This window comes from Nycticebus coucang, chromosome 7 (assembly GCF_027406575.1).
Source record: "Nycticebus coucang isolate mNycCou1 chromosome 7, mNycCou1.pri, whole genome shotgun sequence".
NCBI lineage: Eukaryota > Metazoa > Chordata > Mammalia > Primates > Lorisidae > Nycticebus > Nycticebus coucang.
In genome coordinates, this window is record NC_069786.1 from 83,155,662 (window position 1) to 83,227,750 (window position 72,089).

General features: G+C 35.8%; 1 pseudogene; it reads right to left on the reverse strand.

Annotated features, from left to right (window-relative positions):
* Positions 1 to 19,019: 19,019 nt before the first annotated feature.
* LOC128590572 (60S ribosomal protein L9-like) lies at positions 19,020 to 19,577 on the reverse strand (annotated as a pseudogene).
* Positions 19,578 to 72,089: the final 52,512 nt, after the last annotated feature.

Consider the following 72,089-nt stretch of genomic DNA (forward strand, 5'->3'; position numbering starts at 1 on the left):
ACCTAAAACATACCAAAAAACCCTTGGTCTAATTAGCAGAATAACATGAGTTTTTGGAACGAACAGTAAAGAAGTCTCAGCTCCATCAGCCTATACTACAACAGGAAGGAACTCCATGGAATGTAAGAGTCACAAGTGGATTTCTCCGAAAGCAGGTGCTCAAAAGAAGTTTGGAGTGAAGGATTTACTAGGGAAAATTATCTATGGAAGTAAGAGGGAGAAAACAGCACTGGGCAGAAGAAGCTAAAATACAATTTATGTGTCACAAAGCGTAGGACAAACTGGCTCCCATTTGGGAGCAAGTATCAAAGTGTCCATGACAGTCTGAAATAGCTGGGCCTTATACCTCTGTCTTACTCAGTCTAGATGTAAGCTGAAAGAAAGTGTATCATGACAGCCAAAGACTACACACCCTGCATCCAAGGGGTGAGTTTTATTTTTCAAGAGAATCTATGCAGTTTAGCCCCATTTTTATCTCATCAAGACTAGAAATCCCTCAAGGAATCCTTGTACTCCAGCTTCTAGGTCTTCGTATTATAATGATAATTTGTACTTCTTTTCCTTGTTCATGAAATGAGTGAGAAAAATATACTTAATATGATTTCCTCCCACAGGTGATTATAATGGAATGTACCATATGAGCTGTATAAAATTAACTCACTTAGCAAAGGAAATCATATATGGTAAATATATCTATAAATATCAATACTTGTTTTTATCTAAGATGTTGAATTCTGAAAATGCAGTGCAAGGGAAATCATTAAAGGAACAAAACAGAATTTAGGTGTCTCACTAAGTATTAACTGGTATGGTAAAATATTTACATGAGCAACAATGAAAAGTGCTTTTAATAACACAGACTTTCCTGCTTTCGAGTACTGGGGGGATGGAAACATAGATGAGAGAAAGTGTAAATCCTTAGCCTTCTTTCTTTTTAAAATATGAATGGACAAGGAAGAGTCATTAATATAGGAGGAAGAGACTCAAGAGCATGAAAGACAATGACCAAGATAAACAAAATGAAAACCTAACTACAGAGTAAACAAAGACAGAGAGAAAAAAGAGAGAGAATAGAGTAAAATTAATACTCTTCAGAGAGGTTTAAGAAAATAATACTTTCAGGGAGGTGCCTGTGGCTCAACAGAGTACAGCGCCGGCCCCATATGCCAGAGGTGGTGGGTTCAACCCCAGCTCCGGCCAAAAACTGCAAAAAAAAATGTATGAATCACAGAAAATAATACTTTCATAAACCAAGATCAGGATGTTAGGAAGAGGGAACAATTGCATAATAAGAAAGAATTTGAAGAAAGTAAAAATATAGTTTCCAAAATTAGAAACATCAGGATCTAAAAGAAAAGACAATGAAATCTCTCAGAACAATAGATAAAAATAGGTTAAGGATCAACAGGAATTAAACCACAACCTAGACCAGCTATAACTTTCTCATTTCTGTAGAAAAGGAAATGAAATTTGACAGAAGCGTTCACACAGAGCAGATGCAGAGTATGTCTCTGAGTGGCTTTTTCTCAAACCTTTATCCCTATGAGGCAGGCACAGGGCTACTGGTGAAACTCAAAATCCCTGCCAAGCCACTGTTCTTTTACACTAGGATTTCATTTTGTTTCCTGAAGAACTTAACCTCACCACCTGTGCACTTCAATTCAAGGAAGTCTTTACAAAAATTTAGTCTTTCCTAGATTTTGCACCAAACTTAGAGACAAACATGGTCAATGCCCAGGTGTCCCTGAAAAATACTGCTATTTACAACTTTCTAGAATCTCAGAAATGCTATCTCCTCACTATATCACAGCTAAACAAAACAAAAGAGTAAAAGACCAAAAGCACAGAATTTGGGAAGTAGTGGCTCCAATAAGGAAAGCAATGAAGGTGTAGGTAAAGGTGAAGCCTGGGACAGTATGTGGCCCCGAGGGAGCGTGGGGGTGGGTGGGTGCTGGGCTTAGTTCTGAGTGGAAGAATGCAGAACTCTGGGGAGGAAAGTTCCAGGAAAAGAGGAATTCAATTCGTGTTTCTAAATTTTTTTTCTCACCTTTTACCTTTTTTTGCTTTCCACTTTTTAAGTTGTCCTGTGGAGGGTATGCCTAGGTAAAATCAGAGAACATTTGTTTGGATTACAGAATAAGAGTTTGGACTTTTGGCTGGGAGCAATTGCTCACACCTGTAATCCTAGCAATCTGGGCGGCTGAGGCGGGAGGATTGCTTGGGGTCAGGAGTCAGAGACAAGCCAGAAACAGAGCTAGATTCCGTCTCTTAAAAAAAAAAAAAAAAAATAGTTGGGCGTTGTGGTGGGTGCCTGTAGTCCCAGCTACTTGGGAGCTGAGGCAAGAGAATCACTTGAGCCCAAGAGCCTGAGGTTGCCTGAGGTGAGCTGGGATGCCATGGCATTCTACCCAGTGCAACAAAGTGAGGCACTGTCTCAAAAAAAAAAAAAAAAAAGAACTTGGACTTTGGGATGTTCTTATTGTTTCTTTTATTTCGTTCTTCAGAATTAAGCATTATTACTATTTTTGGGTTTCAGTGAAAATCTCAACAGTAAAAAGATGTCATACTCAAAATGAGGTAACTCAAAGAATGTTTACAAAAAAGAGATTAACTATAAATCTCTTGTGATGGGATATAGAGAACCACAGCAAGGACCTCAGGCTAGTTGTAGCAGAGACTGGCCATAAGACATGAGGGTGGAAGAGGTTATCAAAACTAAGAAAAGGAGAAATTCCTGTGCAACAGGCCACTTGGGGGGTGGAGGGGGAAACAGTAATTGTTTTTAAGGATATGTAATTGACCCTAGGGAGAAAGTCAAGAGAATAAATGACAAACCTCATTCTCCACTTTTTGCTATTTTTTTCTAGAATGTATCATAGCCAAACTCACCTGGAAGGCAGAGGCAGGAAGCACAAGTCTCCCTAGGAAAGAACAGGGTGGGGATGGGTCTAGAAAGGAAATGGTATTTGCTCCCAGTATCATCTGCTTTTCCCTGCCTCTTCAACAGATGCCCTTTCTTCTTCTCCTATTGTCTTATAATGTTTCATCTGTTCATGATTTATATGTAGAATTTTAGTAATTAGGTTTTAATGTGACCAGTTGATTTTGGACATGAGGAAAGGATCAAGCATTTTAATGGTGCTAAAGTAAACAGGCTGAAGCTCCAGTCTTTCATTGGTTAAGCTGGTTTCAAGTCACAAGAAACCAGAAGACCCCTGAAGAATACAGGAAGAGATTTTGCGTGCAAACATTTCTGAATTCAAAGTACACAACTCATAGGTAATCTGAGTTTATGCTGTAGTTGTCTTGTTACCGAGAGGCTGGTAAAGCTGAGAGAGATGTATAGAATGTTGCAATTAGTGTAGAAATAGGGGTTTAGAGTTCAAGAGTCTCTGGTTATGAATACTTTTATATACTTTGGTTAAAACAAGCTACGCGATTAACCCCCCTCTGTGTTTTGCCTCGTGAATGATCTCAGCACTGATTTCAAAGCACGTGAGAACAATACTGGGCTCCATATTTTATGTTGCCCAGAAGCACAGGATTCACTGATAATGAATCTGGATGCTAATAGCAATACACTCCAAAACTGCTCTGAAAATACTGATAGTTGTATTTGCTACTGTTGTTCTTACTTGCCTTAAACATGTGATCATTCTTAACTGATAGATTATGGAAAGTGAATGCAAAGTGGATCATTTTTGACTATCATAGATTTAAAAATTAAGCAAGATGATTATCAATGACCTAACAACTTCATTTTTTTACACATAAAACCCTGAACTTTGTCAGGTGAAACAGCTTTATACCCAGGGATTCTTGTTGGTTTCGTTCTGCCTGACTGTTCACTACTTGCTCTTTGCAATGGTGTAAACCACTCATTAATTTTGTATATTTGCCTTGTGACAGTTTCCATTCTCAAAATCCCTGTGATGGATTACACAAAACAGTGGAAACAACCATAGAACAAAACAAAAACACCACATGTGGTCTGCTAACCAGTCTCCTGTCAAACAAAATTGGATGCTGCATTGTTCCCATGGTTTCTTTTTGAGTGGTAAAAGAGAAAATGAATGCTCAGAAGCACCATTTCTGTAAATTGCTGAAAAATCTTTGTATTAGTGTAGCCTAGAAAATATTTCAGTGGCAAAAGAGCTGCAAGGAAATCAAGTTAAACATTTTTTTCTAACACAAAGGGAAACGTTCTTTAGAAGACAATGGAGCAAAAATAACAATAGGTCCAGTTTTCTCATTCCGTAATAAATCCCATTTAGGGAGAAGGTATTTAAATGAGTAAATAAGAATTTTTAAGTTTCACATAACATGTATACTGAGTAGAGAAAGAGAATGCATATTGAAGAGAAAAGAATAGGCCTGGCCCTTAGAGAGTTAACCTCCAAAACCAGTACACAATAGACGAAATTAATTATCTTCAGGAGCCTCCTAACAAGAAGGGGTTTCGCCTAAGTCAAAGTGAGAAGACTAAAACCCACAAATGTAATCAAGGACATGAGAATCTGAAGGCAGCTTTAATTTAGTCAATGGGCTGAAGATGCCGGGGGGGGGGGGGGGGGGGGGGAAGTAGAAAACAGTCCCAGGTGGCTAATCTCAGTTTCCAGCGCTACCAAAGGGTTTCTTGACTCAAAGCTCCGATATTATCACCTGGCTTAGGCCAGGATCTAACAGTAAACCACAGTACTATTTGGTGTGATCAGCTCCCACCCTAGGTCACATTGTTAGACTACCTAGTGTGACACAAGGCCCCCAGTTGAACAAAGACATTTCCATCCAGCGGGACCTGTCAGGAGCTTTAGGGATCGCCTCTCAGAAGCTGAGGGTGAAAACCAGGCCTCGTCAGGGCAATGTTAAATCCACTACTATATCCCTGATTGTGACCAAAGTTGAGTGTCTTTTTATACGTTAATTGAACATTTGATTGTCCTTTTTGTGTGTAATATCCTTCAAGTCCTCTGAACATTTTTCAATTAAGTAAGCTGTCATTTCTTTTTTTTTAATTTTAGGATTTTTTTTTTCAGATTAATATGAGGGTACACATGATTATGTTAAAATGTTTGCATTTGTAAAGCGAAGTCCAAGTTGTAGTTGTTTTCTTCACCCAGAAAGCAGGCTATATACCTGTGCACTGTTCCCTTGGGATGGGAACTTGCCAAGCCCTCTCCTCCCTGCCCTTCTTGAATTTAATTGAGTTTTTCTCTCAAGTGAACGTGTATTTGTTAATCTACTAGTTTCAACCAGTATTGAGCACATGAGATGTTTGTTTTTCCATTCCTTTCATTATTTAGCAGAGTATTCTCCAAATCCATCCAGGTTGTTAGAAAGGCACAAAGTCTTTTCTATGATTGAACAGTATTCCATGGTGTACATATACCACAGTTTATTAATTCATTCATGTGTTGAAGGGCATTTAGGTTGTTGCCATGTCTTTGCAATTGTGAATTGGGCTGCCATACACTTTCAAGTGCAAATGTGTTTAGGTAAAATACTTTTTTCTTCTAGGTAGACACCTAGCAATGGGACTGCAGGTTCAGATGGAAGGTCTCTTTTTAATTCTTTGAGGACTCTGTATAATTCTTTCCATAAAGGCTATACTAATTTGCAGTCCCACCAACATTGGCCGAGTATTCTCACCTCTCTCCACCCATGCCGACATCTGAATTTTAGGATTTTTTAAAATATATAATGGATGCTAATCTTTGATTAAATATGTATGGCAAAGATTTACTTGCCTTGCCTTTTTAATTGTTTTTAAGATATATTTTAAGAACTGAAGTGCTGAATATCAATGTAGTTAAATTTATTGTGTTTTAAGTTTTCATTCTGTGTCTAAATCTTTCTCTACCCTTAAGATCATGACAATATTTCTCCTGTGATTTTCTGAAACTTCTATAATTTTCTCCTTTACATTTAAGTTGTTAATGCCTAACTGCTATTAATTGAATTTTTTCTGTATGATGTGATCTATAGATCCAGTTCCCCCCACACCCACAGATAAACATGGTACCAGAACTATATATTATTCGTCTTCAGCTAGGATAGAGGATATAACCAAGCAAGTAGCTGGTTATGCACGTCTCTGTTTCCAGACTTTCTGTTCTGTTCTATTGCAAATTTGTCTATTCTCGTGCCAATATCATAGCATTTTACCTACAACTCTAGCCTTATAATGAATCTTTATCTCTAGCAGGGCGAATTCTACCAAACTGTTTTCTAATTCAGTGTGATACTTTGCACTTTCATTTAAATTTTAGAATTACAAAATACCATCCCCCTCCAAACAAAAAAACTTGTTGAGATTCTGATTGGGATTGTAATGATTCTCTGGCTCAGGTGAAGTGAAATGGGTATCTCTATATTACATGTCCTCCTATCATTGGACAACATTTCCATATATCCATTTACAATATTATTTACCTTTTCAGTAGATAATTTTTTAAATTACATTTTTAAAGTTTTCTTTTAAGTTTACTTCTTTTAAGCTCACAGATATTGTTATAGTGACTTATAGACCTCATGTTTCTTTATACTTATTCACACATTTACAAGGTCTGACAATTGAGTTCTTAACTTTTTCTAAGAAAAGTGCTACATACCTGATTGCTGCATATCACTACTATCACCTTCGAAGCACTCCCCTTGGGAAGCTATGTACCAACATCAGTGCCTAGTGCACCTCTCAAAGCAATTTTGGAGCTCTTTGAGTGGGGGAGAATAGCCATCAGAGTTGTCATCTTATACCCTTTACGTCTGAATGTCACCAAAATGTTTTCCTTTCAATATTTCTTTTATCTTCAGGTAAAGAAAAAAAAAGTCATTGGGGTCCAGGCCAAGTGAGTAGGAAAGGTGTTCTAATACAATTATTTGTTTATTGGCTAATAAACATGTGAGCTGGTGAATTGTTGTGATGCAAGAACCACACCTTTCTCACGCCAAGATTTTCAGTTAATACTTTCCTCAACGTTTCTCTATCAATGTTTAATTGGTATTTTATGCTTCTCACAGTCTGCTAATGATCCTGACACACAATTTGATGACTTTTCACAATGTTTTCATCAGTTCTGCTTCTTACTGGCCTCCCTGACCTCTCTTTATTTCCCCTCAGAAAAATGTTTAGTCCATTAAACACTGCCCTTTTCTTCAAGGCATTCTCAATTTGATAATGTCTTCTGTTGCCTGCCTTGTGTCCTACTTTTCACAGTATTCAAAATTAATGGAATTCATTCGACAAACCTAAATATGATTCTCAATTTTACCAATAAAAAACTGTTCTTAACTATAACTTTGAAGACAGAAAATTTTCTGTGACCACCCCTAAACTTTTATCTATTTTCTACTTCATATTAATACAATTTTAGATAGCTATTGTACAAGTGAGAAAAGGGCTAGCTTATGCTGCTGTAGATAAACCACTGTAGATATCAGTGGTTTAAAATAGAGAGGTTCATTGTTTTAGATGACATGTGTTACCTCTGTTGCAATTCACTGACCATAGCTAAGTCCCAGTCAGCCACAGGGGCACAATCTATCATGTGTCTGAAAGAGGTGGAGAACCAAATAGTAATCTTCCAAAACCACTAATGCTTAGCATTTTCCAAAGGCTCCTATTTCCAAATAAAAAAATCAAATCCAAGGAGGTAGGTATTTCTGTTGCACAGCTAGCTCTAGACCTGAAGTCTGTTCACTGTCTATGCCATCTTCATGGTATCTACAACATACCTAGTGCTTTGCACCTTGGCCAGCTGCTGCTCTGCTTTGTTTAGACTGGTTGCTATTAGACTCTGACATTGTCAGTAGAAGGGATTAGATTTGTGGATGTGGGCTTTCCTTATGCCAGTGCTTTACTATTGTTTATGTTTTCTGCTCTATCTACTCTAAGCAGGTAAAAATTATAAATCAGATATAAAATCAGAGAGTAAAATAACAGAGACCTTACCAATGAGGTCCCAGGTTAACACTAATTTACTAGCCATATTTCAGAGTATTTTTTGGCTTTGTAAAACCTTTAACTTTGGTAATATTGGGCAGGGGTAGAGAACAAATCTCAAAATTAAAATATATTAAAAAAGACTTGAGTTCTAAAAAGTCATGAAAAAAACAATCAAATCTAGCACACATTTCCATAGAAAACAAGGTATTTTGTCTTTATAAAAAAGATGGGCAACAGTTTATGATAAATTATCTTAGTAAGTTTGAGAGTATAATTATTTTGATTAAAAATAAAACTCCTATTCATTTATGTTTAATATTTTGATGCATAAAATTTATGAAAAATTGTATATCATTGTAATCATTATTATAAGAAATAAATACTTGCTAATTTTAAAACTTGTTTTAGCTTTTGTAATTCTTGCAATGGCAAGAATTGTGATTATAATTGTGGCAAAGGCACCACAGTTTATAAAGATAGAGCCTTATCTGTACCAATCCTTTGACATTCTTATTAAAGTTGTAAAGTTATAATTGTGTGACTTCCCCTTAAAGGGTACCTTCTACGTAAGACGAATCTCTTAGAAAGCAGGGACTTTTCTCTTTTGAACATACCATTCTACCAATAGCTGTTATGTATTATAGATGCATGCCTGTTACTTGGTAGCATTAAAAAATATTTGTAAACCTCCTGAATGAAAAAGGAGATTAAACATTCAAATTACATAACTAACTACCCCCATTCTAAATCTGTGCTCACTGAGCAGCATTCTAAGAGATTAATTTCCCATCTAATTTACTGATACTTTTTAATTCTTAATTGTTAAATTACAATTTTGGTATTGTTTGTGAACTTTATTTATTTATTTATTCTCTGAGACAGATTCTCACCATATTGCCCTTGGTAGAGTGCTGTGACGCCTCACAGCAACCTCAAACTCTTGGGCCTAAGCGATACTCCTGCCTCAGCATTCCCAGTAGCTGGGACTACAGGTGCCTGCCACAACACCTGGCTATTTTTTTGATGTATTTGTCATTGTTGCTTAGCTGGCCCAGGCTGGGTTTGAACCTGCCACCCTCGGTGTATGTGGCTGGCGCCAAAACCACTGTGCTATGGGTGCCAAGCCATGAACTTTTTTTTTCTTTTCTTGAGACAGAGTCTCCCTATGTCACCCTTAGCAGAGTGCTCACAGCAACCTCAAACTCTTGGGCTCAAGTGATTCTCTTGCCTCAGCCTTCCAAGTAGCTGGGACTCCAGGAGCCTGCCACAAACCCAAGTATTTTTTTGGTTGCAGTCGTCATTGTTGTTTGGCAAGCCCGGGCTGTATTCCAACCGGCCAGCTCCATGGCATGTGGCTGGCGCCTTAGCACTGAGCTACAGGCGCCAAGCCGGTTTATGAACATTTGACATGACTCATCATAAGTGAGTTTACCCATTTTTTCTGACAGTAATGCAAGGTTGTAAGTTGACAAAATTGAACACCAAGATGCGACCATGGTGAATTCACCAAGTGATGCCAGTCTTGTGAGGCTTACGTAAGCCCACCCAGCTGGCCTTCTCTAACCACTTGCCTTAATGCTGACTTTTCTGAGTGATATGTACCTATCTCTTTAATCTTTTACATATACCCTCCCTCTGAGTAAATAACCAATGTTATTACTACATTTTCCTTAATGCCTAGAAAATTAGAGATATTTGGAATTACTACATCAAATATTCAAAAGATAGCAAATTCAACCTTGAAGCAGTTATGGATCAGTCCTCTAATGAGAGAGAAACATGGTCTACTCCAAAGCCACCTCCCTTACTCTGGGAGCTAGGGCCTAAATTCTGGCTAGTTCCTAAATTTTAAACTGACTTTAAAATACTTTCACCACTGACTTTATAAATGTATATTTATACATATATTTTACTCTTTAGAAATTCAGGTTCTGTTTTGTTTTTTTTAAAATCGCATGTTCTTTTACATATTTTTCTTTACAAAGAAATGTATATGTTTCTTTTGGAATAATTGTGGACTTTTTTATTGTGATCTTATTATTTACTTAAGTAAATAAGACATTTTATTTTTATCAATAAATTTGTTAATAATCTCCTGAAAATAAAATCTAATTAAAAAAAAAAGATTGAGTTCTAATCTTAGACAGAAATGCCATATTGTTAAAAAAAAATTAGGATCCAAACCAGAATTTTAATTTTTAACTATTTTATCCAATCTTTACTAATTTCTCCCTTAGGGCTTTCTTTCTAAAGCATTGCTTTCTTACATTATTTTTTCTGTGTAAATCTTCATTTACTATCCATGCATTAAAATTTGAATATTTCTAACTCATATTCAACCCATCCAATGTTTTCCCCATGATACGACCTCAAACTTTAGGGCCTCTCTGTAGAGAAAGTCAAGTTCAACCCATTCTTCTTCCTCCTAGTACTGTGTCTGACACATTAGTAGTTTTTAGTAAAAACATATTAGATCAGTAAATGAGTAAATGGATCCCTGACAGAAAATTAAACACCATGGTATTCATTTCCTTCTGCATTGACTTGAATTTTTTCTTTAGGGGTAGAGATAGGGTATTGATAGGGTCTTATACAACACATCAAATAAGTTTTTCTTTTTTCCTATGTGACAATTGACCTCCTAAGTTCTGTCTCAGTATTTACTATTCCCAGTTAAATATCCCATTTCTTCATGTATTTCTCAATAGAAGGAATGATTCCCAGTTACTTTGCACACTAGTTGTTGCCTTATGACCATTTTATTTTTCTACATCTCTTTAAGTAAACCACTAAGAGCTGACTGCAGTGCTTGAAGTATCTACAAACTGTAGGTTTGGGGGAGAAACCCATAAGGGAGTATTTATTAGAAGGCTGATCCAAAATGTATTAAAATAAAGCAAACAGCAGCAATAAATGTTTATTGCTAGCAAAGATCTGAATGTTGTGAGAAAGAAACAGCATAAGAAGCATAGACAAACTGTATATAGCTTTATAAGCAAGGGGAAAATCAAACATAAAGGGAATTATCAGAAGGTCTGTCATGGGGATGGGCGCTATTGGGATGAAGGAGAGTAAATCTATGTTATATGATACTCCAGAGAGCTAAACTCTGTCCAGTGAGTAAAATTTAAAAGAAAACTATTGCAGCTTAATATTTAGAACAAGCAATATTAACCGATGGTTTCCATCAGTAGACAAAGCTGCCCCTGAGAAAATAAAATACCAGTTAGTTTTATTTGAAATCTTTTATGACCTTTCAATAGGAATAAGGCATTCATCCTTGTATTCCACTGGAAAATTAATCACATTTTTATTATTGTGTGATAGATTGCATAAAATCCATTCATCTAAGAATAAGAACATTCAGTTTTAAAAATCTTGGTATCATCCCTGGTGCCAAACACATTGCTTAACACAAGACAGGCTTCCTGAGATTCTTTGTTGAATAAATAGGTGGATCAATGCTTTATGAAATACTTAAGTAATAGTATTTGAAAGGAGGCACAAAGAAACCATCTCTCAGTTTCTTTACAACTCTAAGAAGGCAGGTGTCATAAAGCTATGATTAGTTTTCAAAGCTACAACTAGTGTGGAAAGGACCAACGGCAGTTAGTCTTCTCAGACACCTCTCATGAATGTGGAAATATCAATATACAATTTTATCTAAAAAACAATTTAAGAGTTGTTTAAAAATGAGTTAGTAAAGGCCAGCCCTTAAATATTGTGTCTTATCAATGATTACATACTTGGTGATAAATGCTAAGAATGTCCAGGGAACAGAGAGGAGAGGCGAGCTTGGACCTTGACATATTCACAGACCCAACATATAATCCCGGGTTTACAACTTATTTGCAAACTTACTGTGGAACCTTGGACAAAGTACCTAACAATTTAGAGGCTCAGCTTTTTGTTAATGTGGAAAAGAGAAATAATAATAGTACCCACATCTTGACGTTATTTTGAAGCTTAAATAAGACAATATGCAAGTTTGTAAATGCAGTTATTGTTCAGCAAATATCATTTTTATTAAGTGAGGGTTATTAATAATATTCTGGGTGATAATGTCTATAGCATCAAGGCAGTGGAAGTAGGAATGAAGAGAGATTAAGAAAGTGTAATCAGGCCTGGCTGCAGTGGCTCATACCTGTAATCCTAACAGTCTGGGAGGCAGACACAGGAGGATTGCTTGAGCCTAGGAGTTTGAGAGCAACCTGAGCAAGAGCCAGATCCCCATCTCAAAAAATAAAATAAAATAAAATGAAATAGGCATTGTGGTGGGCGCTAGCAGTTCCAGCTACCTAGGAGGCTGAGGCAAGAGGACTGCTTGAGCCCAAGAGTTTGAGGTAACTGAACTATGACGCCATAGCACTTCAACAAAGTGAAATTCTGTCTCAAACAAAAACAGAAAGAGTAATTGAAAGGATTTGATGACTCTTTTATTATTTATTAAATTGTAAGTTTGTACATTGATGCATTTATGGGGTTTAGTGTACTGATTTGATATATAAGGCAAAATGCTTACATTGAACTAAGTAACACATCCATCACAATTACACTTATTTCTTAATAGATTTGAAATGTACCATTGCATCATGCACATTAGGTGAGGTTCCCCCAAATACCTTCCCTCCTCTTCCTTTCTACTTTCTGGACTATTGTTATGTTTCGCCATTCATATGAATGTGTAGGTGATTATATATTGATTTCATAGTAGTATTGAGTACACTGGATACTTGTTTTTTCCATTCTTGAGATACTTTACTAAGAAGAATATGTTCCAGCTCCATCCAGGTAAACATAAAAGATGTGAAGTCTCCATCTTTTTATGGCTGCATAGTATTCCATGCTGTACATATACCACAATTTGTTAATCCATTTGTGGGTCGATGGGCACTTGGGCTGTTTCCATGATCTGATGACTCTTTTTTTTGATCTGATGACTCTTAAGACATGATTGAAATGGGGCCCTGAATTACTATCAGTGTTCTGGTCTGGCAGGTTATCAGATCTTCACATCATTCACCAAAACAGGGAATGAAAAAGAATGACCAAGTTTTGAGGGAGACAATAAATTCAGCTTGAGGCATAAAAAATTTGAAACATCTCTGAGATAATAATATGAAGATATTCAAGATAATATGGAGATATTCAGAAAGTAGTCGGATGTAGGTCAGGTGTTTTGGACTGGACACAGTCTTGAGAATCAATTATCTTGGAATAGGAAGAGTATATGGATTCAAAGGCACATAATGCCAGGAACAGCAGCCATGAGAATAATGACCCAGAAAAGGATGACTATATGAAAAGAGAGAAAAAATACTGTAAAAGGAATTAGGAGAAAAGCACTATAAAAAATAGTTATAGTCGCTCATGCCTGTAATCTTAGCATTCTGGGAGGCCAATACAGGTGGATTTCCTGAGCTCAGGAGTTCAAGATCAGCCTAAGCAAGAGCAAGACCCTGGTCTCAAAAAATAGCCAGGTGTTGTGGCTGGCACCTATAGTCCCAGCTACTTGAGAGGCTGAGGCATGAGGTTCGCTTGAGCCCAGGAGTTTGAGGTTGCTGTGAGCTGTGATGCCATTACAAAGTGAAACTCTGTCTCAAAAAAAAAAAAAAGTTATGTTTATAAAAAAGCAGAGAGGAAAGAGAATTTTAACAAATTAATGTTAAAATTTGCCAAGTGCCATAGAATAATCTGGTAAAGTAAGGATGAACATTAATTCATTGTTTTTGGCAATGTAGAAGTAATCAACGCTTTTCCTAGCAGGGAGTAAGTTACTGTACAATCTCCATTTGTACATTTGTCTTCCTATATAAATTGAAAACTAAAAGTTCTAATTTATTATTATTTCTCGTGAATTTGAATTTAGCAATATATAAATGTGAACTCCTGAGAGATAATTATTATAGAAGTTTAAAAAAATTATGTTTACATTATTTAACAGCATTCCTTATTGACTGTTAATTCACCACCACCTTCCCAAGGGCATTATCAGAATATCCCTAATTCTTTCAAGGTGCAATTACACTTTAGCATAGAGATAGCTCTTTTAAAATTGGGAATGAGAGAGCTCATGTAGTTCATAAATCAAAACCACTATTAATGACAACCATTTGAATGTAGTAATTTGAATTAGCACACTAAAAAAATCACCTTAAAATAATAATGTATTGTAACCTAAGTCTGTGAAGCATAGTGTTGACTATTCATGACTTTATTTGTGGAAGGTAAAAATCTCCCCACTGTATTACCAAGGAAACACATTGATTTCCACCATCCCCCTAGTCAGCATGCCCAAAAAGGATACACCAAAAGTAACAAGATTAAGGTTTAAACTAAAAATAAGGCTCGTTTAGCTTTTATCTAAATCCTACCCACTTGTGAACTAGATCCCATCTCCTCTCGCTTGCTCAAAGAACTCCACAAACTCTGTCCTCTTCTGAGTCATCAATTTCTCCCTTTCTGTTGGATCATTAAAAATAAATGAAAGAAATAAATAATTTCACTTAACTTAGTTTTATTTTCTGTGCCAGTTCGTCCCCACAACCCTAATTTCTTGTCCTTTGCAGAAAAAATTATGTCTATATTTGTGTCTCCAACTTCTTTCCTCCTATTTCCTTTTAAGCCCACTCTAATCAATGTTTCTGCCTATCCCTCCACCAAACTGCTTTGATAATAACTCCAGGAAGGTCTATGTGGCTCAACCTAATGGTCAATGCTCAGTCTTAACTGACCTACCAGCAGCAGCATTTACCACAGTTAGTATTTTCCTTCGCCTTGCTGTACTTAGCTTCTATGCACCACCCCCTTTTCCTCCTCATCAATTCCTTTTTTAACCTAAGTTCTCAAAGTTGGAGAGTCTCAGGATCCTTGATCTCATTCTTTTTAACTTTTTCTCTCCTGGTGACTTGCAGCCCTACTGTGACTTAAAAATCTAGTTAAATATGTACAACATTAAAAATTAAATATTTAGCCACAACCTTTCTAGTGAACTTTAGATTTAGTATTATAAATGCCTTCTGGACATTTCAAACTCAGTGTCAGAAATTGATCTGATAATTTCTGCACTCTTCCGACCACAAACCACCTTTAACCCATCTTAATTGATCCATCCCTCCAATTGCTTATACTAAAAATATTACAGCCATTGTGATCTTTTGTTTCTTGCGAAGCCCACATCTACTTATTTAGCAAATTCTGTTAGTTGTCCCTTCAAAATAAAGCCATCAGGTGCTCATTTCTCACAATCTCCATTGCATTCTACTGTTATTTTTTATCTAGACTGCTGCAATTACCTCCTAATTGCTCCACTTGCTTTAACATTTGCGTCCTCTCACGGTCTATTCTTAACCGAGAAATCAACTCCTATCATCCCTTTTATAAACTCTCTAAATGACTGCACATTTCCAAATAAAAAATGAAAATCTTTTCAATGTTTACAAGGGTCAGCATGATCTGTCTTTCTCCAACCCCTCTCCTCTTCTCAGAATGGTTAATTCCCTCATATATTTCAAAATTTTGGTGAGATTTCACATTAAAATTGTGCCTACCCTGATCACCATGTTTAAAACTGTAGCTGTCTCTAGCCTCTCCCTGTACTGTCTCTGTTTTCTGCTATTTCTTTACTAGCTCTTATCAATTTCTAAAATACTGCATAATTATTTATGATCTTTCTTTCTAAAAGCCTGTCTCTTAAAAGCAAGGTAAGTCTAGTCTATTTTGTTCAATGATATATTGTAAGCGCCTAGAACAGGGTATAGGGCATAGCAGATGCAGAACAAATATTTTTTGTTGAGTGAATGTTTAAAAAATGCTGCTAACTTAAAATGCACTTGGTGCTGCATCCATCTTTAAAAATAAAATATCAAACTAGAAGTTTCACTGGTTTGCTTTTGAATAGGTACATTGCATTATAATTTGTTAATTATTCCAAATTCACGCATCCCTTTATGACTTGTCATCAAATAATGCAACAAAAACGAGTGACACTTAAAGTTTTCTTCTTTTTATTAATCATTCTCTAAGCATCATCTCTTTGGCAGGTAAGTTGGACTTTAATTGAAAAAAATTATTTAAAATACATCTCTATTTTAATATATTAATCTATACCTTACTTTTACCTAGAGAGACTGAAATGAAATTCAACTAATTGTAAAAAATGGTAATTCATGGGTGATTGAATTTGAGGTAAGTTGCTTTATCTTTATATTTTTCTGTACTGTTGGAATCATGTAATGAGCATGTTCAATTTTGAAAAAAAATGCAATATTATCTAAAAGAATCAAAAATACTACAGGAGGAATAGAAATAAGATTTGCAACTCCCAAACCACAGGAGAAAAATAAAATATGGTGAAAATTAACTTATTCAATAAGTTAAATACATAACATTTATTTATTTAATAAATAAAAGGGGAGGAAGAAAAAATATGAAACATATAAAGTAAAACAAAAATAAGCTTGAAAAAGGCCAAAACAGCATTTAACAAATCATGAGAGATTTAACCAATATACCTTAGAAAAGATAAAGACCCTCAGATTAAGTAAAAATTTTGGGATATTTCTATGTTATTTAAGGACAAAAAAAGGCAACAATAAAAAGGAAACAATGTTCTTATTTCATGAAACAAGCCACTGTTGCTTCTTGTCAGCATCCCTTTCTTACAAATGATAGAGGATTTCCACATCAACAAATCAGAGAAGAAAAACAATTTCCAAGTGTAGGAAAGGAAAACATTTACATTACCATAGAATAATGAAAGCCAATTTATATTGTAAATATATATTTATATATTATATATAAATTATATTGTAAATTGCATGTATAATTTCCAACATCATATAAACTATATTACAATTTATTATATGTACATTATCATATAAAATTTGCATTTATATGATAAGATAAGAGAATCAGGATAAGATCTTAAAGACAAGATCAAGAGAGTCAGGATATTCTTAGGACTAATACTAGATCTAGCAACATTGTCAAACACAAAAATTAACTTTAAAAAAAGTGTATTTTAATACATCAAAACTAACTTAACTGGAAATAGACAATATACTGTATTTATAGCAACAACAAACTATAAAGTAGCCAGGAAATTATCAACATATATTACAGATTACATTTTAGAAGTCCATTAAATGTCATAAAAGGAAACTGTTCATTGAAAGAAAAATTTGTAATACTGAGGTCAAATTTTCCCAAATCAATCCATATATTCAATGCAATTGCAAAAAATATCCCAAGATAATTTAGGGGAAAAATTGAATAACTGATTTTAAATTTTGGCCAGAAAAAAAATTGATCTGCTTTAACTAATTTAGAGAAGAAAAGAGGAAACCTGACGTACCAAATTTTAACTTAAGCTACAAAACCTTGGTGAATTCAACAGTTTTAAACTGGTATAGAAAAGATAAATAGAAAAAAAAAATTGAGAAATCCAAAACAGATCTGTGTGTTACACATGGAACTTATGTGAAGGGGCACAGTCCACTTCACCCTTGTAAGGTGGATCAGTCTCTTTTGTGCTCCCTGAAATCACGAGGCTCTGAGAAGGAACATTTCCAGTACTTGGGCTGCAGTCACGCCTTAAAGGAAAGAATGTACTGGAGACCCTAGCCAAGTCATAGCTGGAGACAGAGCATCTGCCTGGGGCAATGGACCGTTGCACTTAATCCCCTACCTCTATTTACACAAAAACTTTCAGTTAATTATATAGAGAAGTAGGCGAACAGAACAGACAACCCAGCCCTTTGTGGTTCATCTCCATTGTTGTTTATCTCTAAACAACATATTCTTGGTTTAGAAAGATGTGTACGTACTTTGCTGGATTAACTCTGATAAGGAATCTTTACCTTTTGTGTTCCTTGTTCTTGGATTATTTTTATCTGATGTGTTTGGGTATATAAGAAAGTGAGGTAAGACAGCCAATTGCTGCTGTGCCCAAGCGAGCACCAGCCATCCTTAATAAATCATTAATTTTGTCTGCAGTGTCTGCCTCCATGTCTCTGACTAGGCCAGTGGACAGCAACACTTGTGAGAGTACTTTCAAATATATTCACTCAGTAAAGAAGCAATGAAATATGTGTTGAATATTAGTAAGAACTTTTCCTTTATCTCTGAAGAAAAGTAAAATTGTTTCCTTCCTCCCATCAGAACCTAAAATAAATTCCACATCAATAAAAGGTCAAAATACAAAAGGTGCAAAGAAGCAAAACCATATTTAGTGATTATGGCTAAGGAAGAATGTGTTAAACAAAGCCAAAAAAGGATAACATCACAAAGTAAAATTGACAGAATTTATCCTTTCAAAATAAAATGTTTCTGGTTAAACATGAAAAACGAAACCAACAGTTCTCAAAGTTTGATCATAGAACTCAGGGGAGTGGTGGTAGGGGTCTCTAGAACCCTTTCATGGAGTCCATGATGTTAAAACGATTTATACCATTGCCTTTTTTTCTGTATTAACATTTTTCCTCATGGTACAAAAGTAATGATGGGTAAAATTAGGGATGCCTTACCACAGCTCAAATCAAGGTTGTGGTGCCAACCTACACTAGTAGTCACTGATTTTTCACTACCACATACTCTGAGTTATTTTAAAAATGTCATTTTCACTTGAGAACTTTCTTGATTAAGCAGTAAAAACTATTAAGCTTTATAAATCTGCTCTTTTAAATATTCTATATGATTAGATGGGAATTAGGTATAGAGTATTTCTGCTACTTACTGAAGTCCAATGTTGGTCTTAAGAACAAATATGTGTTTGAGTTGTAAGGTTAACTATGCAATAGTTATTCACACTTTGGTATTGGCAGACACCTTCTCCAAAACGAACCAAGTAATCTTTCCCTTCAAGAAAAACAAGTAATAATATTCATTGCTATTAATAAAATACAAGACCTCAAGCTAAAGGTAGGTTCCAAATTTTCTCATGAGATTAGTAACAAAATCAATTTGTGTATATTTTTGTTTCCCAAATGAATAGGTCTTATATTGAATCATTAAAATTACAAATAAGTCTTAGGAATCACCTGGTATCTTGATGCAGCTGGACAACTCTTAGATCTCACTTATCAGCCTGCTGAACTGTTCCTTTTTCCTAGACATAAATACCATCCAAAAAATTTCTAATTTCCTTGTTTTTAACTGTTGCAGCTTGCTGAATCTTAGCAACGGAATTTGAAACAAGCTCAATGTCATTTCCTTCAAAAATTAACTCACATTTCTGAGATGGAGATACTTAACAAGTAACACCTGACCTCATCCAAACCCTGTGGCTGCATTTTTCACGGAAGAAATTTCACATTGCAACAAGAGACCCATTCTCCTGGATAACAATGTTGATGGGGAAGTGAGCATATATAGACCTTGTCTTGTAACAGAAGCACAGTGTAACACCCTTGATCATGTTCTGTGTGTGGCTACAAATAGTGCCAACAGTAGCCAGTTCCTTTCTATTTCCCCATCATGTGGCAACTGGACCCTCTTCTTTTTCTTTGCAAGGAGACAGGTTCCACATTGATGAAGATGAAGTCTCTCTGCAGGGTTCCTCTTGGACCCTTCACAATAACTGTGCTTCCCTTGAGAGTGATGTCTCAGTCTGACTGCTGAGAATGATCTTCATTCTCAGAGTAGATGTAGCAAAGGGCAATTTGTGGTTATTTTTAAAGGAATGGGTCAGCATTTGAAAGACCTACATAATTCAGTGTACCAAATATTATTCAAGTGATCAAATAGTTACTTTACAATATCATGCATGAGTAAAAGATCTCTTCAAAGTGCAGTCATAAAAAAAGATGGAGACTTTTTATCTTTTACATTTACCTGGATGGAGCTGGAACATTTCTTCTTAGTAAAGCATCTAAAGAATGGAAGGAAAAGTATCCAATGTACTCAATACTACTATGAAACCAATATATATATAATCACCTACACATTCATACAAATGATACAACATAACTATAGTCCGGAAAGGAGGAGGGAAAAGGAGAGAGAGGGGAGGAGAAGGGAGAGGCCGGGAGAAGGGAGAATATTTCATCTAATGCGTGTAATGCAATGGTACATTTGAAAACTATTAAGAATAGAGTATAAATGTCTTAACACAACAAATAAGTCAACAAGGTGATGGTTGTGTCAGTCAATTGGATGTAAGCATTCCACATTGTTTATCAAATCAGCACAGTATACCCCATACATGGATTAATGTACACAGTTATGATTTAGTAAAGAAAAAAAGTACAAGATGGATCAATATATTTTAATGAAACAGAATAAAAATACCCATTAGTAGGGTTTAAGATTCTATATGGCAATTGACCTTTAAGAAACTACTTTGGTGAGCTTTGGTGTAGCATCAAAAAGATTGCCGATAATTACCCTTCCTGTGGGGACTTCGTAGGCGGCTGGCCACCTGTGGGAGCTTGATCTGAAGTCAGAATTGGGGATGGAACTGTAGCCACAGCTATAACCTAAGCCTCGATTTGAGCCCCAGCCTAGTGAGGCCTTTGGCCTGGTGGATATGCTTATGCTGCCCGAGCCTGGGGTCTGCTGTGCATGAAAGTAGATTGAGGTTTCAAGTAATCAAGGTTTCTTGGCACCTTGTTTGTGCCATTTTGGGGACTGGCTATTTATAGAGTGGTTCTTGGATTGGCTGTGTCTGCACCACAACCCACAGCTCTATTCCTAGTGGTGCTGTTACTGCCATCCACAGCCATGTGCAGAGCAGCTACAAAGTCAAGTCACCCAGTGTGTACTTTCTCAGCTGGGGTCAAATATAATGTTGCTCTACCTTGTTTCAGCGCTCATACAGTAAGCAAGTGACCTTTTCACATTCTGTTTAGGGACACATATTTCAGTTTTTTAAGCTTTTTGTTAATGATTGGCATGGTGCCATCTAATGACCTAGTGCAAGAAGGCTGTGATGAGCCTTCTACAGAACATGCACATGACAGATAAGCTTCATTCAGGCTATGCTGTCAATGTTGGCCAGGAATTCAATGCTAATGAATCAATAATATCTTTTAAATAAGATGTCTTGAAATATAAAATAAGGTTATTTATTGGCCAATTTATAACAATGTTGTGACTAGAGGGTCTTCAGATCCTTCTCCTAGGGACTCTGGTTCAGTATTTGCTAATTCAGTGTTTACAATGATTTTATAGAATGTAATGACCACAAAAAGTAAGAATTAACTTTAGCTTCTTTTATGCCTTCAGTATGAACAGCTATATACCCTGGAAATTATAAATGAACATAATATTCTGAAGCAAGAAGAGAAGAAATGGGCTAGGGACCTTAGGACCCAGAGTGACATGACACCAATATCCCTGGAAATTACCTACTTTTTTTTTTTTATTGCCTCACATATCTTAGAAGCCATTAACCTAGAATTGCCTATGGGCCCAGACCAAAAAAGCCCCTAGAAAATCCTTATTTACTAGCCAAAGGATCAGGAAAGAGGAAACTTAGCAAGAAAAAAATTTTAGACAATAACCACTCTATTCTAGACAAAGGGAAGAGAAAGAAAAAAAGAAAAAGAAAAAGAAAAAACTATGACCCTCTCCCTTCTCATGTCTGGAAAGTCCAAATGGGGAAGAATCCCGCCCTTGTGAGACTGTAAGGATGCATCCTACACAACTCATGGGCTGGTGTCAGAGCATGGCGAGGAGGGAGCTAGGCATAGCCCCAATCCTCACAGGGTCAGAGAAGACCACAAGGAGGGCCTGAATATCTGCCCTTCTCAGTTTAATCAGCTTTCCTTTCCCTCTGTGCTGAGATGGAGCCATAGAAGGCCTAGTGGAAAGTCAAAACCTTCACCACTGCTTGGCATAAGGCTACTTCCTATTACCACCATTCTGGTTCAATGGAGGTTATGTGGGTAAAAGTACTCTGCCCTTCCTGCTGGGATGGTATCCCTGGTAGTCTCTTAGGAAGCCTGAATTTTCACTCCCACCCCCAAATAATGAGGAGTATCCCCCTCCCTCCTAGGTGACAACTAAGGGAAGTGGGAAATTGGACTGCTACCCCCATATAGTAGCAATGAGGCGCTGTTCCTCTTTCTCCTAAGAGTGGTGCTGGAGAAGACCTATTAAAAGAAAAGTTGAAATAAGATGTAGAGTCTTGTAACTCAATATCCAAAATGAGTTTCTAATAAAAATCACTTGCCATACCAAGAACCAGGAAATTCTCAATTTGAAAGAGAAAAGGCAATCAACCAGACAGCACAGATGTCGGAACTGTCTGAAAGTTATTTTAAATCAGCCATCATAAAAATGGTTGGGCAAACAATCACAAACAGGGCTTGAGACACTTAAAAAAGTATAGTATCAACAAAGAAAATGAAATACATGCAAAAAATCAAAATTTTAGAATTCAAAAATACAGAAACCAAAATTTAAAAAAGCAGATGGGCTCAGTAGCAAAAAGTAGGGGACAGAGAAAGAATCAGTAAACTCAAAGTAGAAATCACCCTGTCTAAACAACAGAGACAAAATAAATGGGAAAAATCAATACAGTCTCGGGGGTTGATGGAGGTGAAACTGAAGATCTAACTTTCCCATCATCAGAGAAGCAAAAGCAAAGGAGGAAGCAGTGGGCAAAAAAGTCCTCGAGGGAATAATGCCGTCAAAAAGCTGGGCAAAACCCAGTCAGAATAAACCCATAGAAACCCATGTCAATGTACTTAATAGTTAAACTTTTCAAACCTAAATATAAACAGAAACTCATCAATGCAATGAAAAGAGAAAAGACACCTCACTGGAAACAATAGAAGCCAACAGGAAGTGGCACAACATCTTCAAGTGCTGAAAACAAAAGGAGGGATCCCTGCCCAAATTTTACAAAAAGTGACAGTTAAATATATGAGGATTTTAAAAAGTGATTTTGAAGTTGTTACAAACATTTCTCTCTAAGTAAATCCAAACCTTTTTTCTTTTATAACAAGATTAACGTGACTAAAATAAAACATACATAACTATGTATAAATTACAACTATATACAAAGTTAAAGGATAAGAGCTAAATTAAAATGTTTTTTTAAATGTAACAAAGAATTAAAGCTAAAATATAAAAATTTATTACATATCCCCATATCCAGGAGGATGACTACTATAAAAAAAAAAACAACGACAAACAGGAAATAACAAATATGTTTGAGGATTAGAAGAAACCGAAACCAGTGAGCACTGTTAGTGGGAATGTAAAATAGTGTAACTACTATGGAAAATAAAAAGTAAAAAAATAGAATTGCCATATGATTCAGCAATTTAACTCACACACACCCATGCATTGAAAGCAAGATCTTGAAGAGCAATTTGTGCACCTATGTTTACAGCAGCATTATTCACAATAGCCAAAAGGCGGAAGCAACTCAAGTGTCTAACAGTGGATGGATAGAGGGGCAAAATGTGCAATATACATACGTGGAGTATCTTTCAGGCTTAAAGGGAGGGAAATTCTGACCAGGCTACAATGTGGATGAAACTCATGGTGATCATCTTAAGTGAAATAAGCCAGTTTCAAGAGTTACTGACAGCATTACAAATTCCCTTTCTAGGTAAGTTACTTAATTTTAATTTCTGCCAGCCAAGATGTATACTAATGGAGAATGCCCAGAAATATATGGGCTGGGAAATACCAGCCCCTAATGATGATAATAAAGCAGTTGCTATGATCATATTTTTCCATGTATAACACTCCTGTGTATAATGCACACCCATGTTTTTGACCCAAACTTTCAGGAAAACACACCTCTAGTAAATGTCAGGAGAGAGACATCTGAGAAGGGCTTCCCCTATTAAAGGTATAGATTTCACTGCCCTCTGCAGCCACCCATACTGTGAAGGCTACCCCTTCCCTCCCTTCTGGGAGTCCTCCCTTCACCACCATATTAAGAGCTGTGGCCCAGATGCCACGCACACAGCTGGTGAGGCAGGAGTTTCTGAAGCCACTCAGCCTGTGGGCAGCAGGTAGCCCCTGGGGCCTGTGTAGGTCCCACGTGGCTGGCCCTTGGGTCTTGGCCCTCACCTCCCACAGCCATGGCCCACTTTGCCTGCCCCACCCCTGCCTCCTACCCTGTCACACTGCTTAGCAGAGGCCTATCTGGCCTGCTCCCACTGTATGCCCAAAGGGCCCAGGCAGGAAAGCATAGCGACCCTGGGCTCCCCTGCTCCCGAACCACACTACCCATATATAATGCACCCTTATTTTTCCCTCAAAAATTTGTGCAAAAAAGCACACATCAGACATGGCAAACATATGGTATTTTGCTTGTACTTCATTCTAAGACAAACAATGGTATCTAAAGGAGCTATCTTTCCTTCTTTTACTGAGAGATCAAAAAAATAAAATAAAATAACAGAGGTAAGTTATTGAGTAGGAAAACCAGAGGAAGGAACTTATTTACTCTTAGTACCTCATTCCCTGGTATACTCAGGAAGAAGGGCATTGCACATTTTGATCTCCTATCTGCTTCCCCTTATAAGCCCCCATGATTTCCCCTGAAGCCATTTGTCAAGCCACCTAATCTATCTTAACCTTTTGCAACCAAAGGCTTTCTTCTGCCCAAGCTTTCCCCCTCCAACGGGGGAGCAATGTATTCTATCCTAGGCACAGAAAGGTGGTTATGTTTCTGGTCCTAGTTCAGTTGCCCCATCCTCAGGGTTATAGCCACCTTCCTCACTAGGAGCAAAGCACACCTTGCCAAAATGATAAGACTGTTTTTCTTCCAGAGACACCTTAGATAATCCTTATATTACTATGAATTGTCTCTGTTTCTTTTGAAAGAATGTAATCCTGATGTTAATGTGCTAGCAGCATTTAAATACTTCTGTTTCTGGTTTACTTTACTGGAACAGATAAGATGGAGCTGAGAACGGCACTAGCTGTAAATACATTCTGTTTGATTCCCAAACCTATTTCTTGATAGAATTGTGGAGGTGTAGAGTTTCAGTTCATACTGGTTTATATTTAGAGAATTATACAAACACATATGTAACACATTTCATATAAGATATAGTTATGTGTGTTATCTTTATCTTCGCTGTCATTAGGTTTGTCTCCACATCTACCCATAAGCTCTAAAATGCTTTGGACTCCAAGTCAGGCAGAAGGAGCTAATAGCCACAGACAGCTTCATACATGAGGTAAGGCCATTTTTCAGAATTTTCTGGTTCTATTCTTTACACATCTAATCTCTTCAAATTGTCAAGTTTTGCATGAAACTTTCTTCCCTACCTTGACTATTCAGTTAATACACTCAATAATCTATACTCTTAAATTATGCACTCATCTCATGTATCAATAACTTCCTGAATTTATAATTCCATGATTAAAATGATGAGTATTGGTTTTACATGCTTTGTAAAAATGTAAAGAGAAATTATCTACAAGACTTATCAAAACAAGTTGCATGTTTCTCTAAGTCTATTGAAGAATGGGTAGAAAAGAATAGATATCATTTAACATATATATTTAGAGATTAAATAAATTTAATATAAGATAAAGTCAATATGATTTAGTATTAGAATACTAAGAATTATTCTATGATAATTGAGTTTATTAAGAAAAACAAAGACATTAAAAGCTTTGTATTTCATAAATAGGAAATCTTTGAATGATGACAAATTTACTGAATATGCCGACATGAAAAATGTCAATAGAATCATAAAAAATGACAACAGAAGTGCTAATAAGTAATAACATATATTTATATCAGACATTTATATTGCATTGACTACTGTATTATGAAGTAGAAAAAAAGTAGGAGGAAAGGAAAAAGAGGGAGAAAGTAGAAGAGGAGGGCAAAAGGAAAGAGAGAATCAGAAGGAGGAAAATAAATACTCATCTGAGGCATTAGGACAAGTTTCAAGAATTGAAATCAGAGTAAGACACACCAGAGAAGAAGACGATCATCTTTGCTGTCAAAAACTCCACCACTTTAATAATTTTGCATATATTTAAACACGACCACTCCTTTGAGTCAAGGTGGGTGGGTGAGGATAGCGACAATGAATATGTGTTTTATGTAGTCTACAACTTTAGAAAGACTTTCAACTGCTTTTCAAAAACAACTGCCCAAAGTCAATCACAATTACAAAAAAAGATAAATTTGTGCTAAACATCTGTGATATAATAAACTACAGATCAAGATGATCCAAAATTACTTCAAAAACCCTGATATTTTGAAATATGAATCATTGATGATAAATGACTTAGCTTAACTAAATAACATGTTCCACCATTTTATACGAAGAACTTGAGCATCCATGAATTGTAGTATCTGAGGGAGTCTTGGGACCAAAACCCCAAAGATATGGAAGGCCAACTGGAGTTTACTAAAATTATAACTGCTGTGGGCTATGTGTGCTTTGAGGTATTATAGCTCAATAATCTGAAACTGGCACAAGTCAAATATGGCTCTCTTTTCTAAGAGGGTGAGGGGGTTTTAAGGTGAGCAGTTGAAGAGTAAAGCAAGAAATAACAATACTTTTGAAATTAAGGAACAGTTTTCTTTGACTTCAATATCTTTGTGGAGTCCCCCAACAAGCAATTTGCAACAGGAGAGGTTGTTGGAACTACCTTGGCAGACAAGAAGTCATATAAGTCAAATGAAATTCACTTTTACCTAGTGACAGACTTACAAGTGAAAAGGAACAAATTAAGTCACATATGTCATATCTTGGCTTCATAAGGCTTTTGACAGTGACCCTCTTAACACTTGTAACAAGATAGTGAAAAATAAACTATAATCTTGGGCTGGGTGCAAGTGGCACATGCCTGTAATCTTAGAACTCTGGGAGATTGAGGCAGGTAGATTACTTGAGTTCCAGAGTCTGAGACCAGCCTGAGACCCTGTCTACCAAAAAACAGAAAAAGGCGAGTGTGGTAGAGTGCCTGTAGTCCCAGCTACTCAGGAGGCTGAGGCAAGAGGATCACTTGAGCCCCAAAGTTTCAGTTTGCTGTGAGTTATGATGACACTATGACACTCTCCCTGCCCACTGTGATAGACTGAGACTCTGTCTCAAAAAAAAAAAAAAAAAAAGACTGAGAAAAAACTAAACTGTGATCTTAGAAGGGTAATTAGCAACTGTTTGCCATTCTATAGTTCATTACAATGCACAGTGATATATATATATACCAAGAAAATTTCCTAGGTATTTCCCTAAAATTCATTTTTGTTTATGACTCAAATATTAAAATATATGGCATTTTCATAAAATTCCCACATTAAAAAGTAGCATATCTAAAGAAAATTTTGAATCTGAATGATTATATTTGGAATAGTAAGAAGTCGTTTCCATTTGATGGCCCTTGAATCTATTTCTGAATCATTCACACAGCATATAATGATATTCATAGAATGTGCAGGTTTCCCCTCTTTACATTCTATCTCCATGGAATTATACCACTTACTGAAATTCAGGATAAGGGTACTACTCTTGGATCAGTGGGAAGCTGTAGAATTCTTGCCAGGAGACAGCATTTTCCCTTTGCTATTACACATCCCTTTTCTGTTGTGTCTTCAAGCGCTATGCTTTATTATTAGTCGATTGACCATAGCTACTGCATTGGGATGTATCACCCAAAATCAAGGTGAAGTACATTTCAAAAATGTAAGCAGGTGATCTTAAAACTAGAAATCTATTTTAATGCAAAATAATAGCTAGGTTGTGTCAATACATAACCTAAATAGAGGAAAGAAAATTTGTCATTGGTCCTGGCAAATAATTCATTTAAATGTAAAGTTGAATATAATTCATTTAGCATACTTGTAGTGACATTTATGAAATAGGAAGACATATGATGTCAGTTTTGGTAACAGGATCATTATAACATTATAACATACATTAGTTGGTTTTAAAAATAGATTGTTTCCTATAACTCACCATTGAAATCATCTAAAAGCAATACAAATTTAGTAATTGCAAACTCTCTCTATAATTATTAGTCTGTCCAAGTTTTTCCTTTCCTCTTGAATCCATTTTACCAGTGCTAAAAATCTAAGAGTATTTCTCCATTCATCAATTTCAAATGTGTTTTCATTAAATTACACATAATAAAACGTGGGCTTTGTAGCTATGAGTACTACAAGTTACTAAATTTTTTTCCCTCATAATTCTCACCATTAAAACAGTACTTACTTCATAGCATTCTTAATGGAGTCTAAAAGTGTTTAGGCATGCAAAACTCTTAGAATACCAAGTGAGAACTCAAATAGTCCTTGTCTAACCCACACTGGCTTAAACAATTAAGTGGATGTAGTGGCTCAGTTCCCAAGTATCTGGATGTAGGGGAAATTCAGGCACTGTTTTTCTAGTTCTGTTTCTCCACAGTTACTTTACTTCTGCACTTGTCTCTTTTTGGCTCATACTTAGGCTGGCTCATGATTATATGGTGTTTAACTAACAAGGCTCCTCCAAGGAAAGGTGGAGAAAGAAGGTTGTTTCCTAGAACCATACAATGAAGGTACTCAAAGTAACTTTTATTAAGCCATTTCTCAGTCTACCATAACCAATTGTATAAAACCAATTGATCCAGGCTTTAGCCATACTGTTTTCCATAACGACTACCACTCCACTGCTGGCAAGGAAGATAGGGCCATCTATAGAGCCAGAGGTGGAACCAAGCCACCAAAGTACAGTTACTTCTCAGGGGAAAGAAGAGTTAGCATTAAGCACCAGACACGTGGATGAGCTATCTTGGATACTCCAACCAGTCAAGCCTCCAATGATATCAGGCCCCAGGCAAAATTTAGTCGACAACAGATAATAAGAAATAATAAAGTGTTCTTATTTTAAGATTTGGCAGTGGATTTTTACATGGTAAAGCAGCTGACAGTACATTTCTTTAGTTTCCATGGTTTTCTCTGGTTTTTCTATTTATGTACCCTCGAATGAGAAGATTTCTATTCATATGCAGGGTTGCTAATGGAAAATGTGCACATTATCTTTGGCCCTTTGAAGTCTGCTTGAAGCATATTTCAGAATCTACAGCAGGTGAGCATGTTGATATGCCTAACTCACAACACAAGTCCCACTTTGTCTTGGAGCATTCACCTCCAGTGGAGATGCAGCTATAATCGCCTATACCCACCTACTAGTTATCTTACACATTATCTTACATGTAGAATAAATGGAGTACATGAAAAAAGATACAATTCCACGTGTCAGCTCCCCTGTGCCACGTTACGTGTTAGGCTCTCACCTCCTGTGGTCTAGGAACTGTTGTTCTCACACATCTGTATTTCTTGCAGTTTTTCCTGAAACTTGTTTGTCTCTGACAAGAGTTGGGGGAAAGGACTAATATCAAATACGGCGCAACAGATTTCAGTTCTCAGAAAAATAACATTCAGACAGGAGGAAAAAAAATCTTCATTTGACTTAAACTCTGGATTTTTTTCTATCAGTCAGGGAAAAAAATAGAGGTGAAAAAAATCATCTTCTCACTTCCTTTTGAACTGACAGATTTGTTCTGTTCTGGCAACATAGCACAGTTCTTCTGGTCATGACATTGATGACAATTCCTTCCAAAATATGGTTTATAGGTTGACTCAATTTTGTTTTCTCTTTGCTGAATGTTTAATATTATCTGTGACTTCTTAAATCCTTTCATTGGATTGACTTCTTAATGATAGATAATATGTAATCACACCTCTTACAGATACATAACATTTTAAAACTTTTACCTGTTTCTATTCTCTTTTTGTATATAGTAGAGTTAAAAACAATATATGAATATATTAGAAGGATATAGATGGTATTAAAGAAAGAACCGCCATACTATTTTCCATAATGGCTATATAACTTAAAGTCTTACCAACACGTTGTAAAAGCTTTCGATGTAGAGTGGGACTTGAATGAAGAATGTCACAAGGATTAACTAATTAATTAATTAAATTATATTCCACTTATATTTTTTAAAATATAAGCCAAAAAAATCCACAATATTGGCTAAAGAGCAGCCTTGCAATAATCTCAAGGATCTCTAAAAAAGATGCCACACACTAAGTATCTCAAAGGAAGTACACAAAACATTGAATGCTATAAAAATCAACATACAAATGTGATTAAAATAAGTAATCTAACAGAAATAAATACAGGCAGTCCCTGGGTGAATGAGACAGGATCTATAGGTTTGTTCTGAAGTTGAATTTGTATGTAAGTTGGAACAGGTACATTTACCTTTCACGTGTAATAGCCTCTGTAAATGCAAGTCATATATCAGTTGGATGTTTGCAACTCTGGGACTTACTATAATAGGCTCCATTCGTATATCAGATGTTTGTAACTCAGGGAATGCATGTATGGCAAAATACTAAACTTCTAAAATTCAACTTTGGTTGACCAGAATGGGACTAAGCTCAAAAATAATGGGCGGTGCCTGTGGCTAAAAGGAGTATTCCAGAGGTGGCAGGTTCAAACCTAGCCCCGGCCAAAAACTGCAAAAAAAAAAAGAAACCCCACAAAATATTCTGATATACAAATGAATTAATAATACCCTTTTCAGACTCAGAGAAATTTTGGGAAAATATATATGCTCATAATGCCAAGACACTTTTAAACAATATGCATCAAACCTGTCTCTCTATCTCTCTTTTACTCTGTCAACTAAAAGAAATTGGTTTCATAATCAAAAAGTTTTTATTTTCTTGGTTTTGAAAGAATTCCCTTTATGTTCATTTCAAAATACCAAGTCTCCCAGTTTTAGTACATTGTACACGTTAAATGTACGTATCCAACATAAGATTTACAATATTGCAAATAGACTTCACTATTATTTTGGAAGATTTTTATATAGCATGGGGGAATCTAAATTCTAATGTAAACCACTAAATACCTGAGTGGTTCAAGAAATAAATGGAGTTCTCCTTTCTAATGCCATGTGCATTGTAACATTCCCAAACTGGGACCAAGTTCTCCTCTACAAATAAGTATGTTCCCTTGAAAACTTATGAAGGAGCAGACTACAAGTAGATTCTTATTTTATGTCATGACTTGTAATATTTGTGACAAAAAAAGTGAATTACAATTTGCTTTTTGTGGTCAACCATCAAACTTCGATTAAGATAGGATTCACGTAAATAGTCTATTTTGGAAGAAATCCCAGTTGGCAAGGTACAGAAATGGGGAAGTGAGAAAGAGAAAGGAAAAAATCAATAAAGGAACAGTTCAACAAACAAAAAATTCAGAAATGGCAATCCTACTTTATTTTTCCATGTTTCTTACCTTTCATCATTACCCTCTCATTTCTTTTCATAATCATTGGCTCTTTATCTTCTCTCTCTCTCTCTTTTTTTTCTTTTATTTGTTTTATTTTTTAACTGGATTGAAATGTTGTAATGTTGCTTTGGTCACTTGGGACTATTAAGGCAAAAAGTGTTTGTTCTTTTTGCAATTAAGAAATATTTTCTTTAACCTAATTGGAGCGTATTCATTTATTAGTTTAGCTAAATCTGTAGGTAGTAATTAGATGAAAGATAGATAGATAAAAGTTCCTTTAGCTTAAAAATCTCCCAATCCTTGGGAATGCTACCTGATATAGTACAAAACACACAAATATACACAAAAATAAGATAATCACTGAAATATTGACAATGTGAAATTTTGGAAACAACCTATAAGCCCATACATAAGAGAAAGAATATGCCCCTTTTTTTTTTTTTTTTTTGTTTTAAACATTCTCTTTACTTGACTTTGATTTCCATTTCCTCAGCTACCACTCCCATTTCTCTGCTTCCTTAAAAGCAAAGCTCCAGGAACACTTGTCTATATTTGCTGTCTCACATTCTTAACATTCCAACCTCTTTTAAAACCAGTCAGATCAGACTTTCCACCAAAACAGCAGTGGAAATCCAACATCACCAATGACGCCCACCTGGATAATTCAATGATCAATCCTTAGTTTTCTTCTTACTTGACCTGAGGGGGAGCATCTGATAAAGTTGATCACTTCCTTCTGTAAAAAACACTCATTTGGATTCCAAGTCCTCACATTCCTCTGATGTTCTTTTACCTCCCTGGATGCTCCTTCTCTGTATCTGTTGTACATCCATCCTTTTACCTCTCACTTCTTTGTGTTGAAAGCCCCAGCCCTCAGTCCTTGGAGCCAACAGTCTCTAGAGCCCTCAGTCCTTGGATCCCTCCCCTGTGCATATTTACTTTCCTGTGATTTCATTTAGTCTCACGACTTCAAATAGTATCTGTTTGCCCCTCCAGATTCACTCCTCTTGACTACTTTGTGCCTAAAAGGTTGACATTTCCCTCAGACCTCCATCAGGCAATTGTGCTCATAAAACTTTTTCCCTACATCTTAGTAGCCATTCTCTTCTCTGGGGCTTTAAGGTCTAGGTTTAGCAAACGCTCTCTGCTATTACTAGCTTTAGTGTGTCACACTATACACTGCTGCTTTCCATACATTCTTCCCCAAACCACGTAATCATTTTCTTTATTACATTTTCCTCACTTACCTAACTCAACTGTGGCATTTGTTGAAGGCGTGTATAATAAAATTCATACTTACCTTGAAATGAAAGATTTAAAGATTGTAAAATACATTTTGCACCTTCATTACTATATGTGAAATAGTAGAGTCATCTGACTAAAGATAAATAAATTCACACTGCAGAATTCCTAGAATCAAATGTAGAAAAATCATCCTTATTGAGGGAAATGTAACATGAAAATAAATGAATATTCCAGCAGGGGCTAAGCAAATATTTAAATCTTCAAATACCTCAGTCTGGTTAAATCCCAGAAGAGAAGACACTGAGATACCAGAAGCAGAATTCATACTTGTAGGAATGAATGAACAATAAAACACAGGTAATGATCTAATAATGAACTACATCCCCATGACACCCAAGAATGAGCACCCTAAAAATGCTGCTTGAGTAAATTTGCACATGATATTTGCTGTCACCTGCCAGCATTGCTGTGCATGGTTGCCACAGAATTCCGTCTCTGTCTTTTCAAATATTGTTAACTTGAAGAATCCATAAATCATGGGAATCCTCTCTCAATCTGCAGCTAAATGGGAACAAATTATAGAAGGCATAATATTCAATCTTTTGTCCTCATTTAACCAACAACAAACTCCTCACTTAACTGAACACTCTCCCACCAGGAAACACAAATTTAATCCTATGAATACCAATTATCAATTATAAAAGAATAACATACTAGCTAGGACTTAACATTTTTTAATTGACAAGTCGACTGGCCTAAACAATAAAGGAAAATTTTTATCCAAATAAATAAAATTTCAGAGGCAGGTCTGGATTCCTGCAAGTTATAATCCAGTGGCAAAAAAGGTTGCCATAAAACCGGCTTCCCTTTAACTCTCTAGAGCAACTCTCTAGTCTCCCCTCACTGGTCTCTTTAATCCTTCAGCCACACACTGCTTCTTAGTACCCATCGACACAACATTTGGATTATTCCCTTGTGATCAATAAAGGCTGCCATACTCCAGGCCTCACATACTAACATTTTCTTCCTCCAAAGTGAAGTCCTTTAATCCCTGCCTCTCAATATCCCTAAGTGCGAAATGTACCCCATTTTAATGCCACCACTGTGATCAGTGGCATTCTCCTATAATGTATAAAATATGAGAATTTGGGAAAAGCTCTAAGAGTAGAAATTAGTCAACTATTACCAGCAGAACTGTTAGCTTATTTTCCAAACCAAAGCCCTTTTGAGAGTTAAAGTAGATGCTATGAGAAATTAGGCCAGTGGAATCATTGTAATTCAGGCTAGTCACGTACAAACTGGGAAACATGCCCCCTTGAAGCTGCAGACCTCCATTCCCAACTGCTGCCAACTCTACTTTGAAGTTTTAAGGGCACCTAGAATGAAATGTGATTAAATCAATATATTCTCTTCCAAACTTAGTCCTTTTCCAGTATTCCCTTTGTCAGTGAATGGCACCACCATCCATCTAGAAACACAATGAAGAATCTGGCAGAATTATACTTGATAACAACCTTCCTGTTCTTCACTCAGTCTTTTTGTAAAATATTTTTAAAGCATTCAAACTCCCCATCTGCATGGTAACCTCACTAGGCTACTTTTCACTATCTCTTAATGAGACTACTATAATAACTATCAAAGTGGTATCTCCCACATTAATATTTGCCTTTACCCAGTCTAGACTAATATTTTCAAAACCCAAATTTGATCACGGCAGCTACTTGCTTGAAATGATTCAGTGGTGTCTTAGTGATCTTAGGAATCAAAATCCTTTACTTAATAGGCAGTGTCCACCCATATTAAGTCTGACCTGGCTGTGCCTGCCCTCACTAACTGCCTTCTTCTACTGCCCTTGCTCTTTAGTAGCGATCTCCTGCCACATTAGTTTTTGTTCATTTTCTTAAACATGTTTTGTTAGTTTGCCAAGGTGGCTATGACAAAGTGCCACAATCTGGTGGCTTGAAACAATAGAAACTGACTGCCATATGGTTCTGGAGGCCATAATTCTGATATCAAGGCATCACCAGAGACATGGTCCCCTGAAACTTGTCAAGGGAATTCTTCCTTATCTTTTTCTAGCATCTGGTGGTTGCTGGCAATCACTGAGGTTACTTGGTTTGCAGCTTTCAACATTTCAGTCTCTGACATCATCATCACATGACATTGTCCCTGCGTCTAATCTCCTCTTACAACACAGTCATACTGGATGAAGGACCCATCCTATTCCAGTATAACCTGAGCAAAACAACTGATTATATCTACAATGACTCTATTTCCAAATAAGGTTGCATGTTGAGTTATTGAGGTAGAACTTCAACATATCCCTTTAGGGACACAATTCAATCCATAACATGCTATTTTCCCTTTAGCCATGGACTTTTTTTTTTTTTTTTTCCTTCTGAGATAGAGTCTCACTATGTCACCCTCAGTAGAGTGCTGTGCATCAAAGCTCAGCAACCTCAAACTCCTGTGCTTAAGCAATTCTCTTGCCTTAGCCTCCCAATAGCTCTGACTACAGGCGCCCACCACAATGCCCAACTATTTTTTGTTGCAATTGTCACTGTTGCTTAGCTGGCCCGGGGCCAGGTTTGAACCCAGCAGCCTTGGTGAATGTGGCTGGTGCCGTAAACACTGTGCTATGAGCACCAGGCCTAGCCATGGGCTTTTTGCATGTGCTTTTCCGTCTGCAGGAACAGTCTTACCTCTTGTGTGTTTGATTGTTCTTGTTCTTCAATCTCAACTCAAAAGTCACTTCGTTAAGGAAGATTTCTTTTGCACAGTGTGTAAGTCAACTTTTCCCATTATACACTATCTCTATACCATATATAATTCCTTCATAAGAAATTATCACACTTATACTTTCACTTACTCCTTATTATTTCATGTATTATTTACCATAATGCCTAGCCTATGCACAAAGGAAAAATTTAATATATCTAGTTTTTTAATGAATGAAGTAATGAAAATAAGTGGCAGTTTTTCTGATATCCTAAATTTGTACAGAAAAATTTACCTTTCCCCAGCTTTTAGCTTAATACTCCTGAATACAGAAATCAGTAACCTCCCGAGATATTTTAAGCTGTAAGTATCCCTCTTAGTTTTAGAACATTTATTCTGTTCCTCTAAACTCATCTGTTAGTGCCATTGGCATGCTGAATACCCGGGAGTCTAGACACTGTAATCTCTTTTCTAACATGATTTTTTTTTTAGTTTTAAATTCTTTAAGACAGGAGGCAAAAATCAAAGAAAATATATATTTGTAATATATTTGTAAATTATATTGAACACCCATAAAATGTCAAAATCAACTAAAAATCTGAATTATATAAGGAGCTGCCAAAGCAATTTGTTTTTGATCTATCCTTTCTGTTTAAGTATGTTATCATTTTCTTCACTTGAGTTAAAACTTTCTTTTGTCAAGCTTCTGTGTTGACACAATTGAGTAATGCAAAAAGCACCAGATTTTCTACTGAAAGTATAGAACACACTTTCATCTTCGCACAGTCCTGCATTACCTCAGCATGTAATAGGGCAATTTTATTTGAACAAGAATAGACAGGCTTTCAGCTTCAGGTTGTCCTATGCATCAATCAAATATTTTACTGTGGTTTGTTTTAGTTCTCTAAATGTTATCTGTGGGAATTGTTGTCAAATTCTTTTTCTTGTTTTTTTTTTACTTATGCCAATCGACATGAACAATACAGCCAACTGCTACAGAACAGTTAACATAGGAGAGAAGGAGACTGAGAGACAAGGTGGAGGGTTGAGGACAGATAATATTCTGAAAATATAAGACATAATGATGCTTCTAGACTTTACTTGTACTAAAGACTCCTTCCTAATTTGTTCTCTGTAAACTCTCTTATTCCTTTCAACTTAAATTCTTTTCTTAAAAAAGTTATGCTTACACTCCTTAACTCTTCTACAATGAAACAAGTAATGAGTTGAGTTCATAAATATTACTTGCATAATTAAGGGCAAGTATACATATATAATGCATACATGTGTATGTGTATAATTAATATATGATATATTTATATATAAAGGCAAAAATTTGTTTCTATATCCACATACTTTCTTTAAAGGCAACCTTGGATATCAAAGAAAACATGCTATTTCTTTAAAGACTCCATTTCAGACCTATATTAAATGATAAAGGGTTTTTCATGTCAGGATATCATAGACCTATAAATCTGCTGAACTTATCCCAAGATCTCAGTATGTTTGAAGTTTCTTCATGACTTCCACATGCCTAAAAGATATATCTAACACATTATATCTATAATATACTTCAATATTTTATTCTAAAAATTGAGTATATCAAAACATGTCTCTTTATCTCATTTATTACTATCATACTCTGAAAAGTAAATTTTCACAGATCCCTGGTCATTTTTATTTTTCATTTCCTACTTTAGAATGCTTTCATCCTCACTTTATGCCATACTTAATTTCTGTAGATTCCAATGTATATGCAATCTTGAATAAATGTATAATTTTGATTTTAATGAATAACATAACTCAAGGCTTAACTACAGAAAATGTGCCTCCAAAATGGTTCAATGTTAAACTTCTCTAGATATATTTTTGAGTCTATATATCACATATACTTCAAAACTAAAGTTAATTTCTGAATTTTTGCTTTTATTGCAAAAATTCAATTTTCATATGGAAAAATTTCAATAATTTATTATAATTAGCTGAGTTAGAGATAAACACCTCTGGCTAGCTTTGAAACATTTATAAATACCAGGCCTATGCCAACCAGATAGGCAACACCAGCAAAGAAAAAATTAAAATGTGTTGAGTACCTGAACACCAGTAGCCGTGATGTATGTGTTGTCTTAGTTATCTCACTAAAGTCTCAAAACTCAGAAAGGTGGGCCTGGATATGTTTTATAAAGGTAAATGAGCATAAATATTTGAGGAATATGGTGGTATAAGAAGCACCAGAAATCTGTCAAGACTGAATCATCAAGAAATAGATCTATAAACACATTATATTACAATTAGCAAAAGTGATTGAATTAGTAATCAAAGATCTTCCGACAAAGAGATGGACCTGATAGTTTTATTAATGAATTCTACCAAACTATAAAGAACTAATACCAATATTTCTCAAACTGTTCTAAAAAATTGAAGAAGGAAAACTTATAAACTTATTCTGTGAAGCCAGCATTACCTTGACACTAAAGCCAAACCAAGACATTACAAGAAAACAATAGACCAGAGTCTCTTACAAACTTGATGTAAAAATTCTCAAGAAAAAGCCCATCAGATCAAATTCTACAGCATATTAAAAGGATTGTACACATATACTATGACCAAGTGGGATTCATTCGTGGAATGCCAGGATTGATTCAACACATGAAGATCAATTGGCAAAATACACCAGATAAGCAAGATGAAAGGATTAAAAACATAATTACCTCACTTGATGCAAAAAAGGAATTTGATAAAATTTAATACACTTCCATGATAAAAACACTCAAAAAAGTAGGAAAACGGTACCTCAACATAATCCAAACCCATAGCAAATATCATACTCAATAAAAAAAGGAATGAAAATTTTCTCCAAGATCGCATATGAGACAAGAGCGCCCTCTTTTGCCATTTCCATTCAATATAGTACTGAAAGTTCTAACTAGAGCAATCGGGCAAGAAAAAAAATGCAAGGATATTTTTTACAGAGATATTTTTACAACTATGTTTTGTGTTATTTACAACCACTAAAATGTGGAAGCAAATTAAGTGTCCATCGAAGGATGAATGGATTAACAAAATGTATTACAAATATCATTCGGCTTTAAAAAGGCTGAAAATTCTGACATACATGAAACTATACATGAAACTTGAAGATATGCCAAGTGACATAACTAGTCACACAAAAACTGTATGATTACACTTACATGAGGTAGAGTAGTCAAAATCATAAACAGATAGTAGAGTGGTGGTTGCCAGTAGGAGTGATGGGGGGGTTGTTGTTTGATGGGTAAAGAGCTAAAAAATTTAAATTTTACAGGATGCAAAGGGTTATGGAGATGGAAAGTGTCAATGGTTGCATAATACCATGGATGTACATTTAATACCACTTAAAATAGTCATGCCAGCAAATTTTATGGGTGTTACACCACAATTTTTAACAACTAGAATTTTTTTAAATGATTATGAATTTTTTCATGATTATGAATTTTTTAGCTTAATAATGGAACACCTTGGTGAAAAGGGCATGGGGAGGGATTTAGCTCTCCTAACAAGCATGAGAGAACTCGCCAGACAAAAGCATTAGTGAACTGACAGTCTCTGCACTTGTGGTGTTGAGAGGCACGAGATTGGTTCTCTATTAGGCTGGAGGAAAAGGCAGTCAGGAGTGTGCACCTTCTATCACCAACCTGCTTACTCTCTACTCGGTCGCTTCTTCTGCCTGCAGAATGCCAGCACGGAGTCTCTCTGCTGAAGATCACTAAGCTCTGCTAAAGACTAAGATCTATTCTACCTCACCCTCAAAGACTATCTCTCTCTCTCTCTCCCTTCTGCTAAGGTAAACAGCCCTCAGGCACCTAAAAGCAATTGTTCCTGAGCAAGATAACAGCATAGCGGTCCGTGGAACACAGCTAGATAGGCTGGGGCCGGAGACCAACCAGTCCCAGGCCCTGATAAGTGGCGTCCACTAAGGGACCCCGATAATAATGAATTAAGTAACTTTTTCTAGTGAAACATCTGCAAACCAGATTATAAATTTTTTCATGGTTATGAATTTTTTTAAAGGATAATGAATTAAGTAACTTATTTCTAGTGATGTCCATAAACCAGATAGTTGTTCTTTCCATGACTGTGCCTACTACAACCCCTTCTCAGTCACTTGTACTTGCCCAGCTCTCCTATATACCCCCACATATATCCCCAACTAATACCTATACTTCTCAAACTATTGTTAAAAACTGACGAAGGAAGACTTACAAACTCAAGAATTCTAGGCACATTGTTCTGTTTGCTGTTTCCTAACATAGCCTGCTGGTTTCTACCCTGCCTTTGTGCAGCTGGCTTCTCCTATGTAAATAGTAACTATTTTCAAGATCTTCCTTGAGTTCTTCCTCCCTGAAGTTTTTCCTGATGACATTTTTTCTCTCCTTTTCTTTTTTGTCCCCTCTGTTATGCACTTTCAAATACTCATTTTGCAGCACTATTTTATTTGTCCTTTACTTCTCTCTCCTCCCTTCACTTTAAAATGCCTGAAAAGCCAGAGTCAAGGATATCCCTGAAAGCACCCACAAAGCCTTTGGCAGTCAATAGGAAATCGTATTAAATAAATACCATTTGAAATTTTAAACTGGAGGGTTACTTGAAGGTAATGATAGAAAAGTCAGAAGAACAAGAAAAGTGCTATGGCAGCTGACAGCAATCCTGCTCCCAGGGAAGTGGGGGGCCAGGACTTGGAGAGAAGTGGTTAAGGTCCAGTGCAGCCCTTGTGCCAGGCAGGTGTGCATATGGACTCCTGTAGCCTTGCCACGAGCCCATTAGAGTGAGTGTGTGTGTGTCTGTTCTTTTCTGTAAATGCCATCTGGATTACTTTTGCCAATGTCATTATACTTGGCCTAAAAGTAAAAGGGACATTTTAAATTATAGCTCTGCCCATAGGAAAGGGGATGATATCCTAGACATTATAAGAGGTTTGTAGTAGACGGTGTTGTCATTTCTGATGTTCTAAACCTCCCTTTGCTGTCTAGAATAAAAATAGAGCAATTTGTATGAATATTAGATTCTATCATTGAAGGGGTTTATTTCATTTGTGAGCCAGTAGTGATTTTTAAAGCCAGTAGTACTGGTGGATACACCATTGGAAGTCAGAGCCCTTGCCCTTGATTACATAAGATGTACATACTTACATGCAGAAGCTAATAAGGTAAGGCAGCTAGAACTATTGTATCCCCAGCACCGACATGTTGGGTGCTCAATAAACAGTGGGTGAATTAGTGAATGAATGAATGCCAGGGCTCTGCCTAGGAGCTTTTAAGGACATTGTTTTTGTATTATAAAGATTCAAGAGAAAACAGCTACCCAAACGTACTCCTCTTATATACTACTCATGAGCAAATATGTTCATTCATCTCACTGATCTTAAGTCAGCATTTCACTCTCTAAAATCAGGAGAAAAGTAGTTAGAGCTAAGGTCATAATCCTATCTTATGTCACAATCCAATCCCTAAGTGAATGACATTTTGAAGCAAAAGATATATTCTTGGAGGTAGAAATATCCAAAAAATAATAAATGCTATAACCAAATAAAATTGCTTTCTTCCTGTCAGTAATGACCCAGGCCTCCCTAATGTGTAACTTACATTTAACTGGCAACCTTCTGGGCTACTCATATTAACTGCAACAGACTGAACAGCTTGAACTTCAATAAAATGTGCATTAAGTGAGTGAGTTAATTTAACCTCATTAATCCTCAACCCAATAGAACCATCTGAAGCCTCTGAAGCAGGCTGTGCTTCATCTACTACATAAACATGCCCTGTAGGAAATCAACACCCAGAATGTGCCATTGCTCTAGCTTCCAAGTTGTCACTGAGGGGTAAATGGCTGCATAATTGCCAGGATCAGGCTCCAACTTCATTATATGATTTACTCAATTTTATTATTGTAACAGTGAGATGAGTTCTCAGAACGTAAATTTCTTTCTGAACTTTTTCTTTTGGCCCTACTTCTCTATTGACTAAATATGGTCTAATTTATCAAAGAAAAAGATTCTTGTTCAAGTAACTTTTTCATGTTATCATTTAAGAGATGTATTTAAGGCTAATAAAAGACTATTCATTTCAAAAAAAAATTTAGCCCATTTGCCTCCTACACTTCCCCCTAAGTAGGATTAATTAAAGAAGCAGTAATAGCAGTTAATTTTCAGTATTTTACTCCAAAAGGGCTGAAGTTACAAAGTACTACGTTACTAACACAATTTCAGTGTTTAGTCATATATTTTGCTGTACATGAGACATGTTTATTTTATGTAATAGAGTGCAACTTTTGTGAATCTTGATCAACTTATGAATGAATATAAATAAAGTTACATTTGGGGTGCTGCATTGCTTTCCTATATTTAATGAAATTGAAGATACCTTTCATTTTGGAGCATGATTTGTTCATTTTATGTCCATGCAAAAAAACTAGTAGTACTATATTTGAACATACCTTTATTCCTTGTCAAGAAACAGCGAGATCTGGACATTTGATCTGGACCAAAGACCTTGAGTTTGGTCTCATTTTATGAGGGTTGCCCAAATTTGCAGGCAGACAATGTAACTATTCATTATTCAGCTCATGGGAATATACCGCCTGCTACCTCAATTAGTTTTTGTTTTCTTGTTTGTTTGTTTTCTCAATTAGTTTTTGCAATATTCACATCAGATAATTTATTCAATAACCTTTATTATAATATTTATACAAATAGAACTGTTCTGGTTTCTTTGCACTCACAAGTTAGATAACTTTGTTACTCAATAATCTTTATTTATTATACTGTTTATACAAATAGAACTATTCTGGTTTCTTTGCACGCACAGAACCCAAAATAGATACTAGTCTTCACTACCACGTCATAGTACACTAAACAGCTCCTGAGTCTTAAAAATAACTGTAACTTTACCACCAATAAACAACAAATACAAGCAGAGGAAGTACATATGTGAAAACATCTTTATGTTGAAAAGAAAGGATCTTTCCATAATTACTCAAGTGACGTAAAATACTATAAGCAAAAGAATTGTGAGCCTGATATGCACTATTAAAAAAAATACAGCAAAAATAGAATCTAAATTATTTAACAACTGTGTGGTCAAATATCTCTCAAGTTAAATCTCAAATGTTTTCATTTGGTACAAACATGTTTTCTTTATTAAAATAGCTTCATTAGATTTCCTCCTTACATTAGTTACAGAAATGAGTTAGTTCTTTGTTTTCTGACTCTGTTAAAGACAAGATGATGATAAAATCAAATGTATCATTGTTCTATCACCTTTGTTAAGGCAGTAGTTTTCAGAAAAGTATACTTGGGTTTTTTCCTCTGTGTTTTCTTTTATAAATTAATATGTAATTTCAATAAGTTGATGCATTGGTCTTTCTCAAAATTTTTATCAGTTACAGGGAGTTAAATGGATCCAAATCTTCATAGTATTATGACACAATAAAGCCAGTAACTCCAACTTTGGAGAAGGCAATATACAAAAGAAATTTTACTAAGATAGCCAAATATATTTTTGTTCTATAATGAAATATTAATTAAAATAACTTCCTGCTTGGCTAGTTCCCATACTTTTCTTACCAGGTAAACTCTCTATAGGCAAGCAGTTCAGTTATTTCATTTAGAACTGCCAGTTCCAGAAACACGACACTGCTCAAGTAAAACCCACTTTTAAAAAATATGTCCTGCCAGCACCGTTCTGTTATATTCATGGAAGACAGATTTTAAATTACTATTTAACTGAGTATAATTTTACCCCAAGAAACAATTTATGAAAATAACATAAATCAAATATGATAAAATCAGTAATAAATATTGTGAATAAAGGATTTTAGAAAAGACAAGCTATCTTTAGAGAAGGCAGAATGATTTACATTCCCAAAGTATAATGCATAACATCTTTTAAATCACATCCAAGATGTTGAAAAATATAAACATATGCACGTTCCCAGTACTGTAGGTAGAATGTATCTCCTGATAGCTGCTTACCTTTACATGCTCATATGTATGCTTTTATAGAACTCTGATTGCTTTGTAAAAAAACGTTTTTTGCAATATATTTTAAAGTAAAAAATTACACCATATTCATGGAACTACTTTAAATGTGATATACCTGTTATTTTCACTATACCTTTGTTACTCAGGGAAAATATTTCAGTGTCTCTGGATAACAATTTTAAAAATTACACCACAAAATTACAGTAATTCCTTGATGAAATCAGAAAAGCAAAACTGGCCAGCCAACAGCATCTTTCAAGATATGCCGTCAGTATGTTTAATTTGGTCCCCACGTCTGTCTTATTGCTCTAATGCCTTTCATCCAGACTTGGTGCCATTCTTAAATAAATATATAGTCCTCATTTTATGTGGCAGTCCTAACATCTGTCTCAGGCTTACTTCCAAAATTGGTTCCCAGTATTTTTAAGATTTGTTACAGAAAAATTTCTTCTCTGGAGCTTATTTATAATAATATAAAAATAAGTTTTCTAATGTCTTGGATATTATGGGTACCATAAATTTATCAAACATAATGTGATAGTAAAGTATTAAAAGTCATAGATCCTAGTAAAACTTTATTTCATGTCCATAATTATGTCACCTGTCTTACTAAGAGGGTCCTCAAAATAAGCATCAGAACAAAGCGTAACTTCAAGACAAAATTGAACTATGTCCTATTTATTATCACATGATGGACTGGTTGCGCGAGCAAAAGAAGTCCACTTAATTTATTTCATCTATTCTAAAGGGTATTTGTTGTAGTAATACAGAAACCAGATCAGAGTCAGCTTCAAGGGCTGGCAATTCTTTCTCTCTGTCAGGAGCTAAATTAGCTTTCTTAATGTCTTCATTCTCTCTCTTCATCAACATCATTCATCTTTGCTATATAGTTTTGTCTGTTTATCCAGTTTTTGCTCCTTTATAACTTCAGTTTGTACATGGCTTTAGTGCACCAACTACTTAACAGCACCCTTTTCACCTGCTCTGCCTATTGCTAACAGATGGGAGTTTTTAGTTCAAATTTATAAGAAGGAAAATCTGATTGACCTTGTTCACCTATTTACAGCAGAACAAGTCACAGGGTGCTATTAAGTCAATCTGTTGGCTGCACTTTTCTTACCATTAATCCTCATTCCTAGTCCATTTAATTGTGGCCAAGAGATAGGATCTTGAGGTACAAAAATGGCCACAAAAGTAAAAGGGACTGTGTGAAATACTTTTCACTAGGATAACTGAGTGTGTGAGCAAATATTAACTGGTATCTTTATCGTGTCATAAATAAATACATTTAATGTGATTATTTTAACAAGTCATGACACAATAAATTTTCTAGGGGTGAAGTCAAGTGAGTTTCTATGATACCAATATAAATGTTGCAAAATTAAATGGGAAATGTACTTTGAATTTGGATTTGTGAGATTCAGTCTAGTTTCCTGTAACTTCTCCAAATTTATCATTTAACAAAAAAAGAGACCATTATTCCAGTGATATTTGCATAGTATTTTCACCTGAGATTTAATTTATGGTGCTGTCTAAATACTTGTATAGCAATTAGGGTTAGTAATGTGGAAGACTAGCTCTTTAAGCATTTGCATCTGTTTAAATAGAAGCCCAGGATTTACTGAACAATTTTAGTATGTTTTGAAACAGTTTTATGTAGTATAAAATGACCACCAAACTATCATGTTTTGGCAAAGAATCTCAGATTTAACCTATCTGACCAACAAGAACAGGTGCAGTCAGTATTCTGAAGAAGATAGTTCCACAATTTTCAACATCAAGTACACTGTTTCCACTTTTTCAGTTGAACATTGAAATGGAAACCAAACAAGTAATAAGCATAACCAACATTTTTGTAAGGCTTAATAAGTTGAAACATACTTTCACAAGGATTATTTCATACATCACATACAGCAGCACTTATTTTATAAAGGAGAGAACCAGGACTTGAAAGTTTTCCTTAAATAGGACATAACTAACATAGTTTGTAAATGGTAGAGCCAAGATTCAAACCAATCAAATCAAATGAACTACCACCACAATACAATGCCACTGGAGAGGCATGCTCAGCTCAGTGGTGCAAGCAAAGAGAAGGCAAAGTGCATTAAAGTCCAAACTCTAAAGCATCTGGGGATGGGATCATGAGAATAATATTATGACCCAGGAAAGAGATTTTTGTCACTTTCATTGGTTTTGAATTTGTGATTGGAGGGATCTTTAAGACGACCTTCTTTCCCCCAGTTGCTAGTATCTGAATTTACCCTTTGAAATACTTATATTAATAATAAAATTAATCAGAGAAATAGAAACAACATTAAGCCTGAGACAAAATTGTGAAATAGGTGAAATACGCTTTCATTACCCCAATTCCAAAAATAAGGTATCTTGCTTATTCCTGAAGTCCAGGACATTTTGGCTAAAATCTTCTCTTCTGTGTTAAGACTTATGGTTCCATGTTCTGGGTCTCTTCCCTCCATCATTCTTCTATGTTCTTGCATATAAATACAATACATTGAATTACAATATATTTTTAACATCTTAATATATTGTAAATACATTATGGTAATGTGAAATAATTGATGTCTATGTGGTATTTGAGGAGGTATGGCATTGTTAAAGTAGACATTATTCTGCTATTTCAAAGTTACTGTTTGAATCACAACACATAATCTACTCTATCTCAAGAATATTATATTGTAAGTCATAGATTGCCATGAAAAATAACACATTGGGTAATTTATTAAATTTCTCCCATTCTGTAAGTTGTCTATTTGCTCTATTGATTGTTCCCTGGGCTGTGCAGAAACTTTTTAATTTAATTGGGTCCCAATTATGATTGCCTTTGGAGTCTTTTTCATAAATTCTTTTTCTCAGCCTGTAAGAGTTTTTCCATCATTTTCATCTAGGATTCTCATAGTTTCATGTCTAAAACAAAATAACTTTCAACCCTGGATCCTGTATCCAGCTAAACTGAGTTTCATTTATGATGGAGAAATTAAATACTTTAATGACATTCAGATGTTGAAGAAATTTGCCATAACCAAACCAGCTCTTCAGGATATTCTCAGACCTATCCTCCATAATGACCAGCCCAATCCTCTACCACAAAAGTAAACTCACTCAGAAACTTTTAATCAAACTCCAACTTCCACAGTGGTGAAAGGATTAAAAATGTCCACTGGACATTCGAAAAACTCGATATCCAACATTTTACCAGATTTATCAATATTCTCCATTAATGTGAACAGCTTAAACTGTCCTCTAAAGAGGCACAGGTTAGCTGACTGTATACAAAAACTCAGACCAGATATTTGCTGCATACAAGAGTCACATCTTACTTCAAAAGACAAATATATACTTAGGGTGAAAGGATAGTCATCCATATTTCAGGCAAATGGTAATCAGAAAAAAGCGGGTGTTGCAATTCTATTTCCAGACACAATAGGCTTTAAACCAACGAGTAAGGAAGGATAAGAATGGTCACTTCATATTTGTTAAGGGTAATACTCAATATGATGAGATTTCAATTATTAGTATCTATGTACACGACCAGAATGCAACTCAATTTATAAGAGAAACTCTAACAGACATGAGCAACTTGATTTCCTCCAGCTCCATAATAGTTGGAGATTTCAACACTCCTTTGGGAGTGTTGGATCGATCCTCCAATAAGAAGTTGAGCAAAGAAATTTTAGATTTCAACCTAACCATCCAACATTTGGATTTGGCAGACATCTACAGCTTTTGTTGGGAACATTTCATCCCAACAAAACAGAATACACATACTTCTTATCAGCCCATGGAACATACTCCAAGTTCAATCACATCTTAGGTCACAAGTCTAACCTCGATAAATTTAAAGGAATAGAAATTATTCCTTGCATCTTCTCAGACCACTATGGAATAAAAGTTGAACTCAGTAACAACAGGAATCTGCATACTCATACAAAAACATGGAAGTTAAATAACCTTATGCTGAATAATAGCTGGGTCAGAGCTGAGATTAAGAAGGAAATTGCCAAATTTTTGGAACAAAACGACAATGAAGACATGAATTATCAGAACCTCTAGGATACCGCAAAGGCAGTCCTAAGCGGGAAATTTATAGCACTGCAAGCCTTCCTCAAGAGAACAGACAGAGAGGAAGTTAACAACTTAATGGGACATCTACAGCAACTAGGAAGAACATTTCAACCCCAAACCCAGTAGAAGAAAAGAAATAACCAAAATTAGAGCAGAATAAGGTGAAATGGAAAACAAAAGAATTATACAACAGATCAATAAATCAAAAAGTTGGTTTTTTGAAAAGGTCAATAAAATAAACCTTTGGCTAACCTAACCAGGAAAAAAAGAGTAAAATCTCTAATCTCATCAATCAGAAACGACAAAGATTAAATAACAACAGACTCCTCAGAAATTAAAAAAATCCTTAATGAATACTACAAGAAACGTTATTCTCAGAAATATGAAAATCTAAAGGAAATTGACCAATACTTGGAAGCATGTCACCTTCCAAGACTTAGCCAGAATCAAGTGGAAATGTTGAAATGTTGAACAGGCCCATATCAAGTTCTGACATAGAATCAACCATACAAAACCTCCCTAAAAAGATGGTTTCACGTCAGAATTCCACCAAACCTTTAACGAGGAATTAGTACCTATATTACTCAACCTGTTCCAAAATGTAGAAAAAGAAGGAAGACTACCCAACATGTTCTATGAAGCAAACATCACCCTGATCCCCAAACCAGAAAAAGACCCAACAAGAAAAGAAAATTATAGACCAAAATCACTAATGAATATAGTTCCAAAAATATTCAACAAGATCCTAACAAACAGAATCCAGCAACACATCAAAGGAATTATACATCATGACCAAGTCAGTTTTATCCCAAGGTCTCAAGGCTGGTTCAATATCCGTAAATCTGTAAGGTTAATTCAGCACATAAACAAATTAAAAAACAAAGACCATATGATTCTTTCAATTGATGCAGAAAAAGCTTTTGATAATATCCAGCATCCCTTCATCATCAGAACACTTAAGAAAATTGGTATAGACAGGACATTTCTTAAACTGATAGAGGCCATCTACAGCAAACCCACAGCCAATATCGTATTGAATGGAGTTAAATTGAAATCATTTCCACTCAGATCAGGAACCAGACAAGGTTGTCCATTGTCTCCACTGCTCTTTAACATTGTAATGGAAGTTTTAGCCACCGCAATTAGGGAAGAAAAGATGATCAAGGATATCCATATAGGGTCAGAAAAGATCAAACTTTCGCTCTTTGCAGATGATAAGATTGTATATTTGGAAAACACCAGGGATTCTACTACAAAACTCTTAGAAGTGATCAAGGAATACAGCAGCATTTCAGGTTATAAAATCAACATTTATAAATCAGTAGCCTTTGTATATACCAGCAATAGTCAAGCTGTAAAAACAGTTAGGGACTCTATTCCATTCACAGTAGTGCCAAAGAAGATGAAATATTTGGGAGTTTATCTAACAAAGAGCGTGAAAGATCTCTATAAAGAGAACTATGAAACTCTAAGAAAAGAAATAGCTGGGAACGTTAACAAATGGAAAAACATACCACGCTCATGGCTGGGAAGAATCAACATTGTTAAAATGTCCATACTACCCAAAGCAATATATAATTTTAATGCAATCCCTATTAAAGCTCCACTGTCATACTTTAAAGATCTTGAAAAAACAATACTTTGTTTTATATGGAATGAGAAAAAAACCTCGAATAGCCAAGATTACTCAGAAATAAAAACAAAGCAGGGGGAATCACACTACCAGAACTCAGACTATACTACAGCATGGTACTTGCACAAAAACAGAGAGGTAGATGTCTGGAACAGAATAGAGAACCCAAGAGATGAATCCAGCTACTTACCATTATTTGATCTTTGACAAGCCAATTAAAAACATTCAATGGGGAAAAGATTCCCTATTTAACAAATGGTGCTGGGTGAACTGGCTGGCAAACTGTAGAAGATTGAAACTGGATCCACACCTTTCACCATTAACTAAGATAGACTGTAATTGGATTAAAGATTTAAACTTAAGACATGAAACTATAAAAATACTAGAGAGAGTGCAGGGAAAACCCTTGAAGAAATTGGTCTGGGCAAGTATTTTATGAGGAGGACCCCCCGGGCAATTGAAGCAGCTTCTAAAATATACTACTGGGATCTGATCAAACTAAAAGGCTTCTGCATAGCCAAGTACACAGTAAGTAAAGCAAGCAAACAGCCCTCAGAATGGGAGAAGATACTTGCAGGTTATGTCTCCAACAAAGGTTTAATAACCAGAATCCACAGAGAATTCAAACGTATAAGCAAGAACAAGTGATACCATCGCATGCTGGGCAAGGGACTTGAAGAGAAACTTCTCTGAAGAAGACAGGCACATGGCCTACAGACATATGAAAAAATGCTCATCATCTTTAATCATCAGAGAAATGCAAATCAAAACTACTTTGAGATATCATCTAACTCCAGTAAGATTAGCCTATGTCACAAAATCCCAAAACCAGAGATGTTGGTGTGGATGTGGAGAAAAGGGAACACTTCTACACTGCTGGTGGGAATGTAAATTAATACATTCCTTTTGGAAAGATGTTTGGAGAACACTTAGAGATCTAAAAATAGATCTGCCATTCAATCCTATAATTCCTCCACTAGGCATATACCCAGAAGACCAAAAATCACATCATAACAAAGATATTTGTACCAGAATGTTTATTGCAGTCCAATTCATAATTGCTAAGTCATGGAAAAAGCCCAAGTGCCCATCAATCCACGAATGGATTAATAAATTGTGGTATATGTACACCATGGAATATTATGCAGCCTTAAAGAAAGATGGAGACTTTACCTCTTTCATGTTTACATGGATGGAGCTGGAACTTATTCTTCTTTGTAAAGTATCTCAAGAATGGAAGAAAAAGTATCCAATGTACTCAGCCCTACTATGAAACTAATTTATTGCTTTCACATGAAAGCTATAACCCAGTTATAACCCAAGAATAGGAGGAAGGGGAAAAGGGAGGGGAGGGAGGAGGGAGTTGGGCGGAGGGAGGGGGATTGGTGGGATTACACCTGCGGTGCATCTTACAAGGGTATATGTGAAACTTAGTAAATGTAGAATGTAAATGTCTGAACACAATAACTAAGAAAATGCCAGGAAGTCTATGTTAACCAGTGTGATGAAAAGGTGTTAGGCGGTCTATTAAACCAGTGCATGGTGCCCCATGATCGCATTAATGTACACAGCTATGATTTAATAATTAAAAAAAAGGGATAGTAAGTCCTAAACCCTTCATTTACTTATTCACTTGTTTATTTTATTTTATTTTATTGGTAACATTTGTAAAGAAGATTCTTATAAGGAAATTAATTTACTACACCTAATTTGTTGGAAGTGCACTTTTGCTTTTAATAGAATTGAGAACTACACAGAGTAATTAAAAAACTAAGAATTTAGTACCAGTTTTATCATTTATTCATTATACTATTTAACAAGCACTGAATACCTCAGATCCCTGTTGTTAGCTTCTTTAGTGAGTAAAACAAAATGCCTCCCCTTTGAGTTTACAGGTTTTCATAAATTTTTAAGTACTTGATTCAAACTTAATAGCAGACCTTTAAATTTTTTCTTTTATAAAAATGATTCATATTTAGAGAATGATCATCAACTTATAAATTCTGCTTCATCTCAAACTTTAAGTATTACACATGACCATATTTAAAACTGAGAAATACAGGGAAAAAAAGCAAGTATGGTTGCTCAGACTTACACCTTATCTTACCCATCCATACCTTCTATAAACTAAACATTTGGAATACCAACTCCTATTTAATTATTATCCAAAGTGGAGGTATTGCTAAGTCAATAAAGCTCCCTTTGAAACTGCCATGTTATAAAAGAAGGATTTTATTTGCATATCTCATTGCCCAACACTGGTGGGCATCCCCCTTTCACTAATTATTTGACAAGTCCCTTATTTTTTGGTCTCTGTATTATCCTATACCTCTAAGGAACAAGTACTTCATCTGCTATTGAGTACTAAAATAATAAAGAAAGAAATATGGTAAGAAAACAGAAGCTTGGGGTCTACAAGGAAAATCACCTAATGCAGCTATCTTTGAATATATTAATAAAGACATACAGCAAGAAAACAAGACATCTATTCTTTAGTTCCTAGATATCCCTAGGATATTTTATTCTATTGTACTATATTTTTCTCAGTCATGGAAAATTGTGAGAGTTATTAGGGTTTAGAAACCCTAATAACTCTTAGGATTATTTCTTTAGAAACTCTTGACATTCATAATAAGTTGGCACGGTGAATTCGATTTCTTAATTATAGACATTTGAGTCAGGGAATTGATAGCATCACAGTTGTTACTGCTATTTTATTTAAGGCAGAAATTATAGCACACAAAAATTAAGTTCATCTCTTCTGATATAATCTCCCCTTTCTCCAACTAAAATAATTATTATGCTTTGCATACCCTAGATTAACCATTAAGTCTTGAATCCTCCTCTTATTGGAATACAGTATGTTTCACTAACTATTCTCTCTAAATCAAGTTCTTCTGTTATATAATCACTCTTGGTTTACAATACTTTCCAGTTTTCCAATTTGAAAATAATGTATTTACTTGTGCTTATTATTAATGCTTATCTCACACACTATGCTATAATCTTCATTAGGTTCACAGTTATAGCTATTTGTTTACCATTGCACTTCTAGCACCTGTCTAGTGTCTGGTACATAATACTGCTCAAAAAAATATTTATTTCAGGTTTGAACACCTTCCTAGATTATAGCTATAAAAACTGGAACTTAGAGAGATGATAAAACTTACTTTTAAAGTCATACTACTAGAGAAAGGAAGAACCAAGGTCTGAATTCAAGTATGACAAACTTCAAAGTCTGTCCATGTATTCAGCTGAAATATCCCTTTCTCATAACCATGTCAGCCAGTCAGTTGTATGGAGAAACTTAAGATGTGTTTTCCCATCATTTTCCTTTAGTTTCAACAGCTTTGAGTAATAGCTTCAAATAGCAGTTACCTGAATACAGGGCCAATTGGCTAACCCAACTGCATCCATTCCACTTATACAATGGCAAAATTCTGGATGACCAAATGATATCCAGAAGATGTAGAATTGGCATGTAAGTACAATCAGTGAATCAAAATACCTTAAAAGAGATAAACTTATTCTCCATTTTGTCCAACAGCTGGCAAAGCTACTGCTGACAACAATGACAAATTGTTTGCCACTTGCAGGTGGTAGAAGAGAATTAAATTACAAACACATAAAAATGTGGCTTTTGGCTGTCCAACTGTGCTGTGTCAGCCAAGAAGAGGATTTCTACTGGCTTGAATTTCATGGGAGTTTACATTGAATCACATGAGTTCAAATTGGGGGCAAGACATCCCTCCTCATAAAACAATAAGTAAATTGAATTTATTGAGTTATACATTGCTGCATGCCTTGGAAAAGTTTAACTGCTGAGCAAGCATCAGAATCAGACTCAGATAATGGCATGACTATTGGAATTATCAGACAGGAAATTTAAAACAACTGTGATTAAGTAGATAAGGGCTCTAATGAATGAAATAGACATCATGAAAGAATAAACGGGCAATGCAAGCAGAGAGTTGAAGATTATAAGAAAAAATTCTGTAATAGAGATAAAGAATGCCTTAGATAGACATTCAACAAGTGGTTGGATATGGCTGGGGGAAAAATATTTGAGCTTGAGGCTATCTCACCTCTAAAACTGAAAAGTAAACAAACAAACAAACAAAAAAGATACTGAGGGAAAAAAACAGAACAGAATACTCAGAAACTGTGAGATAACTACAAAATTTGTATCACACTCATAATGAAATACAAGATGAAGTAGTAAGAGGGAAACAGAAGAAATATTTGAAACAATAATGATTGACTAAGAATTTCTCCAAATTAATGTCAGATACCAAATCACAGATCCAGGAAACTCAGAGAACACCAACCAAGATGAATGAAAAAAAGAAAAATCCAAACAAAATCCTACCTGGGAATATTATTAGAAACTAAAGAATATCAAATATTAAAAAAAAATACTGAAATAAACCAGATTAAAAACAAAAAACATTACAGAGGAACAAAGGTAACACATCTGACTACTCCTCAGAAACAATACAAGCAAGAAGAGAGTATAATGAAATATTTAAAGTGTAGAGAGAACAAAAAGTCCTATCATGTTAGAATTCTGTGTCTGGTAGAATTGTCCTTCAAAAAGTAAAGGAGAAATAAATACTTTCTCAGACAAGCAAAAATGGAAAGAATTTTTTTGCCAGTAGACGTCACTCGTGAGACGTTAAAATGAGTTCTTTAAAGAGAAGAAAAATGCTTCAAAATCCAGAATTTCAGAATTTATTCTTAAAGAATGGATTTAAAAAATAAATATCTTTATAAAATTATTTGTATAAGGAAACTAAAAGTGAAGTGGACAGAAAAGGGGAGGAGATAGAGGAAGAGAAAGAAGCAAAGTTTTGTTTAGTGATATCCTAATTGATAGATCTAGGTATTTCATTTTGCCAATTATTTTATGAGAAAAAATGATAATTATTTTATTAAAAAGCTGGTGTAATAGAAAATATTGCTATTTATGCTATTAGTCTAAGAATTCATAAACATAATAAAAATCATCGTTCTCCTACCAAGCTCTTTAATGTGTCTGGATGTGCAATATTTTGAGATTAGAAGTTGAAAAGACATGAATTTTCCTGAAAAAACTTAAGAGTAGGTTGAGTTTACTCAGGGCAATGCAGTAAAAATGAATAAACTAGAAAAACAGAAACTCGACAAAGGGGGAAGAAGTTAGCAAATCACTTTTGGAAGAAGTGCTACATGAGATGAGATGGCCAGTGACAAATCTCTACTTGTAGGGCAGCAATTTAACTTTTAAGACAGAAATATGCAATTTTAAAATTAGTTACATTGTGAGAATATTACAACCCCAAACTCACATAGACACACATCTCCCTCCTAAACTGAAGTAGGCAAATGGCTTGAGTGAAGGGCTTGTTTGTTTGTTTTATATCAGATGAATCATGGAATAGGGATGAATTCCAGGTCTGGGTCAATAGAGAGAGTAACCAGAGCACCTGTTAGGGCCAGTGAGACAATCTGTAATCTGAAGCAAACCAGCAGACCAGGGGCTTAGATCAAGAGTTTACTGAAGAATGTAAGACCTATGAGAATTCATACAAGTGCCCAAGAGGGCTGTGGCCTTCGAAAGGGTCTGAAATGGAGAGTCAGGCTAAGCCTTCCCACCTCTGAAGTGTGAGGAAGACTCCAGCTAATAATCTGTTCACGTTAGCTTTTCAAAAATTTCCCACAGTTGACAATTGCTAATGGACCTACATGTATGTTTCCTACAGATGAAAAAATGAGACTTGATTTGATATTTAACTAAGAGGAGCCACAGTAGGAATAGAATTTGATAGCTAATGGGCAAAATTCAACAGATTTGATGGCAGCTGTGAAGCCAGTTGAAGCAGAAGTATATAAAGAATTCTGTCAGAACATACGATAATTATTAAGTTATTTTTATTATAATTCTTTAACTCAATGTCTATTTATAATAGTCAAAGAAATATGGCAATATTAACATTAGTCATCATTCATAAAAATATTAAAAAGAAATACCAAGAGGGAAAATTTTCCTTAGATAGTAAGACAATAAGAAATAGTATTTTGCCTCTTTTCTTACCATTCATATGGAATTTCTCATATGTTTATAACATATGTGAAACAAATAATTTTAATTATTCATGAACACCTTAATTATATGGGTGTAGATGGATAAAGTGACAATAGTTCCATGATTTTTCTAATTCCTTAGGGTATACTACTGTAAGATTTCCCAAATAAAGCACTTGTGTATATCAGTCCTCTTATTAGTTTTACATTTCCTTACAGCTAGAAAGGAAGCCAAAGAAAGAGACTTTGGAAAGATAATCGGGTGATGATACAGTTTAGCTTTCTCCTGGAGTAAAGCTTCTTTAGTCATTCACCGAAAATGCTATTGCTCATTACTTGGCTATTTCTCACCTTAGGTGATTCACAGTTTGAACTGCTTAGGCCTACCCAGTTGCTGCCATATTTTTCCCCCCATCAGTGTCAGAAACAGCCTAGGCAGTTGCCATTTATTTGTAATTGGGTTATTAAGGATGAAAATAAGTGAAAATGGTAGAAAACTGCAGTCACTCTGCTGAACAGAGTCTAGATTCTAAACCTTTAGGGCTGCCCAGTAAAGACCAAATTACTTCACTGAGCAGAAATGGGAAACAATTGTGTCAGGCTGTCAATGGTGGAAAACATAGAGGGACCATTTCTTAGTAATTTAGGAGACTGGAACATATCTTTTCTCAGGCAACTTATATGTGTGTGTGAGAGAGTGTGTGGGTGTGGGTGTGTTTAAAATTGAAAGAGAAGAAAAAGATTTGACAGAACTACAGAATATTTTTTTCAAGAATCCACTCTGCTTCAGCACTTTAATATCTATTATTTTTCTTTTCAAATATTCAACACCCTCTTAAGCCCTTAGAATTTCACCCAGCATTTCTTCAACTTCAACACCAATCCCTGCTTTAATTGAAAAATTCTTACTCATTCTAGAAGATTCAGCTTCAATTCTTTTTCCATGAAATCTTCCCGCACTGCTCTAGGCAGACTTCCACACTTGTGCTTCTATTCAATCAGTGTACCCCTTTTATTGAAATAGATTGTGCATTTGTTGAGGATAGAGACAATAAAGTTTGACCTGTGTATTTCACAACCCAAGAAAAGTAAGTATTTTGAAGCAAAAATCTGTGGCTGTCTGATTCTTATGTTCCAACATTCACTAACTCTGGAAATATCGACAAAAGAGTTTAGCCTCAATTTTTTTAATCCTAAAATTAGAATGATAATAAACCCTATCCCACAGAAATGTGAATATTAATACAATAATATTTATGTAATAGTTCAGAGAAGGCCTGACATATGATAAACAATAAATACTAGCTCTTGTTTTAATAACCAGTAGTAGTTTTACTTTTGTGTGGCTCATGAGTAAATGTCACCTACAACACATAGATAGACAGAAGATAGATGATTGACAGATCAAATAGAGAGACTAAACAAAAATGAGATAATCTAATTCCTTTAAAAAGAAAAGGACATCTTTAGTCTACATTTTAAGTTAGCATTATCATTTATCCATGGTATTCCATACTGTTTGGATTAAAGTGAAAATTTATTTCATGAAAAACTCCATTTCAGGAAAGCCTGCGTATCCACGTTGAAAATACAGCAAAATTCTTTGGTGGAAGGACTGAACAGCCACCCTGGTTACTTTTCTCTTACATCATTTCTTCAAAGTTTGTGTTTTCTTTTCTTTCTTCTGTCCTTTAAAGAACCTGGGACCACACAATGAGAAAGCAAGTTGGCCTTAAAAAAGTGTCATTCTGGGAAAAGCAGCTTTCTGGGAAAGGTGCTTTCTGAACTAGAGTTCATCTTGAGAGAAAATTTGGAAGAGATAGAAGGTAGAAAAGTGAGAAAATGAGAGTCAGCAAGGAAACTCGTCAGAAAAAGACACAAGGAATAAGGAGAGAGGATGTGCCTATGAAGTGACACCATCATCCAGATGGTGGGAGAGAACACGGCATCCTAGCTCATGAGGAGTTTCGTCTGGGATAAGTGAATTTAGTATTTGAAATACTGGAACTAAAGCAAAGATGGCTGACTGAAGCCAGCTTTCCACAGCCAGAAGGAGAGTTAAAGGATAGAAATTTACCAAGTAAACTGGTGGATTAGAACTGCACCAAGAGAGAAGGTTGAAGAATGCACATCAACCCTGCTGAGGTGAGTTGCAAACCCCAAGGATACAAACAAAAGGTACAAAATTCATCACCAAGAAGACGGAAGTCCCCTCCCCCATGCGAATGGCTCGGAGTACCCCACAAACAAATGAGCAGAGTTCAAAGGTCCTCCCACTACACTCCAAGGGAGAGACACTCTAAAAACTGGACCTACCTCCCCTGATAGGGTGCCAAGGCATTCTCCTGCCAGGCATAAAACTGTATAAAACTGTATATATTCTCTACCTGCAATTCTGAGCTCCCAGCATTCCCCTCCACTCTCACTTTGAGATCTGGAGGCCTGTCACCCAGGAGTCCAGATTCTTGGGTGATTTCTTGAAGGATGTGGACAAGGCCTAGACTGCAGCTGGTCAGTGCTGATTCTGCGGCATGGGAATGAGGAGAGGACGGTCGGCTAAGAGGGAACCATGCCGTAGTGGTGGGCCCGGACATGCAGAGGAGCAGCTGTTTTTGGCAACAATAGGGCTCATCCCTGGATATTCCAAAGCCACACCCCTGTCTCCCTGGGCAACCAGAGGAGGCTGGGCATCTTCTCAGGTGGCAACCACCGTGGAACAGATCTGGGACTGATATGCAGGCCACAGAACCGGAGCAAGTCATACTTGAGTTGTAACCAGACACCTGCAATCCAGTTGCCAGAGACCTTTTAAATTCTCCCACCTGAGACAGGTGCTGACTGAGATAATTGATTTGGACCTTTCGAACTCACCCCAGGACTATTCAAGTGGTGCCCTGGGTGTGTGGTTATAGGAAGGTTTGATTTTCCTTTTAAATTGTTGCCTGTGGGGGGTGCAGTGACTTAATTGTTGGTTTTCTCCATAGCTGAGACTTCAACCCAGAGTAACTATTTCACTAGGGTTGGACAGAAACCAGCTGAAAACAAGACAGAACCACTTAGCCACACCACACCAAACAGGTCCCCATTTTCTCAGGCCATAGCACTGTATGGGTCCTCGACAAAGCTCCAGGGGAAAAGTCAAACAGTGTAAAATAATAATAGGGCAGAATCAGCACGAAAACTCCGGTAATATGAATAAGCAGAATAGATAAAACCCCCAAGGAAAAATATGGCAGATGTAACTGAAGATCCCATTCATAAACAGCTGGACAACATGTCAGAAATCGAATTCACAATTTGGATTGCACACAAGATGAACAGAAGGAAGGATAATTTGGTATTACAAATTCGAGCAGCAATTCAAAAGTCAGAATTAGAAATTCAAGGAGAAATTCAAAAGTTGTCTCAAGAATTTAACAAATTTGGGCGGCGCCTGTGGCTCAGTGGGTAAGGCGCCGGCCCCATATACCGAGGATGGCAGGTTCAAACCCGGCACTGGCCAAACTGCAACCAAAAAATAGCCAGGCGTTGTGGCGGGCGCCTGTAGTCCCAGCTACTCAGGAGGGACTGAGGCAAGACAATTGCTTAAGCCCAGGAGTTAGAGGTTGCTGTAAGCTGTGTGAGGCCTCAGCACTCTACAGAGGGCCATAAAGTGAGACTCTGTCTCTACAAAAAAAAAAAAAAAGAATTTAACAAATTTAAAGACAAAAATCAGCACAGATTTTGACACACTGAAGCAAGAATTTGCAGCCCTAAAAGATCTGAAAAATACAGTAGAATCCCTGAGTAACAGAGTGGACCAAGCAGAAGAAAGAATTTCTGACATTGAAGACAAAGCTTTTGAATGCTCCCAAACTCTCAAAGAGGAAGAGAAATGAAGAGCAAAAATGAATCATTCTCTCAGACAGCTCTGGGATAATTCGAAGATGGCTAATATCTGCCTCATTAGAATCCCTGAAAGTGATGTAGTGGCTGCGCAAGGCACAAAGGCCCTTCTCCATGAAATTATGAAAGAGAAATTTTCAGACATGCCAAGAGATTCTAAAATTCAGATAGCAGACAGTTTCAGAACCCCAGCAGGACTCAACCCAAAAAAGACATCCCCCAGGCATATCATAATTAACTTCACTAAACTTAATATGAAGGAGAAAATTCTGAAAGCATCCAGATGAAAGAAGTCCATTACCTACAAAGGGAAGAATATTAGAATGACTGCAGATCTCTCTCCTGAAACTTTTCAGGCCAGAAGAGGATGGTCATCGACTTTTAATCTCCTAAAACAAAATAACTTTCAACCCTGGATCCTGTATCCAGCTAAACTGAGTTTCATTTATGATGGAGAAATTAAATACTTTAATGACATTCAGATGTTGAAGAAATTTGCCATAACCAAACCAGCTCTTCAGGATATTCTCAGACCTATCCTCCATAATGACCAGCCCAATCCTCTACCACAAAAGTAAACTCACTCAGAAACTTTTAATCAAACTCCAACTTCCACAGTGGTGAAAGGATTAAAAATGTCCACTGGACATTCGAAAAACTCGATATCCAACATTTTACCAGATTTATCAATATTCTCCATTAATGTGAACAGCTTAAACTGTCCTCTAAAGAGGCACAGGTTAGCTGACTGTATACAAAAACTCAGACCAGATATTTGCTGCATACAAGAGTCACATCTTACTTCAAAAGACAAATATATACTTAGGGTGAAAGGATAGTCATCCATATTTCAGGCAAATGGTAATCAGAAAAAAGCGGGTGTTGCAATTCTATTTCCAGACACAATAGGCTTTAAACCAACGAGTAAGGAAGGATAAGAATGGTCACTTCATATTTGTTAAGGGTAATACTCAATATGATGAGATTTCAATTATTAGTATCTATGTACACGACCAGAATGCAACTCAATTTATAAGAGAAACTCTAACAGACATGAGCAACTTGATTTCCTCCAGCTCCATAATAGTTGGAGATTTCAACACTCCTTTGGGAGTGTTGGATCGATCCTCCAATAAGAAGTTGAGCAAAGAAATTTTAGATTTCAACCTAACCATCCAACATTTGGATTTGGCAGACATCTACAGCTTTTGTTGGGAACATTTCATCCCAACAAAACAGAATACACATACTTCTTATCAGCCCATGGAACATACTCCAAGTTCAATCACATCTTAGGTCACAAGTCTAACCTCGATAAATTTAAAGGAATAGAAATTATTCCTTGCATCTTCTCAGACCACTATGGAATAAAAGTTGAACTCAGTAACAACAGGAATCTGCATACTCATACAAAAACATGGAAGTTAAATAACCTTATGCTGAATAATAGCTGGGTCAGAGCTGAGATTAAGAAGGAAATTGCCAAATTTTTGGAACAAAACGACAATGAAGACATGAATTATCAGAACCTCTAGGATACCGCAAAGGCAGTCCTAAGCGGGAAATTTATAGCACTGCAAGCCTTCCTCAAGAGAACAGACAGAGAGGAAGTTAACAACTTAATGGGACATCTACAGCAACTAGGAAGAACATTTCAACCCCAAACCCAGTAGAAGAAAAGAAATAACCAAAATTAGAGCAGAATAAGGTGAAATGGAAAACAAAAGAATTATACAACAGATCAATAAATCAAAAAGTTGGTTTTTTGAAAAGGTCAATAAAATAAACCTTTGGCTAACCTAACCAGGAAAAAAAGAGTAAAATCTCTAATCTCATCAATCAGAAACGACAAAGATTAAATAACAACAGACTCCTCAGAAATTAAAAAAATACTTAATGAATACTACAAGAAAGTTTATTCTCAGAAATATGAAAATCTAAAGGACTGAAACTACTTGGATGCACGTCACCTTCTAAGACTTAGCCAGAATCAAGTGGAAATGTTGAACAGGCCAATATCATGTTCTGAAATAGCATCAATCATACAAAATCTCCCAAAAAAGAAAAGCCTGGGACCAGATGGCTTCAAATCAGAATTCTACCAAACCTTTAAAGAGGAACCAATACCTGTTTTACACAACCTGTTCCAAAATGTAGAAAAAGATGAAGACTTCCCAACATGTTCTATGAAGCAAACATCAACCTGATCCCCAAACCAGGAAAAGACCCAACAAGAAAAGAAAATTATAGACCATATCATTAATGAATATAGATGCAAAAGTATTCAACAAGATCCTAACAAACAGAATCCAGCAACACATCAAACAAATTATATACATCATGATCAAGTTGGTTTTATCCCAAGGTCTCAAGGCTAGTTCAATACACATAAATCTATAAGTATAATTCAGCACATAAACAAATTAAAAAACAAAGACCATATGATTCTCTGAATTGATACAGAAAAAGCTTTTGATAACATACAGCATCCCTTCATGATTAGAACACTTAAGAAAATTGGTATAGAAGGGACATTTCTTAAACTGATAGAGACCATCTACGGCAAACCCACAGTCAATATCGTATTGAATGGAGTTAAATTGAAATAATTTCCACTCAGATCAGGAACCATACAAGGCTGCCCATTGTCTCCACTGCTCTTTAACATTGTAATGGAAGTTTTAGCCACCTCAATTAGGGAAGAAAAGGCGATCAAGGGTGTCCATATAGGGTCAGAAGAGATCAAACTTTCACACTTCGCAGATAAGATTGTATCTCTGGAAAACACCAGGGATTCTACTACAAAACTCTTAGAAGTGATCAAGGAATACAGCAGCGTCTTAAGTTACAAAATCAACATTCATAAATTGGTAGCCTTTATATACATCAACAATAGTCAAGCTGAAAAACAGTAAGGACTCTATTCCATTCACAGTAGTGCCAAAGAAGATGAAATATTTGGGAGTTTATCTAACAAAGGATGTGAAAGATCTCTATAAAGAGAACTATGAAACTCTAAGAAAAGAAATGGCTGAAAATGTTAGCAAATGGAAAAACATACCATGCTCATGGCTGGGAATAATCAACATTGTTAAAATGTCCATACTACCCAAAGCAATATACAAGTTTAATGCAATCCCTATTAAACCTCCAGTCATACTTTAAAGATCTTGAAAAAAAATACTTTTTTTTTTTATGGAATCAGAAAAAACTTCAAATAGCCAAAACATTACACAGAAATAAAAACAAAGCAGGATAAATCATGCTACCAATACTCAGACTCTACTATAAATTGATAGTGATCAAAACAGCATGGTACTTGCACAAAAACAGAGAAGTAGATGTCTGGAACAGAATAGAAAACCATGAGATGAATCCAGCTACTTAACGTTATTTGATCTTTGGCAAGCCAATTAAAAACATTCAGTGGGGAAAAGATTCCCTATTTAACAAATTGTCCTGGGTGAACTGGCTGGCAACCTGTAGAAGTGTTAAACTGGACACACACCTTTCACCATTGACTAAGATAGACTCTCACTAGATTAAAGATTTAAACTTATGACATGAAACTATAAAAATACCAGAAGAGAGTACAGAGAAACCCCTCGAAGAAATTGGTCTGGGTGAGTATTTTATGAGGAGGACCTCCCAAGCAATTGAAGCAGCTTCAAGAATACACTACTCGGACCTGATCAAACTAAAAAGCTTCTGCACACCCAAGAACACAGTATGTAAAGCAAACACACAGCCCTCAGAATGGGAGAAGATATTTGCAGGTTATGTCTCTGTCAAAGAGACAGAGGTTTAATAACAAAGGTTTAATAACAAGAATCCACAGAGAACTCAAACGTATAAGCAACAAAAGAACCAGTGATCCCATCGCAGTCTGGGCAAGGGACTTGAAGAGAAACTTCTGTGAAGAAGACAGGTGCACAGCCTACAGACATATGAAAAAATGCTCATCATCCTTAATCATCAAAGAAATGCAAATCAAAACTACTTTGAGATACCATCTAACTCCAGTAATATTAGCCCATATCACAAATTCCTAAGACCAGAGATGTTGGCGTAGATGTGGAGAAAAGGGAACACTTCTACACTGCTGGTGGGAATGTAAATTAATACATTCCTTTTGGAAAGATGTTTGGAGAACACTTAGAGATCTAAAAATAGATCTGCCATTCAATCCTATAATTCTTCTACTAGGTATATATCCAGAAGACCAAAAATCACCTTATAATAAAGATATTTGTACCAAAATGATTATTGCAGCCCAATTCATAATTGCTTAATCATGGAAAAATCCCAAGTGCCCATCAATCCACAAATGGATTAATAAATTGTGGTAAACGTACACCATGGAATATTATGCAGCCTTACAGAAAGATGGAGACTTTACCTCTTTCATGTTTACATGGATGGAGCTGGAACTTATTCTTCTTTGTAAAGTATCTCAAGAATGGAAGAAAAAGTATCCAATGTACTCAGCCCTACTATGAAACTAATTTATGGCTTTCATATGAAAGCTATAACCCAGTTATGACCTAAGAATATGGGGAAGAGGAAGAGGGAGAGGGAGGGGAGGGAGGGGGGAGGGGAGTGGAGGGAGGGTGATTGGTGGGATTACACCTGTGGTGCATCTTTCAAGGGTACATGTTAAACTTAATAAACGTAGAATATAAATGTCAGAGAAGAATAACTAAGAAAATGCCAGGAAGGCTATTTTAACCAGTGTGATGAAAATGTGTTAGGCGGTCTATAAAACCAGTGTATGGTGCCCCATGATTGCATTGATGTACACAGCTATGATTTAATAATAATAATAATAATGATAATAAAAGAAAAAACTCCATTTCAATTACTTTTTGAACATTTTGTGAAAAGTTTCTTCTGATGAGAAAAGATAGGTGTGATGTATTCTTAAGGATTCCTCCCTTATTATCAGTCATCTCCCTGAGATTTTCATTTACTATAAGAAGGTTCTTACCTGAACTAGAAAAGTTTGAATTCCTAGAAAATTACTCCAAGAGGTGATTAAACTCACTGTCACGGAGGATTGGATTTGTAGGACTTTAATTTTTAAGTCACCAGTGTATCGTTAAATGGTTCACGTGCCATTCTTTTAGTGTAGTCAATCTAGTTGAAATCTAAGACATTAAATAGTAAGCCCAATTGGGATAAGTTTAGAATGCATTTGCACCAAGAAAATTGTTTCCAAATATTTTGATACAATTATTTCTTAAAACTAAAAAAGGACTCAAGTATTAATAAATAATCTATGGTTTTAAAAGAAATATAATGAATGTAGGATAGTTTGATGTGGATAAAAGAAGTAGCAATCATTATAAGGTTTAAAATGAAATACTTTGAGAATGTTCTATCTTTCATATATCCACTACCCAATCCTATAGATTTTATTCCCTTTTCCAAAATTCAATTTAATACTTTTACGAAAATGTTTGAATTGCGCTACTCAGCATTATATCCTCTACTTCTAAATGATCTTCGTATAATGACTTTATCTGTTATTGTTTTTTTCTCTCTCTTTCTTTCTTTCTCTCTCTCTCACACACACGGACACACACAGAGACACACACACAGAGAGTGGGGACGAGTGTCAACCAACCACGGTGTTTCAGGAATTTTAGAAATATTAGACATAAATTCAATTAGAGTAAAAGATAGGATAATAGAGTAAATCAGCCTAATATTCAACACAGGCCAAAATGGGAACTGCCTGAAAAATTACTGGTAGATTTCTTTGATACAACACTAGGGAAGTTTCAGAACCAGTGAAACAGAGGCTTGGAACAACAGTGCATAATTGAGCAATCCATTTACAAATTTTAAAAAACTACCTAGCCCCTCTCCCGTGTCTGGGATGGAAGCAATTTGGTTTGGCATTTCATCCCAGGTCTTAAGTCACTATACCAGAGGCACACATGCAGAAATGGTTTGAATCTAGGTCTCTCTGAACATATACCCAAGCTCTCTCTCACATACCATTATTAAGTGACTAGTGCAGAATGTGTAGAAGTTGGCAGCCTAAGTGTGCTCATACTTTGGTTCCTTCCTTCCCAAATTCCCACTGGTATGACAGAAGAAATATTTTAAAATTAAAATACATAAATAAAATCACAGTGTAATTAGAAATCATGGAGAGTACTGCCAACAGGGCCGAACATTAAGAGTATTCAGAAACTATAATGTAGGCAGATAAGGATCAACAAATCTGAGCAGTGCACTGCGTGGTAGAGACAAAGAGAGACTTCCACACCAGACCTTTCATGGGAGATCAAAAATTATATCACTTATTTAATGGAGGTAGGGAAATTCTATCATGATCAATTAGTTAATTAACAAAATATTTAACAAGTAAACCATGCAGTTAGAGAGAAGAAGACTTGAGCATTAACCTTAAGGCCACACCCTCCAGTGCCCCTCTCTCAGTTGGACTTTAACAAGCAACCTCCAAAGCTGGGTAATATGACTGAAAAAGTGAGTATTATAAGTGAATTGAAGACAACTCTGGGCTCTAAAACCCAGCACCCAGGAAACAGTGATGGATTTCAGAACATAGCTGTGGAGTTATTAATCAGTTATGCTCTATGAAGTCAGAGATATAAAAGATGCAATAAAAAGTGGTAATTTGTCTTTTACTTTGGAGGGAATATTCTGGCATGCTCCTTTGTCAAGTAGATACCAAGTTGAAATTAGTTCTGTAAGAGATTTATTAGGGGTAAGTCCCAGTGAGTAAAATAGGGAAGAAGGCAGAGAGCTAAGAGAACTATCAGTCCATCATGTAGATTTGAACCCCATTTGAAGAAAAGAGGAATGGAAGGAAGGTTGGCAGGAAGCATCTTAGACTTCAGTACCGATCTATGAGACTCCATCATGGAGTGTTTGGGCCAAAATCATTACCCGTTAGGAGTCTCACAGCCTCCAAATGTGGCCCTTCCTTAATATCCCTGCTGGACTCAGGCATATGCAATGGGAAATGTGGCCTTATCATCCCATAATGATGGATTTCTGAGAACAACAACTGGAGCCATTAGTCAACAATGTCCCCTGCACTGGGGCAATCTGAGAAACATATTTTCCTCTGGCCATCACACTTATAGATACAAATGAAATCTCAATATTGAACTAAGAGAAAAATACAAACATGTTCCCTTAAATCTAAGGATAACTTTTAAAAGTTTAGCATATGTGCTAAGAAGAAAACTGAAACTCTAGTGCAGAAAATTCTTTTAACTTTCTAAAATAACAATGACAACTGCAGCACAGCAACAACAAAAATAGCTGGGTGTTGTGGCAGGTGCCTGTAGTCCCAGCTACTTGGGAGGCTAAGACAAGAGAATCACTTAAGCCCAAAAGTTTGAGGTTGCTGTGAGTTGTAACTTCATAGCACTCTACCCAGGGTGACAGCTTGAGACTGTCTCAAAGAAAAAAAAAGAGTATATTTTATTTTAATGTGACAATATGTCACAAATAGAACTGAGTACATCAATTTCATTAAAATGACAATGGGTTGTACTTTACCACAAAAAGATGGAAGAACTTAAGTTTGTTACCAATCTAGAAATACAATATGTATTCCTGAGAAATTCACCTAAACTATATTTTCACAAAATATTGGAATAAACAAATAATTGGAGATATAGTTGAGAAAACCTTATTAAAAAGAAAGAAGAAAAGGAATGATGAATCAGATATTGAGTTCACAGACCTAGGTGCACAATAATTTTTTATACAATGCATTACTATTTTAGAAAATTAATTTTGACTTCAAGCCTAAATCATGCCAAGCTATAATAAAATTCAGACAAGAGTCATTTTTGGAATTCCCCCTAAGGAGTTAGGTAAAGACTAGAATTATATTCAAGCAGTGGGTTATTAAGAGAGTCTACCTCAGTCATAATTTTTTCATATTGATTATAGTTTAGTCTTCCATTGTTTTAACTCATATGACCTTTTCAAATGTGTCATTTGCTCTACTTCTTCTATCACTTTTGTAACACATTTTGGATACTGAGTCTTTAATGATGTGAAGGATCTCTAGACCAGAATCTAGGTTCCTTGAGATACATCATGGCCATTTTCTCTGAGGACTCCCATATCTGAATATCACTGAACATCACCGGGAGAGTACAGAGTTGTAGATCTCTGTGGTGCCTAGTGAAGATCACTTTTTCCTGTTTCCAGCAAAAAAAGAAAAATCTTGTCTATAGAAAATGATTCTTTATAGCCTTTGGAAATGAGCCCTGTTGTCTTAAATGGCGTACAGTTTTGAAAACAAAAGCCAGAATACAAGAGAAACGTCTGGTATGCAACTTTCACGTCTACCCTGCCAGAAAAATCCCAAGACAGAAAAATCACAGAATGAAATATTTGAATGAGATAAAGAAATCAGAAAAATGCCAAAAGAAAACACATATGAATGTGTCAAAAAATTTTCCTTTTAAAACAATGCATTGCTGAGGTCACAGAACAACGTTGTAGCAGAGACTGTTATTTCATAGAATATATGTGCTCCTGTAGATGTGGTTGTAATTGGGATAAGACACGGCACATTTAAAAGAAACAACCCTAAATTTTTAATCAGAAACCTGAATGTAAGAGCTTGATTATTTTCATGAGTCTAAGAAAAGTATTTAATGTCTCTGGGCCCCAGTTTCCTCATTTATGAAGTAAATATTTCTCATAGAAATGTTTGGGACCTGGATAGGCAAAAATGTATTGCAGCAATATTATTGAAATTTGCCATTTCTTCTACACTCTCTAGCCTAAGAATAGAAAGAATGTTTTGATTTATATCCCAACCAATCAAGGCTATAACCAGATGTTCTTATTATTTAATATTACTCTACTTTTCCCCTCACCACTCAAGAGAAGGAAAAGTCAGTAAGTGCTAGCATTATCCCTTACTACCTTATTCAAATTAGTTGTGCCATACTCCTGTTGATTTATTTCTCTTGCAAAGTTCAAGAATTCCCTAGACCACTATCACTCTGAACCAACTGCTAAGTTCATGGTTCTTCAAATACTCACATTCTGACACCAATTATAAGTTCAGGAGTTTCCCAGACTACCTTCAGGTTTGATAATTCACTAGAATTTACTGTGAAACTGTTATACTCAGGGTTATGGTTTATTATAGGAAAAGCATACAGATTTAAATCAGCCAATGGTGGTGCACAAAGGACAGAGTCCAAGTGAGTTCCATCTCAGGTTGAGTTGTGGACAGTGCTAACTTCTCCAGATAATGATATGTGACAATACTCAAGGAGTGTTGCCAACCAGAGAAGCTAGCCAAACCTTGATGCCCAAATTTTTTTTTTTTTTTGTATTTCAATTATTTTTTCTTTTTTTTTTTTTTTGTGAAATCATAGCTGCGTACATTGATATGATCATGGGGCATCATTCACTAGCTTCACAGACCGTTTACCAAGTTTCACATATACCCTTGTAAGATGTACCCCTGGTGTAATCCCACCAATCCCCTTCCCTCTACTCTCCTCCCCCCTCCCTCCCCTCCCTTTCCCCCTTCCCCCTATTCTTAGGTTGTAACTGGGTTATAGCTTTCATGTGAAAACCCTAAATTAGTCTCATAGTAGGGCTGAGTACATGGGGTACTTTCTCTTCCATTCTTGAGATACTTTACTAAGAAGAATATGTTCCAGCTCCATCCATGTAAACAAGAAAGAGGTAAAATCTCCATCTTTCTTTAAGGCTGCATAATATTCCATGGTGTACATATACGACAATTTATTAATCCATTCGTGGATCGATGGGCACCTGGGCTTCTTCCATGACTTAGCAATTATGAATTTGGCTGCAATAAACATTCTGGTACAAATATCTTTGTTATGATGTGATTTTTGGTCTTCTGGGTATATGCCCAGTAGAGGAATTACAGGATTGAATGGCAAATCTATTTTTAGATCTCTAAGTGTTCTCCATATCTCTTTCCAAAATAAATGTATTATTTGCATTCCCACCAGCAGTGCAAAAGTGTTCCCTTTTCTCCACATCTGCGCCAACATCTCTGGTCTTGGGATTTTGTGATATAGGCTAGTCTCACTGGAGTTAGATGGTATCTCAAAGTAGTTTTGATTTGCATTTCTCTGATGATTAAAGATGATGAGCATTTTTTCATATGTCTGAAGGCCGCACACCTGTCTTCTTCAGAGAAGTTTCTCTTCAAATCCCTTGCCCAGCCTGTGATGGGATCCCTTGTTCTATTCTTGCTAATGCGTTTGAGTTCTCTGTGGATTCTGGTTATTAAACCTTTGTCGGAGACATAACCTGCAAATATCTTCTCCCATTCTGAGGGCTGTTTGCTTGCTTTACTTACTGTGTTCTTGGCTGTGCAGAAGCTTTTTAGTTTGATCAAGTCCCAGTAGTGTATTTTTGAAGCTGCTTCAATTGCCCGGGGGGTCCTCCTCATAAAATACTCGCCCATCCTGATTTCTTCAAGGATTTTCCATGCACTCTCCTCTAGTATTTTTATAGTTTCATGTCTTAAGTTTGAATCTTTGATCCAGTGAGAGTCTATCTTAGTTAATGGTGAAAGGTGTGGGTCCACTTTCAGTCTTTTACAGGTTGCCAGCCAGTTCACCCAGCACCATTTGTTAAATTGGGAATCTTTTCCCCACTGAATGTTTTTAATTGGCTTGTCAAAGATTAAATAACGGTAAGAAACTGGATTCATCTCTTGATTCTCTATTCTATTCCAGACATCTACCTCTCTGTTTTTGTGCCAATACCATGTGGTTTTGATCACTATTGATTTGTAGTATAGTCTGAGGTCTGGTAGCATAATTCCTCCTGCTTTGTTTTTATTTCTGAGTAATGTCTTGACTATTCGAGGTTTTTTCTGATTCCATATAAAATGAAGTATTGTTTTTTCAAGATGTTTAAAGTATGACAGTGGAGCTTTAATAGGGATTGCATTGAAATTATATATTGCTTTGGGTAGTATAGACATTTTAACTATGTTGATTCTTCCCAGCCGTGAGCATGGTATGTTTTTCCATTTGTTAATATTTTCAGCTATTTCTTTTCTTAGAGTTTCATAGTTCTCTTTATAGAGATCTTTCACGTCTTTTGTTAGATAAATTCCCAATATTTCATCTTCTTTGGCACTACTGTGAATGGAATAGAGTCCTTAACTGTTTTTTCAACTTGACTGTTGTTGGTATATACAAAGGCTACTGATTTATGAATGTTGATTTTGTAACCTGAGACACTGCTGTATTCCTTGATCACTTCTAAGAGTTTTGTAGTAGAGACCCTAGTGTTTTCCAGATATACTATCATATCATCCGCGAAGAGTGAAAGTTTGATCTCTTCTGACCCTATATGGATACCCTTGATCGCCTTTTCTTCCCTAATTGCGGTGGCTAAAACTTCCATTACAATGTTAAAAAGCAATGGAGACAATGGGCAGCCTTGTCTGGTTCCTGATCTGAGTGGGAATTATTCCAATTTAACTCCATTCAATATGATATTGGCTGTGGGTTTGCTGTAGATGGTCTCTATCAGTTTAAGAATTGTCCCTTGTATACCGATTTTCTTAAGTGTTCTGATCATGAAGGGATGCTGTATATTATCAAAAGCTTTTTCTGCATCAATTGAGAGAATCCTATGGTCTTTGTTTTTTAATTTGTTTAGGTGCTGGATTACATTTATAGGTTTACGTATATTGAACCAGCCTTGAGATTCTGGGATAAAACTGACTTGGTCATGATGTATAATTTGTTTGATATGTTGCTGGATTCTGTTTGTTAGGATCTTGTTGAATATTTTTGCATCTATATTCATTAGTGATATCGGTCTATAATTTTCTTTTCTTGTTGGGTCTTTCCCTGGTTTGGGAATCAGGGTGATGTTTGCTTCATAGAACGTGTTGGGTAGTCTTCCTTCTTTTTCTACCTTTTGGAACAGGTTAAGTAATATAGGTATTAATTCCTCTTTAAAGGTTTGGTAGAATTCAGACGTGAAACTATCTGGTCCCGGGCTTTTCTTTTTAGGGAGGTTTTGTATGGTTGATTCTATTTCCGAACTTGATATGGGCCTGTTCAACATTTCCACTTGATTCTGGCTAAGTCTTGGAAGGTGACGTGCTTCCAAGTATTGGTCAATTTCCTTCATATTTTCACATTTCTGAGAATAAAGTTTCTTGTAATACTCATTAAGGATTTTTTGGATTTCTGAGGAGTCTGTTGTTATTTCGTCTTTGTTGTTTCTGATTGATGATATTAGAGATTTTACTCATTTTTTCCTGATTAGGTTGGCCAAAGGTTTATCTATTTTATTGACCTTTTCGAAAAACCAGCTTTTTGATTTATTGATCTGTTGTATAATTCTTTTGTTTTCAATTTCATTTAATTCTGCTCTAATTTTGGTTATTTCTTTTCTTCTACTGGGTTTGGGGTTGGAATATTCTTCCTTTTCCAGTTGCTTGAGATGTCCCATTAAGTTGTTAACTTCCTCTCTTTCCGTTCTCTTGAGGAAGGCTTGCAGTGCTATAAATTTCCCTCTTAGAACTGCCTTTGTGGTGTCCCAGAGGTTCTGATAGTTTGTGTTTTCATTGTTGTTTTGTTCCAAAAAATTGGCGATTTCTTTGTTAATCACATCTCTGACCCAGCTATCATTCAGCTTAAGGTTATTTAACTTCCATGTTTTTGTATGAGTATGCAGATTCCTGTTGTTACTCAGCTCAAGTTTTATTCCATGGTGGTCCGAGAAGATGCATGGAATAATTTCTATTCCTTTAAATTTACTGAGGTTAGACTTGTGACCTAAGATGTGATCAATTTTGGAGTAAGTTCCATGGGCTGATGAGAAGTATGTGTATTCAGTTTTGTTGGGATGAAATGTTCTGTAGATGTCTGCTAAATCCAAATGTTGGATGGTTAGGTTTAAATCTAAAATTTCTTTGCTCAGCTTCTTGTTGGAGGATCGATCCAACACTGCCAAAGGAGTGTTGAAATCTCCAACGATTATGGAGCTGGAGGAAATCAAGTTGCTCATGTCTGTTAGAGTTTCTCTTATCAATTGAGGTGCATTCTGGTTGGGTGCATAGATATTAATAATTGAGATCTCATCATAGTGAGTATTACCCTTAACAAATATGAAGTGACCATTCTTGTCCTTCCTTACTTTTGTTGGTTTAAAGCCTATTGTATCTGCAAATAAAATTGCAACACCTGCTTTTTTCTGATTACCATTTGCCTGAAATATGGACAACCATCCTTTCACCCTGAGTCT